The sequence below is a fragment of the Osmerus eperlanus genome, chromosome 2, assembly GCF_963692335.1.
Source record: "Osmerus eperlanus chromosome 2, fOsmEpe2.1, whole genome shotgun sequence".
Taxonomy (NCBI): Eukaryota; Metazoa; Chordata; class Actinopteri; order Osmeriformes; family Osmeridae; genus Osmerus; species Osmerus eperlanus.
The window spans coordinates 20,507,010-20,571,122 of record NC_085019.1 but is presented as its reverse complement, the minus strand read 5'-3'; the positions used below and the strand labels follow the sequence as shown (position 1 = coordinate 20,571,122).

The window sequence follows — 64,113 nt, the reverse complement described above, 5'->3', positions numbered from 1 at the left end:
GATGCAGCCTGCTTTGACTGGGGGTGCAGTGAACCTTTCTGGGGGGTATCATGATTACAGAAAGGGATCGTATTTTTTATATTGATACAATTTTTTAGACTGCTTAACGATCCGAGTGTTAATCAGGCACAGAGCCAGACATTGTAAACATTCGGGGCTTAGCCCAAAACTAGGATGTATGGATTTGATGTGATGCAAGATAGGAACTTCCACACTTAATGCGAGCGTGCATAGCGTGCAAGCGACATTTTTGGATTTTTGGCATATCTGAACTTTTTGGAAAAGACGGGCTATGGACCCAACCAACTCTATTTGGGAGGGGAGAACTCCCTCACATGGTACAACCCATGCAGAGGCTGCGGTGTCAGAATGCGGAACGTGTGTAGCCTACTGAGAAGATAGACTAACGTGACAAATGTCAACAACAAAAAAATCCTCGACCGGCCCAAAAGTGAAGCGGCCCACCGGTACTTCTCCCGATTACCCACCCCGGCCCTGGGAGAGGAGCCTCACAGACTAGAGAGGGGTAGCCAGGGGTCGGACCAAGTTGGAGCAGCAGCCTGACAGACCCCAGCGTACGGCCTGTGTAGTGCATGTCCTATCTTAGTCGGGTTAATGTGTGCATGTGACAGTGTTGCAGTTCTGGTGATATGGGCTCTGTTGCTTCTCTTTGTTCTCCACCACGATCTTCTGAAGTTACTTTGAAGCTCAGTTTGACTCACATGCATTTTCTTTTTCCCTAAAGTGTCACTTTGAGAATCTTCAAATAACTGACATATGAGTGGTTTTCCTCCGTTTGCTTTCACAATATTGTCTATATTTGACAAAAGATCATAGCGACCGTTGGTGATTTCCAAGTACCTCTGTCCACATTCTTCAGTCAGTTGCTGTACCTGAGGATTATCATCCACACAGGTTGCCATGGCTCGTCCAGCATTTAGTACCACCATAGAGTAGTTATGGGCCATTTCACTTAAATCATTCAGTTCCTCTGACAGTTTATCATGAGAGATATCTGGGTGTAACAGGTCTGGAGTGATGACCACAGTGAAGCGTCTTCCCTCCACCAGTCCCCTGGCTCTCTCAGTCTGGTGCAGAACATAGTTGAGATCAAACGCCTCTCTGTTCAGGAGGTTTCCCACAATGCTCTTCTCTCTGTTATTCCTCCCCAGAAGAACAATGCTCACTGTGGAGCAAACATCACACAATACATTTGAGTTATAAGTGAATTAAGAACTGTCTCAGAGGCACTGCCATGTGCATAACACACTGTTATGAAACTATCAAGCAAGGGGGATACATGTGCTTCATTGTATCCTATGAAGGCTACTGTATTAGAAATATATCAGTACAATATTGATTATTTAACGGTTAATTTACTCTCAGGGGGAATGTCCTTGCTTATACACTTCTGCCTCCTATTTTCTGAAACAGAAAATATCAAAAGAATAGACAAGTGTAAATAAAACAGGTGTTAATCCTTAAATATTATCATTTGGCCTAAATAAGCTTTGCACAGAGACTTGTTGATGTTGTTGCATCAGCACTGTTTATGTAGCATAAACGTATCGTATAAAATGTTATGGATGGGTTCTGTATTTGAGAGTACAGTAGGGATTGTCTGTGTTTGCATTTTTTCCATCTTAAATATAAACAGAGGACATATACAGAAAACAACTTACGCCTAAACAGAAATTGTATAGGTTATGTTGCACCATGAGACAAGTGAGTCTGTGTCATCAATAAGTTATGGGTGTGTGATTGGGAATGAAAGTTTTAATAAAAACAGTAGTCTATAAACATGCTAAACAGAAATTGTATAGGTTATGTTGCACCATGAGACAAGTGAGTCTGTGTCATCAATAAGTTATGGGTGTGTGATTGGGAATGAAAGTTTTAATAAAAACAGTAGTCTATAAACATGCCAGTTTACAAATATTTCTCAGATTTACAATTGTATTGTTTAGATTACTCACCAAGAGGTTTGGAAGACTCCGCCATTTTATGTCAGCAGATAACAAGGAAGTGAAAGTGAAGGTTTAAACTCATTCAGTTAACCCATTCCTGTCAAGGTAGCTAATGCATGCAGTTTTTGTTGCAGGCAGGAAAGCATCTATCATGTGCATCCGTCCATGCATGATCTTTGATCTCCCCGGTGTGGTTCTTTAATGACACAGAAAAACACCAGAAAGCACACCAGTACTCAAAAATTAAAAACAGCACAAAGGGAAGGTGACACTAGGGATTCTTTAACATTTATACCACTTAATCACATGTATTTACAACTGAACTTGTCTTCTGCTGGTAAGATATACTTTAGTTTTAATAACGCTGCCACAGTTCTCTTTAATATCTCTTCAAAAGTCCCAGATAACATTGAGGCAATATGTATTCTCTTAGTTTTTCTTACAATAAGACAGTTTTACGGTAACAAATCTGTAAGTAAAGCAGTTTCAAATATACACTCATTTCAAGTTAATCCCTGAGTCCAATCCCCTCTTATGGTCTTTGAGTGAATTCAATAGATGGATGTAGAACCTGAGTAGACTATATAAGAGAACAGTGTATGATAGTCAATTCAGTTTAGAGGATGAATGATTGAGGGATGAGGGTATTTGAGGAAGTTATCATTAACAGCTACTTTGTACACTACACACATTTCGTACTGTACACTACTTTGCACAATACTTTGTAGTCTCAATCTAAATTAGAGCTTAATCAATTTTACAAATATTTTAAGAACTGGTAGAGGTGTCCCCTCACCAGGATTCTCTGGCAATTTCAGTCTAACCACTGGAGTTTTTTTTTTCTTAAAAGCTCTTTTCTAGTTTCTCATCTCAATCCCTTGCCTACTATTAGGATACAAAACCTCATATAGGTCAGTAGTCCACACAGCTGGGGAGTCTTAAAAAGTCCACTTGTAACAGCAGCAGGTTAGACCCAATAAATATCAGTGCTCCCAACAGGTACACACTCATGAACAATAAAACAGCGTTCTGTTTGGGTGCATTCATCCATGATCTTTTATTTATATATTTGTGGAAAACCCCAATGACAAAATACATTAGTCACCCCAAAACAATCTTCAAGCACAGACTAATTCCATGCTCTGAAGCAATTAGATATTTTAACACTGGATTTCTGTCAGCAGCTATCAGTATACTGAATTTGTGCCAGAATAAGTGAAACCATGGGTATGTGGCCGACATGTAATGAGGTGCCGACTACGCCACCTAGTTGTAAGTCTAGGAACTCAATTGGTTCGTTCTGAGAGGGAGGAACCCGTGTGTTTGACCAAAGGAACAGTCAACAACCATAAACTACTGTATTTTAATAAGTAAAAGGTATTTACAAGCTTTCGAAATGTCTAAAAGTCTAAAAGAGAGAATGTCTCAGTCTAACAGCGTCACCCGTGTGTGCTGACTGGTAGCCTCGTCCGTAGGTCTCCCTCTGTAATCCGGATCACTGTCTTTCGGTCCTCTGATTACCTCGGTTCCCGTCTAGTTCCCACAGCGTCGTCCGGGTGTGCCGACTGATAGCCACGTCCTTAGATCTCCCTCCGTTCCCTTGATTGTCCCGATCGGGTTCTCCGTGACTTCGTCGGTGGTCTATCTCTCCTGTTTCCCCGTGACTTCCTCGTTTTATAGGCCAGGTAGCCCACCCCAACTGCACTCCAATTGGTCCCTTCCCTTATTGTCAATTAGGCCCAATTGCGCTCCAATTGATCCCTTCCCTTATTGTCAATCAGGCTTGGTGATTCCGGAGGTACAGCTCCGCTGTCAAAAGAAAAGCAAAACAACCACACAGCAACCAAACAAAGCACACCACTGCAAACCAAATAATAACCCAGTTAACTAATTATACAAATACACCCTGTACCTCACTTTCAAGCCTGTGACAGGTTCGGTACTATACATTGAATACCATGATAGAAACGTGGAACCAATACATCTGTTCTTCAAAATGAAGTTTTGAGCAAGTTCTTTTTAAAGAAAGCTCTTTCTGAAAGCATGTTTAGAATCTGAAATATACAATATATATGTACTATTAGGGCTTTTGTTCATAAAAGCAATTTGTGGGAACAGTTCAACTGTCAATACTCCATTTGTTTGTGCCGCTGTGTCTAATTGTTCTAACCTTTTTTGCAGGCTCTGAGGACACTTCTAGTTGAAACTTAAAAGCAATATCCAATAATCACCATGTTCAGTACTATCACACTAGTCATTTTTGTAACAATACATACTGTGTACAGTAACAGTATTAGTGACTATGTTAAGATTGTGGAAAAGTCATTGTCTATGTTTTGGATTATGCTACAACGTATATAATCTCACCTGGACTTTCGTCACCTTTGGAAGTCTCCAGAGGTTTTGTGTTTTGTCTGATTTAGATCCTACAGATCTTCCCTAAACCAGTAGAGCAGGTCCTATGGTGTCACACACTAAGGAATGTAACCTGCCAACCGCAGGGTTTAGTGCAGCCAGCAGCATACCTTTACTGAAAACTGAACACAACTCTATTGTACATTGTATTGTTGTAAAATAGGATTCAATCAATCTACTTGTGGAATGGATTTGGAACCAATGACCCTTCACTGTGAGATAAACTACATCTAACCCATGTGCACTGTCAGTGGCATGCCAAGTCAGACTGCAGGATAAGTTTGCAACGAACAAGTTTGAAACTTTTATGTACTGACATAGCTTAGACAATGTAACACCTTTTCACTGAAAGTTGTTTATGACAGTATTACACTCTGTAAGGTGAAGACATAATAATTGACTGACTGTAGTGTAAGGCTGGGTGTCACCTTGCCCCCACCACTCATATGCTAAAATCTGGAGCTGCTGGACAGAGTTTCTACTTGATGGCTCTCACATCTCATTGTGTAACTTACTGTAGCATTGCTAGTCATATGTTGATAAGTAAGAGTCAATATGCGGTGTGATTGATTGTTCTTGGGTATAAAGAGAATTGTGAAGCATTATTCTCTGGATTCTTCATCTCCTGAGACCTTCTCCTCAGCTCTGGCTTGTCCTAATCGAGAGTTAACCTTAATTTTGTAACATGTTTGCCTTGTAATTGATTTCATTCATTTGCAATGTTATTTAATTTAACACAGTTAACACTTTTTAACTTTTGACCGTTCTTGCTCTGATTTAACCCGTATAGTCTGTAATTCTATTGGTATATGTCACATGGCCTTTCAGGGGTGACCTTGAGCCTACAAAGACACTGGAATCGGGCCATGAACATCCCAATGATCATGCCTGGCTCATGCTCTGCAGTTGACTGGAGCACTGAAGTGTTTTGTCCTTCATTAACGGAGTGACTAAATTCAGCTGAGTTCTGGATTTTTATAAGTATTGTCAATATGCAGATTGAGAGAGAAAACTATAAATCTGACAATAAATGACAACACATCACCAGGCTTAGGTCTCAATCATGTCTCTCTCAGCTCTGAAGGCTGGAGGACCATCTTTTATAGGGCACAAGAATGTAAACATAGATAGTGACAGTTAGGCAGTAATGGTGTTACAACAATCAAAGAGAAAGAAATTCACAGCTCCCCGCTATTGACGAGAGCGCCTCTTCTCTGGAATAAACTACCCGTCTCAATTAGGGAGTCTGATACTGTTTCGACGTTTAAAATTAGGTTAAAACGTTATTGTTTAGTCAATTCTACGACTGTTAAAGGTAAGTATGTTACTAGTTGGAGGCAACGGGGGACGGGTTGTTTCCATCCTTATTCTTTAAGTATAACTTATTTTAGAGTTCTCTTCCCCTGGAACAGATTTCATGTTCCAAATGAGGGGGGCTGTCGCTGTCTTGGTGTGTGGGGTTGCATCAAATTCCACTTTTTTGCTCTGTTAAATTGCTACACCAGTCCACACTTGACCGGTGGGGATCTCATTCTATTATGACTGTAACTGTTAGCTGCTCCTGGCATTGTCTAATCCCTGCTCTCCTCTCTCTGTCCCCCCACACACACATCCCTTGTGGTGTGGGGGGTTTGAGTTGTCAGCACCTGCCTGGTCGTCGGTCAGCCAACGCTGGACCTGGTCGCGAGTCTCCCGGTCCTGTCCTACATCTATAAAGTTGAATAATGGATTTTGGTGTTTTAAATACCCATCGACACTGTATGACTATGTTTAGCCTGTGTTCTGCTCCTCTCTCCCACCAACCGTCTCTGGAGGAGGGGATCCCTCTCTGAATTGCTCCTCCCAAGGTTTCTTCCATTTTTTTTCTCCTGTTGAGAGTTTTTTGGGAGTTTTTCCTTGTCTTCCTTGAGGGTTTAGGTTGGTTGAGGGGCAGTTCTATGGGCATATGTGAAGCCCTCTGTGACATGCTTGCGTGTAAAAAGGGTTATACAAATACATTTGATTTGATTTGATTATTGACCACTCTCAGGGCAGAGAGGGATCATAGTTGGAGCTCTCCTTGTAGTCATCACAAGGGACGTTTACCCAGTACTTTCTCCTGACGCCGAACATCTATTCAACCTGACACATAGACACAATCTACACTTGTTAGTAGCAAACATATTAACTAGTATCCAATGACTAGTTCTATTGATTAGGGAAAGTTCTATTGATTGGTGAATAACGTAAGTACACAGGAAATCCTCCACAGTACCCTCTGTCACCAAGCAGGTAACCATCAAAATCTCCCATGATAATACGAGGATACAGTTTGCATTTTCAGTTGCAATAGGAGGAAACAAAATATACATTATAATAGGATATATATATAGAAATTCACCAAGAGCAAATCTAGCGGTCAGTGTACACTCACAAAATATTTGCGAATCATTCACAGACCCAGGACACTTCCACGTTGCTGATGATGTGGGTTGGAGTATGAAGCTGCAGTTGCTGTATTGTGAAGTATCTTTCATTTAGAATGCTAATGCTACTATTTAGGTGCTACATTTACTGGTCAGGGCCTCTTGCTAGAGACAGGCAGGAGCCAGAGAGTATTGGGCAAGACCTGTCAAGAATACAAATATGCTGACCACATGCTGTGCCCTGTAAGGAAAATGTATATAGAAACTATATTTGACCCACTATACTGCATTGTATATAAGGCCTTCTGTAACTCATGGCCTCACTCATGTGACCACTTTGCCTGGACTGGTTTAAATGATCCAAGCTCACTCTAATAAACCAAGTCAACCCTTTTAAAATGTTGTCCATCTTTCCAGCCATCATGACATCATCCCAACACTTCCTATTCACATAATCTCCTTAATTTACTGATGGAGCTGTGATAGGAATTTAAGTGCCATCTATGTAGCCAATCACACCTGGAAATCCTAAAATATATCAAATTAACTGATTAGTGCATCAAGTCTCAAATCAATACTACATAAATAAATGAATGCTTAAACTGGCAACTGCAATTCTATGGAATTCTTTTTTGATGTGTCTTGTGGGTCAGTGATTGGGAAACAGTACAAAACTATTCAGAAAACATTTCAGTGCAAGAGTCAGAACAAGAGTCACATTTCTAACAGTACGACAGACCCGGCCCAAGCCCGGCCTTGGAAATATGCTCAGCGTCAGTAATGTTATGTGGAGAACTCCCGTTGACAAAAAACAAGTGCATCACAAATAATTTGTTCCAAACTGAGAGCATGTCCATGATGAGTCATATGAACAATATGAGGGATGAGAATAGTGTTCAAATGAATGATTGATTTGTGCAGAAAAAACACTAATGGATAATTATCAGGAAATTATCAAACATATAAGTGGCGTCTGATCAACTCATGTCCTGCTTCTGCAGCCGAGTCCTCCTCTTCTCCTCCAGCTCCTTCTGGATCTTATAGATCTTCTCGGCTAACAGGTGGTAGTACTCATCCTGGGACCGAGAGAGGAGGTATGCATTAGGGAGTATTTCCCCTCTCTAATATTATCACTCTACCTGTCTGTGCAACACCAAGACTCATTCATGTGATTGAGTGTGTCTGTGTGTGTGTGTCTGAGTGTGTGCGCCCGAGTGTGTGCGTACATGTGTTCTTACCCTGCTGTAGGCCAACTTGTACATGTGATTGAATGCATGTGTGTATGTGTGGTAATAGTATTCCTACCCTGCTGTTGGCTGACTCGTACATGTCCCCCTCCACCTTCCTGGCGTAGGCCACCAGGTTCTCCATGCGCCGGTCCTTCTGCGCAGCCGGGTCCGGGGTGGGGAAGATGGCCTGCACACTGCTCACCCAACACACGCACAAACACAGAGAGACACATATAAGCCAAGTGGACACGGGTGTCCTCACCTGACCACACCTCCAACACTGCCTGGTCAGGGAGCGAGGCCAGGTTAATTACCTCAGTGGTGCACGAGCGGTGTGTCTTGCCAGTCTGACAATAAGAGTTATGTTCACAACGCTTTTACTGTATTTTTCTACATCTTTGATGTATTCTGGCTGTGAGGCAACTCGCAGACAGCAGTGCTCTAGGTCAACACTGCTATGGCATTTTGATTCAAAAGCTCTTTGGGTGTTGTTGGCTGACGTGGTCACCGTTCAGGTTTGTGCAGACTGTGCACGTGTGTTTTTTCATTCAAAAACGGTGCGTGTCTGGTGCAGTGAGGGCGGACTCACAGCTTATGGACGAGGTGGTTGCGCAGGTCCTGGGTGATGTCCTCATGCCAGGACTTCCTCATGCCCGCTGCTGAAGGAGGGGTTGCCGTGGGCATGGAGCACAGACAAAATAGACAAATGAATGGCCAGGTACACATACCTGATGAAGTTAAAACATCAAATAAATTGTAGAATCATTTGTTGTACACGAGACAAGTGAACCTGTGGCAATCAATAGCCTAAGTTATGGGTGCTTGATTGGGAATGATTCTTATGTTCAAAACAGTAGTCTACAAAGGTGCCAGTTTACAAAATATTTCTCAGATTTCAAATTGTGGGCCTATTGTTTAGATTGCTCATCGAGTGGTTTTGGACCGTGTACCTGCGGTGGCCATTGGTTTTTCTATTTTGATATCCGCGTTGACAAACGCAAAATGGGGCCGTAATATCGTTTTGTCACTTTAGTAACTCACATTTAGTAACACATTTAAGTATAACAGCTTGTTTTTTGTTTTTTTTGGGGTGGGGGGGGGGGGGGATAATGAAATAACCATATAAAACAAATGCTATAACGAGCCATTAATCGTTGTTTTGATTATTCCATATCCTTTTTACTGGTATCTGCAAACAAATAAAAACTAGGCGCGTAATATCGTTTTGTCCATTTCGGATGTCAGAACTGGATTATGGGGAAATGCTTGGATTGTTTTATTTTATTTTGGAATAATGGAATAACCATATAACACAAATGGTATTAAGAGTCATTTACTCGTTTGTTTGATTGGCCGTATTATGCATACTGGCACTCGTGAAAAGGAGAGAGAGGGGGAGAGATGTGCAATGATCGGAGGTGTTATTATTTCCAAACACCAGATGGCAGCAACGACTATCTTTTTTTTAACCTGTGATCTGTAGGCCTACTATCTTGACGACACAGCAGCAGGTTCTTTAGTAGAAGACACACACACCAAACTGTATGCACATGTTGACCGAGTTTGCTAGTTGCTACTAAGTTAATAAACAATGATCTTTGATGAACCCAAGTTTAATATATATTAGAAACATTACAAGGCGGGGCTCCAGTGTGTGTTCAAACAAGGCCAAAAGTGCCATAAGGTATCAGTTGAAAAAGACAATCACACCCGTCAAAGTAACCCTCCCCCCACCTCAATTACCTAAATAATCTATATACTACAACAGCATTATAGATCCCTGAAATTCAGTTATGGCTTTTGATTTTGGAGTGCCACCCCAAGATTTTCAGTTGCCCCATCTGGCCACTCCTATAAAACATTTCTGGGGGCGCCACTGCTTTTGCCTGTTAATGCCTGCACTGCAGTGAAGAAAACTATATGACAACAATAATGTTTAATGTAACTGGCCCCTCTAACAGAACCTCTGGCCCCAATGTAACTGCCCCCCTCCCTCCCTCCCCAGAAGATGGGAAACTGAACAGTGTATTAGCATGAACCAAATAATGCCAATACCAATGGAATTACAGTTATTTGACTCTAAGGGTCAAATCAGAGCAAGAATGGTCAAAGTAAGGTTACATGAAATATACATTTAATAACATTGCAAATGAATGAAATCAATTACAAGGCAAACGTGTTACAAAATGAAGGTAAACTCTTACCTACGCTACCATGATTATTGTAAACCAGAGATAAAAAGCAATATGTGAGGAAGGAGAAGGACTAGCCAGAGCTGAGGAGAAGGCCTGAGGAGATGAAGAATCCACAGAACAATGCTTCACAATTCCCTTTATACACAAGAACAACCAATCAGACCACATATTGACCCTTACTTATCAACATATGACTGGCAATGCTACAGTAAGTTACACAATGAGATGTGAGAGCCATCAAGTAGAGACCCCGTCCAGCAACTCCAGGTTTTAGCATATGAGAGGTGGGGGCAGGATGACACCCAGCCTTACATATGCATACATATTTAAAATATACAGAAATATCAGTTGCAAAATGTAAGTACACCAATGAAAATTCTCCAAATGTTTGGATGTTTGATATTAGTTTAAACAATAGGTTTGGAGGTGATATAGTAAAATTAAAAAAAATAAAAACGCCCCCAGCGTGGCAAGCACACCTCACAATTTCCCTGAAATTGTACTCTCTCTAGTTATGCAAGTATTGTATGTTTGTCTTTGAAAATCAACTAGTCACATTCAGTTAAAAATGTTTTAGAGGTAAAGTTACAAATTATTTCCATCTCAGATTGGCAAACAGCATGGGCAAATGTTCAATCTAAAACTCAAAAGTGGTTGACAGGTCATCCCTCATTTTCTCCTGTAGCATTTGCTTGTTCTCCTTCCTTTGATTCTCTTTCTCTTTATTCATCTCTCTCTCTCTTTCTCTTTTTCCTCTCTTTCTTCTTCTCTTTCTGTAGCTCCCTCTTCTGCCTCCTGCTCTCCTTCACACTCCTCTGCTCCACTCTTGATTTCTCCTCGTTCTCGTTCTCCTTCTCTCTTTGTCTCTCCTGCTCCTGTTTGTCCTGGTCATGCAGAAAGGTCAGTATCTCATTGGCTTCCTTGGAATGCTGTGTGCTCCACCATTCAGCTATTAGCCTCAACTTTTTTTCTGCCTTGTGTTTTTCACCTGTATGAACTGGAATTTGATAGGCTGCTTTCAACTGTGTGACAGTTGCGCTCAGGCTCCTGATTTCATACATCAAGAAACACCCATAGGAGCATAGCACATGCTGCCGCTCAAACTCCCCCAGGCTCTGGTCCTTCTCCAGGGAGATGAAGATCTTAGTAGCCTCTTCCATCTGCAGGTTTTGACCGTAGGCCTCTGCCAACTTCACACGAGCCGAGATGTTGGAAGACTGTAGCTCCACAGCTCTTGAGAAGTGATGTATGCTCTCTGCAGTTTCGTTGTCAAGCATGCTTTCCGACGCAACCTGCTTCATCCTCGCACGCTGCCTCCTCTCCTCCAGCATCTGGAAGAGCAGCCACTGGTGGCACAGGCCTGTCTGGTAGTGCAGAAAGAAGGATGTGGGAGTGACCTCCAGAGCCTTCCTTAGAACATCCAAAGACTCCTTAATGGATCCCTCCATTTTAAAGAACTTGGTTAAATGGTTGGTAACCAGAAGAGAATCTGGGGACAGGCTCAGGACCTGCTTGACAAGTGCCATGGCTTCCTGTCTGTCCTTGTCCTGGCTTTGCAGTTTTAGGGCTAAGAGGGCCATAACCTCCACATTTTCAGGCTCCAGGACCAGGGCCTTCCTTAGCTGGCTGGTTACCTTGCTGGTCTCCTCTTCTCCCTGTACCTTGCCCTTTAACCTACCATCTAGTCTGTACAGCACCACAGCATAGCCCACATTGAAAGACACGCTCTGTGCTTTTGAGCAATTGAATATATCTCTTGTTCTGCCTGTTTTGTGATATACATGCCTAAAAGGTGCCTAATATTTATATACTGATATAAAATCGGCATTATAATTATTAGTACTATGATGATTTTTGAGTTGGCAATTTTTTGGTGCCCCCTCAGGACTTGGTGCCCTACGCACAGCGCGTAGTGCGCGTTATGGGAGCGGCGGTACTGAGTACAATATTGATTATTTAACAGTTAATTTACTCTCAGGGGGAATGTCCTTGCTTATACACTTCTGCCTCCTATTTTCTGAAACAGAAAATATCAAAAGAATAGACAAGTGTAAATAAAACAGGTGTTAATCCTTAAATATTATCATTTGGCCTAAATAAGCTTTGCACAGAGACTTGTTGATGTTGTTGCATCAGCACTGTTTATGTAGCATAAACGTATCGTATAAAATGTTATGGATGGGTTCTGTATTTGAGAGTACAGTAGGGATTCTCTGTGTGTTCGCATTTTTTCCGTCTTAAATATAAACAGAGGACATATACAGAAAACGCACTTGTTCCGGGAGTACAACGGTACTTAGGAATGGTTCGCTTGACCCGATGTTAGTTTCCTCAAGGATCACAATGACTCTTGCTTAGAGACTTGTTGCTCTTGTGGTTAGTGGTAACTGACTTAAATTTTTGTACTCGCTGTGATATATTGTTTTTATTATTGTTGCTTGCTTTTTCCACAGGTACACTTGCACTTATAGCAGTTCATGTTGTTTAATTGTAACTTGTTTAACTACATGCTCTTATGGTTCTTCCCTTTGGCACTTATTTTTGTTGTTCACAATGTGTGCTTCATGTTTTGGCTACTCGCAATGTTTTGTGGCTATCTCGTTATGATCAGTGACCTATGCACTTTGTAAAGCTCTCTCTTGGAAGTCGCTTTGGATAAAAGCGTCTGCTAAATGAATAAATGTAAATGTAAAACAACTTACGCCTAAACAGAAATTGTATAGGTTATGTTGCACCATGAGACAAGTGAGTCTGTGTCATCAATAAGTTATGGGTGTGTGATTGGGAATGCAAGTTTTAATAAAAACTATGTCTATAAACATGCCAGTTTACAAATATGTCTCAGATTTACAATTGTATTGTTTGGATTACTCACCAAGAGGTTTGGGAGACTCCGCCATTTTATGTCATCAGAAAACAAGGAAGTGAAAGTGAAGGTTTAAACTCATTCAGTTAACCCATTCCTGTCAAGGTAGCAGGCTAATGCATGCAGTTTTTGTTGCAAGCAGGAAAGCATCTATCATGCATGTGCATGTAGTCTGTCAATCTAAATAGAGCTTAATCAATTTTACAAATATTTTAAGAACTGGTAGAGGTGTCCCCTCACCAGGATTCTCTGGCAATTTCAGTCTAATCACTGGAGTTTTTTTCTTAAAAGCTCTTTTCTAGTTTCTCATCTCATTCCCTTGCCTACTATTAGGATACAAAACCTCATATTAGGTCAGTAGTCCACACAGCTGGGGCATCTTAAAAAGTCCACTTGTAACAGCAGCAGGTTAGATCCAATAAATATCAGTGCTCCCAACAGGTACACACTCATGAACAATAAAACAGGGTTCTGTTTGGGTGCATTCATGCATGATCTTTTATTTATATGTTTGTGGAAAACCCCAATGACAAAATACATTAGTCACCCCAAAACAATCTTCAAGCACAGACTAATTCCATGCTCTGAAGCAATTAGATATTTTAACACTGGATTTCTGTCAGCAGCCATCAGTATACTGAATTTGTGCCAGAATAAGTGAAACCATGGGTATGTGGCCGACATGTAATGAGGTGCCGACTACGCCACCTAGTTGTAAGTCTAGAAACTCAATTGGTTCGTTCTGAGAGGGAGGAACCCGTGTGTTTGACCAAAGGAACAGTCAACAACCATAAACTATTGTATTTTAATAAGTAAAAGGTATTTACAAGCTTTCGAAATGTCTAAAAGTCTAAAAGAGAGAATGTCTCAGTCTAACAGCGTCACCCGTGTGTGCTGACTGGTAGCCTCGTCCGTAGGTCTCCTTCCGTAATCCGGATCACTGTCTTTCGGTCCTCTGATTACCTCGGTTCCCGTCTCGTTCCCACAGCGTCGTCCGGGTGTGCCGACTGATAGCCACGTCCTTAGATCTCCCTCCGTTCCCTTGATTGTCCCGATCGGGTTCTCCGTGACTTCGTCGGTGGTCTATCTCTCCTGTTTCCCCGTGACTTCCTCGTTTTATAGGCCAGGTAGCCCACCCCAACTGCACTCCAATTGGTCCCTTCCCTTATTGTCAATTAGGCCCAATTGCGCTCCAATTGATCCCTTCCCTTATTGTCAATCAGGCTTGGTGATTCCGGAGGTACAGCTCCGCTGTCAAAAGAAAAGCAAAACAACCACACAGCAACCAAACAAAGCACACCACTGCAAACCAAATAATAACCCAGTTAACTAATTATACAAATACACCCTGTACCTCACTTTCAAGCCTGTGACAGGTTCGGTACTATACATTGAATACCATGATAGAAACGTGGAACCAATACATCTGTTCTTCAAAATGAAGTTTTGAGCAAGTTCTTTTTAAAGAAAGCTCTTTCTGAAAGCATGTTTAGAATCTGAAATATACAATATATATGTACTATTAGGGCTTTTGTTCATAAAAGCAATTTGTGGGAACAGTTCAACTGTCAATACTCCATTTGTTTGTGCCGCTGTGTCTAATTGTTCTAACCTTTTTTTGCAGGCTCTGAGGACACTTCTAGTTGAAACTTAAAAGCAATATCCAATAATCACCATGTTCAGTACTATCACACTAGTCATTTTTGTAACAATACATACTGTGTACAGTAACAGTATTAGTGACTATGTTAAGATTGTGGAAAAGTCATTGTCTATGTTTTGGATTATGCTACAACGTATATAATCTCACCTGGACTTTCGTCACCTTTGGAAGTCTCCAGAGGTTTTGTGTTTTGTCTGTTTTAGATCCTACAGATCTTCCCTAAACCAGTAGAGCAGGTCCTATGGTGTCACACACTAAGGAATGTAACCTGCCAACCGCAGGGTTTAGTGCAGCCAGCAGCATACCTTTACTGAAAACTGAACACAACTCTATTGTACATTGTATTGTTGTAAAATAGGATTCAATCAATCTACTTGTGGAATGGATTTGGAACCAATGACCCTTCACTGTGAGATAAACTACATCTAACCCATGTGCACTGTCAGTGGCATGCCAAGTCAGACTGCAGGATAAGTTTGCAACGAACAAGTTTGAAACTTTTATGTACTGACATAGCTTAGACAATGTAACACCTTTTCACTGAAAGTTGTTTATGACAGTATTACACTCTGTAAGGTGAAGACATAATAATTGACTGACTGTAGTGTAAGGCTGGGTGTCACCTTGCCCCCACCACTCATATGCTAAAATCTGGAGCTGCTGGACAGAGTTTCTACATGATGGCTCTCACATCTCATTGTGTAACTTACTGTAGCATTGCTAGTCATATGTTGATAAGTAAGAGTCAATATGCGGTGTGATTGATTGTTCTTGGGTATAAAGAGAATTGTGAAGCATTATTCTCTGGATTCTTCATCTCCTGAGACCTTCTCCTCAGCTCTGGCTTGTCCTAATCGAGAGTTAACCTTAATTTTGTAACATGTTTGCCTTGTAATTGATTTCATTCATTTGCAATGTTATTTAATTTAACACAGTTAACACTTTTTAACTTTTGACCGTTCTTGCTCTGATTTAACCCGTATAGTCTGTAATTCTATTGGTATATGTCACATGGCCTTTCAGGGGTGACCTTGAGCCTACAAAGACACTGGAATCGGGCCATGAACATCCCAATGATCATGCCTGGCTCATGCTCTGCAGTTGACTGGAGCACTGAAGTGTTTTGTCCTTCATTAACGGAGTGACTAAATTCAGCTGAGTTCTGGATTTTTATAAGTATTGTCAATATGCAGATTGAGAGAGAAAACTATAAATCTGACAATAAATGACAACACATCACCAGGCTTAGGTCTCAATCATGTCTCTCTCAGCTCTGAAGGCTGGAGGACCATCTTTTATAGGGCACAAGAATGTAAACATAGATAGTGACAGTTAGGCAGTAATGGTGTTACAACAATCAAAGAGAAAGAAATTCACAGCTCCCCGCTATTGACGAGAGCGCCTCTTCTCTGGAATAAACTACCCGTCTCAATTAGGGAGTCTGATACTGTTTCGACGTTTAAAATTAGGTTAAAACGTTATTGTTTAGTCAATTCTACGACTGTTAAAGGTAAGTATGTTACTAGTTGGAGGCAACGGGGGACGGGTTGTTTCCATCCTTATTCTTTAAGTATAACTTATTTTAGAGTTCTCTTCCCCTGGAACAGATTTCATGTTCCAAATGAGGGGGGCTGTCGCTGTCTTGGTGTGTGGGGTTGCATCAAATTCCACTTTTTTGCTCTGTTAAATTGCTACACCAGTCCACACTTGACCGGTGGGGATCTCATTCTATTATGACTGTAACTGTTAGCTGCTCCTGGCATTGTCTAATCCCTGCTCTCCTCTCTCTGTCCCCCCACACACACATCCCTTGTGGTGTGGGGGGTTTGAGTTGTCAGCACCTGCCTGGTCGTCGGTCAGCCAACGCTGGACCTGGTCGCGAGTCTCCCGGTCCTGTCCTACATCTATAAAGTTGAATAATGGATTTTGGTGTTTTAAATACCCATCGACACTGTATGACTATGTTTAGCCTGTGTTCTGCTCCTCTCTCCCACCAACCGTCTCTGGAGGAGGGGATCCCTCTCTGAATTGCTCCTCCCAAGGTTTCTTCCATTTTTTTTCTCCTGTTGAGAGTTTTTTGGGAGTTTTTCCTTGTCTTCCTTGAGGGTTTAGGTTGGTTGAGGGGCAGTTCTATGGGCATATGTGAAGCCCTCTGTGACATGCTTGCGTGTAAAAAGGGTTATACAAATACATTTGATTTGATTTGATTATTGACCACTCTCAGGGCAGAGAGGGATCATAGTTGGAGCTCTCCTTGTAGTCATCACAAGGGACGTTTACCCAGTACTTTCTCCTGACGCCGAACATCTATTCAACCTGACACATAGACACAATCTACACTTGTTAGTAGCAAACATATTAACTAGTATCCAATGACTAGTTCTATTGATTAGGGAAAGTTCTATTGATTGGTGAATAACGTAAGTACACAGGAAATCCTCCACAGTACCCTCTGTCACCAAGCAGGTAACCATCAAAATCTCCCATGATAATACGAGGATACAGTTTGCATTTTCAGTTGCAATAGGAGGAAACAAAATATACATTATAATAGGATATATATATAGAAATTCACCAAGAGCAAATCTAGCGGTCAGTGTACACTCACAAAATATTTGCGAATCATTCACAGACCCAGGACACTTCCACGTTGCTGATGATGTGGGTTGGAGTATGAAGCTGCAGTTGCTGTATTGTGAAGTATCTTTCATTTAGAATGCTAATGCTACTATTTAGGTGCTACATTTACTGGTCAGGGCCTCTTGCTAGAGACAGGCAGGAGCCAGAGAGTATTGGGCAAGACCTGTCAAGAATACAAATATGCTGACCACATGCTGTGCCCTGTAAGGAAAATGTATATAGAAACTATATTTGACCCACTATACTGCATTGTATATAAGGCCTTCTGTAACTCATGGCCTCACTCATGTGACCACTTTGCCTGGACTGGTTTAAATGATCCAAGCTCACTCTAATAAACCAAGTCAACCCTTTTAAAATGTTGTCCATCTTTCCAGCCATCATGACATCATCCCAACACTTCCTATTCACATAATCTCCTTAATTTACTGATGGAGCTGTGATAGGAATTTAAGTGCCATCTATGTAGCCAATCACACCTGGAAATCCTAAAATATATCAAATTAACTGATTAGTGCATCAAGTCTCAAATCAATACTACATAAATAAATGAATGCTTAAACTGGCAACTGCAATTCTATGGAATTCTTTTTTGATGTGTCTTGTGGGTCAGTGATTGGGAAACAGTACAAAACTATTCAGAAAACATTTCAGTGCAAGAGTCAGAACAAGAGTCACATTTCTAACAGTACGACAGACCCGGCCCAAGCCCGGCCTTGGAAATATGCTCAGCGTCAGTAATGTTATGTGGAGAACTCCCGTTGACAAAAAACAAGTGCATCACAAATAATTTGTTCCAAACTGAGAGCATGTCCATGATGAGTCATATGAACAATATGAGGGATGAGAATAGTGTTCAAATGAATGATTGATTTGTGCAGAAAAAACACTAATGGATAATTATCAGGAAATTATCAAACATATAAGTGGCGTCTGATCAACTCATGTCCTGCTTCTGCAGCCGAGTCCTCCTCTTCTCCTCCAGCTCCTTCTGGATCTTATAGATCTTCTCGGCTAACAGGTGGTAGTACTCATCCTGGGACCGAGAGAGGAGGTATGCATTAGGGAGTATTTCCCCTCTCTAATATTATCACTCTACCTGTCTGTGCAACACCAAGACTCATTCATGTGATTGAGTGTGTCTGTGTGTGTGTGTCTGAGTGTGTGCGCCCGAGTGTGTGCGTACATGTGTTCTTACCCTGCTGTAGGCCAACTTGTACATGTGATTGAATGCATGTGTGTATGTGTGGTAATAGTATTCCTACCCTGCTGTTGGCTGACTCGTACATGTCCCCCTCCACCTTCCTGGCGTAGGCCACCAGGTTCTCCATGCGCCGGTCCTTCTGCGCAGCCGGGTCCGGGGTGGGGAAGATGGCCTGCACACTGCTCACCCAACACACGCACAAACACAGAGAGACACATATAAGCCAAGTGGACACGGGTGTCCTCACCTGACCACACCTCCAACACTGCCTGGTCAGGGAGCGAGGCCAGGTTAATTACCTCAGTGGTGCACGAGCGGTGTGTCTTGCCAGTCTGACAATAAGAGTTATGTTCACAACGCTTTTACTGTATTTTTCTACATCTTTGATGTATTCTGGCTGTGAGGCAACTCGCAGACAGCAGTGCTCTAGGTCAACACTGCTATGGCATTTTGATTCAAAAGCTCTTTGGGTGTTGTTGGCTGACGTGGTCACCGTTCAGGTTTGTGCAGACTGTGCACGTGTGTTTTTTCATTCAAAAACGGTGCGTGTCTGGTGCAGTGAGGGCGGACTCACAGCTTATGGACGAGGTGGTTGCGCAGGTCCTGGGTGATGTCCTCATGCCAGGACTTCCTCATGCCCGCTGCTGAAGGAGGGGTTGCCGTGGGCATGGAGCACAGACAAAATAGACAAATGAATGGCCAGGTACACATACCTGATGAAGTTAAAACATCAAATAAATTGTAGAATCATTTGTTGTACACGAGACAAGTGAACCTGTGGCAATCAATAGCCTAAGTTATGGGTGCTTGATTGGGAATGATTCTTATGTTCAAAACAGTAGTCTACAAAGGTGCCAGTTTACAAAATATTTCTCAGATTTCAAATTGTGGGCCTATTGTTTAGATTGCTCATCGAGTGGTTTTGGACCGTGTACCTGCGGTGGCCATTGGTTTTTCTATTTTGATATCCGCGTTGACAAACGCAAAATGGGGCCGTAATATCGTTTTGTCACTTTAGTAACTCACATTTAGTAACACATTTAAGTATAACAGCTTGTTTTTTGTTTTTTTTGGGGTGGGGGGGGGGGGGGATAATGAAATAACCATATAAAACAAATGCTATAACGAGCCATTAATCGTTGTTTTGATTATTCCATATCCTTTTTACTGGTATCTGCAAACAAATAAAAACTAGGCGCGTAATATCGTTTTGTCCATTTCGGATGTCAGAACTGGATTATGGGGAAATGCTTGGATTGTTTTATTTTATTTTGGAATAATGGAATAACCATATAACACAAATGGTATTAAGAGTCATTTACTCGTTTGTTTGATTGGCCGTATTATGCATACTGGCACTCGTGAAAAGGAGAGAGAGGGGGAGAGATGTGCAATGATCGGAGGTGTTATTATTTCCAAACACCAGATGGCAGCAACGACTATCTTTTTTTTAACCTGTGATCTGTAGGCCTACTATCTTGACGACACAGCAGCAGGTTCTTTAGTAGAAGACACACACACCAAACTGTATGCACATGTTGACCGAGTTTGCTAGTTGCTACTAAGTTAATAAACAATGATCTTTGATGAACCCAAGTTTAATATATATTAGAAACATTACAAGGCGGGGCTCCAGTGTGTGTTCAAACAAGGCCAAAAGTGCCATAAGGTATCAGTTGAAAAAGACAATCACACCCGTCAAAGTAACCCTCCCCCCACCTCAATTACCTAAATAATCTATATACTACAACAGCATTATAGATCCCTGAAATTCAGTTATGGCTTTTGATTTTGGAGTGCCACCCCAAGATTTTCAGTTGCCCCATCTGGCCACTCCTATAAAACATTTCTGGGGGCGCCACTGCTTTTGCCTGTTAATGCCTGCACTGCAGTGAAGAAAACTATATGACAACAATAATGTTTAATGTAACTGGCCCCTCTAACAGAACCTCTGGCCCCAATGTAACTGCCCCCCTCCCTCCCTCCCCAGAAGATGGGAAACTGAACAGTGTATTAGCATGAACCAAATAATGCCAATACCAATGGAATTACAGTTATTTGACTCTAAGGGTCAAATCAGAGCAAGAATGGTCAAAGTAAGGTTACATGAAATATACATTTAATAACATTGCAAATGAATGAAATCAATTACAAGGCAAACGTGTTACAAAATGAAGGTAAACTCTTACCTACGCTACCATGATTATTGTAAACCAGAGATAAAAAGCAATATGTGAGGAAGGAGAAGGACTAGCCAGAGCTGAGGAGAAGGCCTGAGGAGATGAAGAATCCACAGAACAATGCTTCACAATTCCCTTTATACACAAGAACAACCAATCAGACCACATATTGACCCTTACTTATCAACATATGACTGGCAATGCTACAGTAAGTTACACAATGAGATGTGAGAGCCATCAAGTAGAGACCCCGTCCAGCAACTCCAGGTTTTAGCATATGAGAGGTGGGGGCAGGATGACACCCAGCCTTACATATGCATACATATTTAAAATATACAGAAATATCAGTTGCAAAATGTAAGTACACCAATGAAAATTCTCCAAATGTTTGGATGTTTGATATTAGTTTAAACAATAGGTTTGGAGGTGATATAGTAAAATTAAAAAAAATAAAAACGCCCCCAGCGTGGCAAGCACACCTCACAATTTCCCTGAAATTGTACTCTCTCTAGTTATGCAAGTATTGTATGTTTGTCTTTGAAAATCAACTAGTCACATTCAGTTAAAAATGTTTTAGAGGTAAAGTTACAAATTATTTCCATCTCAGATTGGCAAACAGCATGGGCAAATGTTCAATCTAAAACTCAAAAGTGGTTGACAGGTCATCCCTCATTTTCTCCTGTAGCATTTGCTTGTTCTCCTTCCTTTGATTCTCTTTCTCTTTATTCATCTCTCTCTCTCTTTCTCTTTTTCCTCTCTTTCTTCTTCTCTTTCTGTAGCTCCCTCTTCTGCCTCCTGCTCTCCTTCACACTCCTCTGCTCCACTCTTGATTTCTCCTCGTTCTCGTTCTCCTTCTCTCTTTGTCTCTCCTGCTCCTGTTTGTCCTGGTCATGCAGAAAGGTCAGTATCTCATTGGCTTCCTTGGAATGCTGTGTGCTCCACCATTCAGCTATTAGCCTCAACTTTTTTTCTGCCTTGTGTTTTTCACCTGTATGAACTGGAATTTGATAGGCTGCTTTCAACTGTGTGACAGTTGCGCTCAGGCTCCTGATTTCATACATCAAGAAACACCCATAGGAGCATAGCACATGCTGCCGCTCAAACTCCCCCAGGCTCTGGTCCTTCTCCAGGGAGATGAAGATCTTAGTAGCCTCTTCCATCTGCAGGTTTTGACCGTAGGCCTCTGCCAACTTCACACGAGCCGAGATGTTGGAAGACTGTAGCTCCACAGCTCTTGAGAAGTGATGTATGCTCTCTGCAGTTTCGTTGTCAAGCATGCTTTCCGACGCAACCTGCTTCATCCTCGCACGCTGCCTCCTCTCCTCCAGCATCTGGAAGAGCAGCCACTGGTGGCACAGGCCTGTCTGGTAGTGCAGAAAGAAGGATGTGGGAGTGACCTCCAGAGCCTTCCTTAGAACATCCAAAGACTCCTTAATGGATCCCTCCATTTTAAAGAACTTGGTTAAATGGTTGGTAACCAGAAGAGAATCTGGGGACAGGCTCAGGACCTGCTTGACAAGTGCCATGGCTTCCTGTCTGTCCTTGTCCTGGCTTTGCAGTTTTAGGGCTAAGAGGGCCATAACCTCCACATTTTCAGGCTCCAGGACCAGGGCCTTCCTTAGCTGGCTGGTTACCTTGCTGGTCTCCTCTTCTCCCTGTACCTTGCCCTTTAACCTACCATCTAGTCTGTACAGCACCACAGCATAGCCCACATTGAAAGACACGCTCTGTGCTTTTGAGCAATTGAATATATCTCTTGTTCTGCCTGTTTTGTGATATACATGCCTAAAAGGTGCCTAATATTTATATACTGATATAAAATCGGCATTATAATTATTAGTACTATGATGATTTTTGAGTTGGCAATTTTTTGGTGCCCCCTCAGGACTTGGTGCCCTACGCACAGCGCGTAGTGCGCGTTATGGGAGCGGCGGTACTGAGTACAATATTGATTATTTAACAGTTAATTTACTCTCAGGGGGAATGTCCTTGCTTATACACTTCTGCCTCCTATTTTCTGAAACAGAAAATATCAAAAGAATAGACAAGTGTAAATAAAACAGGTGTTAATCCTTAAATATTATCATTTGGCCTAAATAAGCTTTGCACAGAGACTTGTTGATGTTGTTGCATCAGCACTGTTTATGTAGCATAAACGTATCGTATAAAATGTTATGGATGGGTTCTGTATTTGAGAGTACAGTAGGGATTCTCTGTGTGTTCGCATTTTTTCCGTCTTAAATATAAACAGAGGACATATACAGAAAACGCACTTGTTCCGGGAGTACAACGGTACTTAGGAATGGTTCGCTTGACCCGATGTTAGTTTCCTCAAGGATCACAATGACTCTTGCTTAGAGACTTGTTGCTCTTGTGGTTAGTGGTAACTGACTTAAATTTTTGTACTCGCTGTGATATATTGTTTTTATTATTGTTGCTTGCTTTTTCCACAGGTACACTTGCACTTATAGCAGTTCATGTTGTTTAATTGTAACTTGTTTAACTACATGCTCTTATGGTTCTTCCCTTTGGCACTTATTTTTGTTGTTCACAATGTGTGCTTCATGTTTTGGCTACTCGCAATGTTTTGTGGCTATCTCGTTATGATCAGTGACCTATGCACTTTGTAAAGCTCTCTCTTGGAAGTCGCTTTGGATAAAAGCGTCTGCTAAATGAATAAATGTAAATGTAAAACAACTTACGCCTAAACAGAAATTGTATAGGTTATGTTGCACCATGAGACAAGTGAGTCTGTGTCATCAATAAGTTATGGGTGTGTGATTGGGAATGCAAGTTTTAATAAAAACTATGTCTATAAACATGCCAGTTTACAAATATGTCTCAGATTTACAATTGTATTGTTTGGATTACTCACCAAGAGGTTTGGGAGACTCCGCCATTTTATGTCATCAGAAAACAAGGAAGTGAAAGTGAAGGTTTAAACTCATTCAGTTAACCCATTCCTGTCAAGGTAGCAGGCTAATGCATGCAGTTTTTGTTGCAAGCAGGAAAGCATCTATCATGCATGTGCATGTAGTCTGTCAATCTAAATAGAGCTTAATCAATTTTACAAATATTTTAAGAACTGGTAGAGGTGTCCCCTCACCAGGATTCTCTGGCAATTTCAGTCTAATCACTGGAGTTTTTTTCTTAAAAGCTCTTTTCTAGTTTCTCATCTCATTCCCTTGCCTACTATTAGGATACAAAACCTCATATTAGGTCAGTAGTCCACACAGCTGGGGCATCTTAAAAAGTCCACTTGTAACAGCAGCAGGTTAGATCCAATAAATATCAGTGCTCCCAACAGGTACACACTCATGAACAATAAAACAGGGTTCTGTTTGGGTGCATTCATGCATGATCTTTTATTTATATGTTTGTGGAAAACCCCAATGACAAAATACATTAGTCACCCCAAAACAATCTTCAAGCACAGACTAATTCCATGCTCTGAAGCAATTAGATATTTTAACACTGGATTTCTGTCAGCAGCCATCAGTATACTGAATTTGTGCCAGAATAAGTGAAACCATGGGTATGTGGCCGACATGTAATGAGGTGCCGACTACGCCACCTAGTTGTAAGTCTAGAAACTCAATTGGTTCGTTCTGAGAGGGAGGAACCCGTGTGTTTGACCAAAGGAACAGTCAACAACCATAAACTATTGTATTTTAATAAGTAAAAGGTATTTACAAGCTTTCGAAATGTCTAAAAGTCTAAAAGAGAGAATGTCTCAGTCTAACAGCGTCACCCGTGTGTGCTGACTGGTAGCCTCGTCCGTAGGTCTCCTTCCGTAATCCGGATCACTGTCTTTCGGTCCTCTGATTACCTCGGTTCCCGTCTCGTTCCCACAGCGTCGTCCGGGTGTGCCGACTGATAGCCACGTCCTTAGATCTCCCTCCGTTCCCTTGATTGTCCCGATCGGGTTCTCCGTGACTTCGTCGGTGGTCTATCTCTCCTGTTTCCCCGTGACTTCCTCGTTTTATAGGCCAGGTAGCCCACCCCAACTGCACTCCAATTGGTCCCTTCCCTTATTGTCAATTAGGCCCAATTGCGCTCCAATTGATCCCTTCCCTTATTGTCAATCAGGCTTGGTGATTCCGGAGGTACAGCTCCGCTGTCAAAAGAAAAGCAAAACAACCACACAGCAACCAAACAAAGCACACCACTGCAAACCAAATAATAACCCAGTTAACTAATTATACAAATACACCCTGTACCTCACTTTCAAGCCTGTGACAGGTTCGGTACTATACATTGAATACCATGATAGAAACGTGGAACCAATACATCTGTTCTTCAAAATGAAGTTTTGAGCAAGTTCTTTTTAAAGAAAGCTCTTTCTGAAAGCATGTTTAGAATCTGAAATATACAATATATATGTACTATTAGGGCTTTTGTTCATAAAAGCAATTTGTGGGAACAGTTCAACTGTCAATACTCCATTTGTTTGTGCCGCTGTGTCTAATTGTTCTAACCTTTTTTTGCAGGCTCTGAGGACACTTCTAGTTGAAACTTAAAAGCAATATCCAATAATCACCATGTTCAGTACTATCACACTAGTCATTTTTGTAACAATACATACTGTGTACAGTAACAGTATTAGTGACTATGTTAAGATTGTGGAAAAGTCATTGTCTATGTTTTGGATTATGCTACAACGTATATAATCTCACCTGGACTTTCGTCACCTTTGGAAGTCTCCAGAGGTTTTGTGTTTTGTCTGTTTTAGATCCTACAGATCTTCCCTAAACCAGTAGAGCAGGTCCTATGGTGTCACACACTAAGGAATGTAACCTGCCAACCGCAGGGTTTAGTGCAGCCAGCAGCATACCTTTACTGAAAACTGAACACAACTCTATTGTACATTGTATTGTTGTAAAATAGGATTCAATCAATCTACTTGTGGAATGGATTTGGAACCAATGACCCTTCACTGTGAGATAAACTACATCTAACCCATGTGCACTGTCAGTGGCATGCCAAGTCAGACTGCAGGATAAGTTTGCAACGAACAAGTTTGAAACTTTTATGTACTGACATAGCTTAGACAATGTAACACCTTTTCACTGAAAGTTGTTTATGACAGTATTACACTCTGTAAGGTGAAGACATAATAATTGACTGACTGTAGTGTAAGGCTGGGTGTCACCTTGCCCCCACCACTCATATGCTAAAATCTGGAGCTGCTGGACAGAGTTTCTACTTGATGGCTCTCACATCTCATTGTGTAACTTACTGTAGCATTGCTAGTCATATGTTGATAAGTAAGAGTCAATATGCGGTGTGATTGATTGTTCTTGGGTATAAAGAGAATTGTGAAGCATTATTCTCTGGATTCTTCATCTCCTGAGACCTTCTCCTCAGCTCTGGCTTGTCCTAATCGAGAGTTAACCTTAATTTTGTAACATGTTTGCCTTGTAATTGATTTCATTCATTTGCAATGTTATTTAATTTAACACAGTTAACACTTTTTAACTTTTGACCGTTCTTGCTCTGATTTAACCCGTATAGTCTGTAATTCTATTGGTATATGTCACATGGCCTTTCAGGGGTGACCTTGAGCCTACAAAGACACTGGAATCGGGCCATGAACATCCCAATGATCATGCCTGGCTCATGCTCTGCAGTTGACTGGAGCACTGAAGTGTTTTGTCCTTCATTAACGGAGTGACTAAATTCAGCTGAGTTCTGGATTTTTATAAGTATTGTCAATATGCAGATTGAGAGAGAAAACTATAAATCTGACAATAAATGACAACACATCACCAGGCTTAGGTCTCAATCATGTCTCTCTCAGCTCTGAAGGCTGGAGGACCATCTTTTATAGGGCACAAGAATGTAAACATAGATAGTGACAGTTAGGCAGTAATGGTGTTACAACAATCAAAGAGAAAGAAATTCACAGCTCCCCGCTATTGACGAGAGCGCCTCTTCTCTGGAATAAACTACCCGTCTCAATTAGGGAGTCTGATACTGTTTCGACGTTTAAAATTAGGTTAAAACGTTATTGTTTAGTCAATTCTACGACTGTTAAAGGTAAGTATGTTACTAGTTGGAGGCAACGGGGGACGGGTTGTTTCCATCCTTATTCTTTAAGTATAACTTATTTTAGAGTTCTCTTCCCCTGGAACAGATTTCATGTTCCAAATGAGGGGGGCTGTCGCTGTCTTGGTGTGTGGGGTTGCATCAAATTCCACTTTTTTGCTCTGTTAAATTGCTACACCAGTCCACACTTGACCGGTGGGGATCTCATTCTATTATGACTGTAACTGTTAGCTGCTCCTGGCATTGTCTAATCCCTGCTCTCCTCTCTCTGTCCCCCCACACACACATCCCTTGTGGTGTGGGGGGTTTGAGTTGTCAGCACCTGCCTGGTCGTCGGTCAGCCAACGCTGGACCTGGTCGCGAGTCTCCCGGTCCTGTCCTACATCTATAAAGTTGAATAATGGATTTTGGTGTTTTAAATACCCATCGACACTGTATGACTATGTTTAGCCTGTGTTCTGCTCCTCTCTCCCACCAACCGTCTCTGGAGGAGGGGATCCCTCTCTGAATTGCTCCTCCCAAGGTTTCTTCCATTTTTTTTCTCCTGTTGAGAGTTTTTTGGGAGTTTTTCCTTGTCTTCCTTGAGGGTTTAGGTTGGTTGAGGGGCAGTTCTATGGGCATATGTGAAGCCCTCTGTGACATGCTTGCGTGTAAAAAGGGTTATACAAATACATTTGATTTGATTTGATTATTGACCACTCTCAGGGCAGAGAGGGATCATAGTTGGAGCTCTCCTTGTAGTCATCACAAGGGACGTTTACCCAGTACTTTCTCCTGACGCCGAACATCTATTCAACCTGACACATAGACACAATCTACACTTGTTAGTAGCAAACATATTAACTAGTATCCAATGACTAGTTCTATTGATTAGGGAAAGTTCTATTGATTGGTGAATAACGTAAGTACACAGGAAATCCTCCACAGTACCCTCTGTCACCAAGCAGGTAACCATCAAAATCTCCCATGATAATACGAGGATACAGTTTGCATTTTCAGTTGCAATAGGAGGAAACAAAATATACATTATAATAGGATATATATATAGAAATTCACCAAGAGCAAATCTAGCGGTCAGTGTACACTCACAAAATATTTGCGAATCATTCACAGACCCAGGACACTTCCACGTTGCTGATGATGTGGGTTGGAGTATGAAGCTGCAGTTGCTGTATTGTGAAGTATCTTTCATTTAGAATGCTAATGCTACTATTTAGGTGCTACATTTACTGGTCAGGGCCTCTTGCTAGAGACAGGCAGGAGCCAGAGAGTATTGGGCAAGACCTGTCAAGAATACAAATATGCTGACCACATGCTGTGCCCTGTAAGGAAAATGTATATAGAAACTATATTTGACCCACTATACTGCATTGTATATAAGGCCTTCTGTAACTCATGGCCTCACTCATGTGACCACTTTGCCTGGACTGGTTTAAATGATCCAAGCTCACTCTAATAAACCAAGTCAACCCTTTTAAAATGTTGTCCATCTTTCCAGCCATCATGACATCATCCCAACACTTCCTATTCACATAATCTCCTTAATTTACTGATGGAGCTGTGATAGGAATTTAAGTGCCATCTATGTAGCCAATCACACCTGGAAATCCTAAAATATATCAAATTAACTGATTAGTGCATCAAGTCTCAAATCAATACTACATAAATAAATGAATGCTTAAACTGGCAACTGCAATTCTATGGAATTCTTTTTTGATGTGTCTTGTGGGTCAGTGATTGGGAAACAGTACAAAACTATTCAGAAAACATTTCAGTGCAAGAGTCAGAACAAGAGTCACATTTCTAACAGTACGACAGACCCGGCCCAAGCCCGGCCTTGGAAATATGCTCAGCGTCAGTAATGTTATGTGGAGAACTCCCGTTGACAAAAAACAAGTGCATCACAAATAATTTGTTCCAAACTGAGAGCATGTCCATGATGAGTCATATGAACAATATGAGGGATGAGAATAGTGTTCAAATGAATGATTGATTTGTGCAGAAAAAACACTAATGGATAATTATCAGGAAATTATCAAACATATAAGTGGCGTCTGATCAACTCATGTCCTGCTTCTGCAGCCGAGTCCTCCTCTTCTCCTCCAGCTCCTTCTGGATCTTATAGATCTTCTCGGCTAACAGGTGGTAGTACTCATCCTGGGACCGAGAGAGGAGGTATGCATTAGGGAGTATTTCCCCTCTCTAATATTATCACTCTACCTGTCTGTGCAACACCAAGACTCATTCATGTGATTGAGTGTGTCTGTGTGTGTGTGTCTGAGTGTGTGCGCCCGAGTGTGTGCGTACATGTGTTCTTACCCTGCTGTAGGCCAACTTGTACATGTGATTGAATGCATGTGTGTATGTGTGGTAATAGTATTCCTACCCTGCTGTTGGCTGACTCGTACATGTCCCCCTCCACCTTCCTGGCGTAGGCCACCAGGTTCTCCATGCGCCGGTCCTTCTGCGCAGCCGGGTCCGGGGTGGGGAAGATGGCCTGCACACTGCTCACCCAACACACGCACAAACACAGAGAGACACATATAAGCCAAGTGGACACGGGTGTCCTCACCTGACCACACCTCCAACACTGCCTGGTCAGGGAGCGAGGCCAGGTTAATTACCTCAGTGGTGCACGAGCGGTGTGTCTTGCCAGTCTGACAATAAGAGTTATGTTCACAACGCTTTTACTGTATTTTTCTACATCTTTGATGTATTCTGGCTGTGAGGCAACTCGCAGACAGCAGTGCTCTAGGTCAACACTGCTATGGCATTTTGATTCAAAAGCTCTTTGGGTGTTGTTGGCTGACGTGGTCACCGTTCAGGTTTGTGCAGACTGTGCACGTGTGTTTTTTCATTCAAAAACGGTGCGTGTCTGGTGCAGTGAGGGCGGACTCACAGCTTATGGACGAGGTGGTTGCGCAGGTCCTGGGTGATGTCCTCATGCCAGGACTTCCTCATGCCCGCTGCTGAAGGAGGGGTTGCCGTGGGCATGGAGCACAGACAAAATAGACAAATGAATGGCCAGGTACACATACCTGATGAAGTTAAAACATCAAATAAATTGTAGAATCATTTGTTGTACACGAGACAAGTGAACCTGTGGCAATCAATAGCCTAAGTTATGGGTGCTTGATTGGGAATGATTCTTATGTTCAAAACAGTAGTCTACAAAGGTGCCAGTTTACAAAATATTTCTCAGATTTCAAATTGTGGGCCTATTGTTTAGATTGCTCATCGAGTGGTTTTGGACCGTGTACCTGCGGTGGCCATTGGTTTTTCTATTTTGATATCCGCGTTGACAAACGCAAAATGGGGCCGTAATATCGTTTTGTCACTTTAGTAACTCACATTTAGTAACACATTTAAGTATAACAGCTTGTTTTTTGTTTTTTTTGGGGTGGGGGGGGGGGGGGATAATGAAATAACCATATAAAACAAATGCTATAACGAGCCATTAATCGTTGTTTTGATTATTCCATATCCTTTTTACTGGTATCTGCAAACAAATAAAAACTAGGCGCGTAATATCGTTTTGTCCATTTCGGATGTCAGAACTGGATTATGGGGAAATGCTTGGATTGTTTTATTTTATTTTGGAATAATGGAATAACCATATAACACAAATGGTATTAAGAGTCATTTACTCGTTTGTTTGATTGGCCGTATTATGCATACTGGCACTCGTGAAAAGGAGAGAGAGGGGGAGAGATGTGCAATGATCGGAGGTGTTATTATTTCCAAACACCAGATGGCAGCAACGACTATCTTTTTTTTAACCTGTGATCTGTAGGCCTACTATCTTGACGACACAGCAGCAGGTTCTTTAGTAGAAGACACACACACCAAACTGTATGCACATGTTGACCGAGTTTGCTAGTTGCTACTAAGTTAATAAACAATGATCTTTGATGAACCCAAGTTTAATATATATTAGAAACATTACAAGGCGGGGCTCCAGTGTGTGTTCAAACAAGGCCAAAAGTGCCATAAGGTATCAGTTGAAAAAGACAATCACACCCGTCAAAGTAACCCTCCCCCCACCTCAATTACCTAAATAATCTATATACTACAACAGCATTATAGATCCCTGAAATTCAGTTATGGCTTTTGATTTTGGAGTGCCACCCCAAGATTTTCAGTTGCCCCATCTGGCCACTCCTATAAAACATTTCTGGGGGCGCCACTGCTTTTGCCTGTTAATGCCTGCACTGCAGTGAAGAAAACTATATGACAACAATAATGTTTAATGTAACTGGCCCCTCTAACAGAACCTCTGGCCCCAATGTAACTGCCCCCCTCCCTCCCTCCCCAGAAGATGGGAAACTGAACAGTGTATTAGCATGAACCAAATAATGCCAATACCAATGGAATTACAGTTATTTGACTCTAAGGGTCAAATCAGAGCAAGAATGGTCAAAGTAAGGTTACATGAAATATACATTTAATAACATTGCAAATGAATGAAATCAATTACAAGGCAAACGTGTTACAAAATGAAGGTAAACTCTTACCTACGCTACCATGATTATTGTAAACCAGAGATAAAAAGCAATATGTGAGGAAGGAGAAGGACTAGCCAGAGCTGAGGAGAAGGCCTGAGGAGATGAAGAATCCACAGAACAATGCTTCACAATTCCCTTTATACACAAGAACAACCAATCAGACCACATATTGACCCTTACTTATCAACATATGACTGGCAATGCTACAGTAAGTTACACAATGAGATGTGAGAGCCATCAAGTAGAGACCCCGTCCAGCAACTCCAGGTTTTAGCATATGAGAGGTGGGGGCAGGATGACACCCAGCCTTACATATGCATACATATTTAAAATATACAGAAATATCAGTTGCAAAATGTAAGTACACCAATGAAAATTCTCCAAATGTTTGGATGTTTGATATTAGTTTAAACAATAGGTTTGGAGGTGATATAGTAAAATTAAAAAAAATAAAAACGCCCCCAGCGTGGCAAGCACACCTCACAATTTCCCTGAAATTGTACTCTCTCTAGTTATGCAAGTATTGTATGTTTGTCTTTGAAAATCAACTAGTCACATTCAGTTAAAAATGTTTTAGAGGTAAAGTTACAAATTATTTCCATCTCAGATTGGCAAACAGCATGGGCAAATGTTCAATCTAAAACTCAAAAGTGGTTGACAGGTCATCCCTCATTTTCTCCTGTAGCATTTGCTTGTTCTCCTTCCTTTGATTCTCTTTCTCTTTATTCATCTCTCTCTCTCTTTCTCTTTTTCCTCTCTTTCTTCTTCTCTTTCTGTAGCTCCCTCTTCTGCCTCCTGCTCTCCTTCACACTCCTCTGCTCCACTCTTGATTTCTCCTCGTTCTCGTTCTCCTTCTCTCTTTGTCTCTCCTGCTCCTGTTTGTCCTGGTCATGCAGAAAGGTCAGTATCTCATTGGCTTCCTTGGAATGCTGTGTGCTCCACCATTCAGCTATTAGCCTCAACTTTTTTTCTGCCTTGTGTTTTTCACCTGTATGAACTGGAATTTGATAGGCTGCTTTCAACTGTGTGACAGTTGCGCTCAGGCTCCTGATTTCATACATCAAGAAACACCCATAGGAGCATAGCACATGCTGCCGCTCAAACTCCCCCAGGCTCTGGTCCTTCTCCAGGGAGATGAAGATCTTAGTAGCCTCTTCCATCTGCAGGTTTTGACCGTAGGCCTCTGCCAACTTCACACGAGCCGAGATGTTGGAAGACTGTAGCTCCACAGCTCTTGAGAAGTGATGTATGCTCTCTGCAGTTTCGTTGTCAAGCATGCTTTCCGACGCAACCTGCTTCATCCTCGCACGCTGCCTCCTCTCCTCCAGCATCTGGAAGAGCAGCCACTGGTGGCACAGGCCTGTCTGGTAGTGCAGAAAGAAGGATGTGGGAGTGACCTCCAGAGCCTTCCTTAGAACATCCAAAGACTCCTTAATGGATCCCTCCATTTTAAAGAACTTGGTTAAATGGTTGGTAACCAGAAGAGAATCTGGGGACAGGCTCAGGACCTGCTTGACAAGTGCCATGGCTTCCTGTCTGTCCTTGTCCTGGCTTTGCAGTTTTAGGGCTAAGAGGGCCATAACCTCCACATTTTCAGGCTCCAGGACCAGGGCCTTCCTTAGCTGGCTGGTTACCTTGCTGGTCTCCTCTTCTCCCTGTACCTTGCCCTTTAACCTACCATCTAGTCTGTACAGCACCACAGCATAGCCCACATTGAAAGACACGCTCTGTGCTTTTGAGCAATTGAATATATCTCTTGTTCTGCCTGTTTTGTGATATACATGCCTAAAAGGTGCCTAATATTTATATACTGATATAAAATCGGCATTATAATTATTAGTACTATGATGATTTTTGAGTTGGCAATTTTTTGGTGCCCCCTCAGGACTTGGTGCCCTACGCACAGCGCGTAGTGCGCGTTATGGGAGCGGCGGTACTGAGTACAATATTGATTATTTAACAGTTAATTTACTCTCAGGGGGAATGTCCTTGCTTATACACTTCTGCCTCCTATTTTCTGAAACAGAAAATATCAAAAGAATAGACAAGTGTAAATAAAACAGGTGTTAATCCTTAAATATTATCATTTGGCCTAAATAAGCTTTGCACAGAGACTTGTTGATGTTGTTGCATCAGCACTGTTTATGTAGCATAAACGTATCGTATAAAATGTTATGGATGGGTTCTGTATTTGAGAGTACAGTAGGGATTCTCTGTGTGTTCGCATTTTTTCCGTCTTAAATATAAACAGAGGACATATACAGAAAACGCACTTGTTCCGGGAGTACAACGGTACTTAGGAATGGTTCGCTTGACCCGATGTTAGTTTCCTCAAGGATCACAATGACTCTTGCTTAGAGACTTGTTGCTCTTGTGGTTAGTGGTAACTGACTTAAATTTTTGTACTCGCTGTGATATATTGTTTTTATTATTGTTGCTTGCTTTTTCCACAGGTACACTTGCACTTATAGCAGTTCATGTTGTTTAATTGTAACTTGTTTAACTACATGCTCTTATGGTTCTTCCCTTTGGCACTTATTTTTGTTGTTCACAATGTGTGCTTCATGTTTTGGCTACTCGCAATGTTTTGTGGCTATCTCGTTATGATCAGTGACCTATGCACTTTGTAAAGCTCTCTCTTGGAAGTCGCTTTGGATAAAAGCGTCTGCTAAATGAATAAATGTAAATGTAAAACAACTTACGCCTAAACAGAAATTGTATAGGTTATGTTGCACCATGAGACAAGTGAGTCTGTGTCATCAATAAGTTATGGGTGTGTGATTGGGAATGCAAGTTTTAATAAAAACTATGTCTATAAACATGCCAGTTTACAAATATGTCTCAGATTTACAATTGTATTGTTTGGATTACTCACCAAGAGGTTTGGGAGACTCCGCCATTTTATGTCATCAGAAAACAAGGAAGTGAAAGTGAAGGTTTAAACTCATTCAGTTAACCCATTCCTGTCAAGGTAGCAGGCTAATGCATGCAGTTTTTGTTGCAAGCAGGAAAGCATCTATCATGCATGTGCATGTAGTCTGTCAATCTAAATAGAGCTTAATCAATTTTACAAATATTTTAAGAACTGGTAGAGGTGTCCCCTCACCAGGATTCTCTGGCAATTTCAGTCTAATCACTGGAGTTTTTTTCTTAAAAGCTCTTTTCTAGTTTCTCATCTCATTCCCTTGCCTACTATTAGGATACAAAACCTCATATTAGGTCAGTAGTCCACACAGCTGGGGCATCTTAAAAAGTCCACTTGTAACAGCAGCAGGTTAGATCCAATAAATATCAGTGCTCCCAACAGGTACACACTCATGAACAATAAAACAGGGTTCTGTTTGGGTGCATTCATGCATGATCTTTTATTTATATGTTTGTGGAAAACCCCAATGACAAAATACATTAGTCACCCCAAAACAATCTTCAAGCACAGACTAATTCCATGCTCTGAAGCAATTAGATATTTTAACACTGGATTTCTGTCAGCAGCCATCAGTATACTGAATTTGTGCCAGAATAAGTGAAACCATGGGTATGTGGCCGACATGTAATGAGGTGCCGACTACGCCACCTAGTTGTAAGTCTAGAAACTCAATTGGTTCGTTCTGAGAGGGAGGAACCCGTGTGTTTGACCAAAGGAACAGTCAACAACCATAAACTATTGTATTTTAATAAGTAAAAGGTATTTACAAGCTTTCGAAATGTCTAAAAGTCTAAAAGAGAGAATGTCTCAGTCTAACAGCGTCACCCGTGTGTGCTGACTGGTAGCCTCGTCCGTAGGTCTCCTTCCGTAATCCGGATCACTGTCTTTCGGTCCTCTGATTACCTCGGTTCCCGTCTCGTTCCCACAGCGTCGTCCGGGTGCGCCGACTGATAGCCACGTCCTTAGATCTCCCTCCGTTCCCTTGATTGTCCCGATCGGGTTCTCCGTGACTTCGTCGGTGGTCTATCTCTCCTGTTTCCCCGTGACTTCCTCGTTTTATAGGCCAGGTAGCCCACCCCAACTGCACTCCAATTGGTCCCTTCCCTTATTGTCAATTAGGCCCAATTGCGCTCCAATTGATCCCTTCCCTTATTGTCAATCAGGCTTGGTGATTCCGGAGGTACAGCTCCGCTGTCAAAAGAAAAGCAAAACAACCACACAGCAACCAAACAAAGCACACCACTGCAAACCAAATAATAACCCAGTTAACTAATTATACAAATACACCCTGTACCTCACTTTCAAGCCTGTGACAGGTTCGGTACTATACATTGAATACCATGATAGAAACGTGGAACCAATACATCTGTTCTTCAAAATGAAGTTTTGAGCAAGTTCTTTTTAAAGAAAGCTCTTTCTGAAAGCATGTTTAGAATCTGAAATATACAATATATATGTACTATTAGGGCTTTTGTTCATAAAAGCAATTTGTGGGAACAGTTCAACTGTCAATACTCCATTTGTTTGTGCCGCTGTGTCTAATTGTTCTAACCTTTTTTTGCAGGCTCTGAGGACACTTCTAGTTGAAACTTAAAAGCAATATCCAATAATCACCATGTTCAGTACTATCACACTAGTCATTTTTGTAACAATACATACTGTGTACAGTAACAGTATTAGTGACTATGTTAAGATTGTGGAAAAGTCATTGTCTATGTTTTGGATTATGCTACAACGTATATAATCTCACCTGGACTTTCGTCACCTTTGGAAGTCTCCAGAGGTTTTGTGTTTTGTCTGTGTTTCTGAAATAGTGCCTAATGACTTACTTGACATGACTTTTTTCTGTTTTAGATCCTACAGATCTTCCCTAAACCAGTAGAGCAGGTCCTATGGTGTCACACACTAAGGAATGTAACCTGCCAACCGCAAGGTTTAGTGCAGCCAGCAGCATACCTTTACTGAAAACTGAACACAACTCTATTGTACATTGTATTGTTGTAAAATAGGATTCAATCAATCTACTTGTGAAATGGATTTGGAACCAATGACCCTTCACTGTGAGATAAACTACATCTAACCCATGTGCACTGTCAGTGTCATGCCAAGTCAGACTGCAGGATAAGTTTGCAACTAACAAGTTTGCAACTTTTATGTACTGACATAGCTTAGACAATGTAACACCTTTTCACTGAAAGTTGTTTATGACAGTATTACACTCTGTAAGGTGAAGACATAATAATTGACTGACTGTAGTGTAAGGCTGGGTGTCACCTTGCCCCCACCACTCATATGCTAAAATCTGGAGTTGCTGGACAGAGTTTCTACTTGATGGCTCTCACATCTCATTGTGTAACTTACTGTAGCATTGCTAGTCATATGTTGATAAGTATTGTAAATATGCAGATTGGGAGAGAAAACTATAAATCTGACAATAAATGACAATAAATGACAACACATCACCAGGCTTAGGTCTCAATCATGTCTCTCTCAGCTCTGAAGGCTGGAGGACCATCTTTTATAGGGCACAAGAATGTAAACATAGATAGTGACAATTAGGCAGTAATGATGTTACAACAATCAAAGAGAAATAAATTCACAGCTCCCCGCTATTGACCACTCTCAGGGCAGAGAGGGATCATAGTTGGAGCTCTCCTTGTAGTCATCACAAGGGACGTTTACCCAGTACTTTCTCCTAACGCCGAACATCTATTCAGCCTGGCACATAGACACAATCTACACTTGTTAGTAGCAAACATATTAACTAGTATCCAATAACTAGTTCTATTGATTGGTGAATAATGTAAGTACACAGGAAATCCTCCACAGTACCCTCTGTCACCAAGCAGGTAACCATCAAAATCTCCCATGATAATACGAGGATACAGTTTGCATTTTCAGTTGCAATAGGAGGAAACAAAATATACATTATAATAGGATATATATATAGAAATTCACCAAGAGCAAATCTAGCGGTCAGTGTACACTCACAAAATATTTGCGAATCATTCACAGACCCAGGACACTTCCACGTTGCTGATGATGTGGGTTGGAGTATGAAGCTGCAGTTGCTGTATTGTGAAGTATCTTTCATTTAGAATGCTAATGCTACTATTTAGGTGCTACATTTACTGGTCAGGGCCTCTTGCTAGAGACAGGCAGGAGCCAGAGAGTAGAGAGTATTGGGCAACACACTGATGAGTTCTGTCAGGTATGACCTGTCAAGAATACAAATATGCGGACCACATGCTGTGCCCTGTAAGGAAAATGTATATGGAAACTATATTTGACCCACTATACTGCATTGTATATAAGGCCTTCTGTAACTCATGGCCTCACTCATGTGACCACTTTGCCTGGACTGGTTTAAATGATCCAAGCTCACTCTAATAAACCAAGTCAACCCTTTTAAAATGTTGTCCATCTTTCCAGCCATCATGACATCATCCCAACACTTCCTATTCACATAATCTCCTTAATTTACTGATGGAGCTGTGATAGGAATTTAAGTGCCATCTATGTAGCCAATCACACCTGGAAATCCAAAAATATATCAAATTAACTGATTAGTGCATCAAGTCTCAAATCAATACTACATAAATAAATGAATGCTTAAACTGGCAACTGCAATTCTATGGAATTCTTTTTTGATGTGTCTTGTGGGTCAGTGATTGGGAAACAGTACAAAACTATTCAGAAAACATTTCAGTGCAAGAGTCAGAACAAGAGTCACATTTCTAACAGTACGACAGACCCGGCCCAAGCCCGGCCTTGGAAATATGCTCAGCGTCAGTAATGTTATGTGGAGAACTCCCGTTGACAAAAAACAAGTGCATCACAAATAATTTGTTCCAAACTGAGAGCATGTCCATGATGAGTCATATGAACAATATGAGGGATGAGAATAGTGTTCAAATGAATGATTGATTTGTGCAGAAAAAACACTAATGGATAATTATCAGGAAATTATCAAACATATAAGTGGCGTCTGATCAACTCATGTCCTGCTTCTGCAGCCGAGTCTTCCTCTTCTCCTCCAGCTCATTCTGGATCTTATAGATCTCCTCGGCTAACAGGTGGTAGTACTCATCCTGGGACCGAGAGAGGAGGTATGCATTAGGGAGTATTTCCCCTCTCTAATATTATCACTCTACCTGTCTGTGCAACACCAAGACTCATTCATGTGATTGAGTGTGTCTGTGTGTGTGTGTGTCTGAGTGTGTGCGCCCGAGTGTGTGCGTACATGTGTTCTTACCCTGCTGTAGGCCAACTTGTACATGTGATTGAATGCATGTGTGTATGTGTGGTAATAGTATTCCTACCCTGCTGTTGGCTGACTCGTACATGTCCCCCTCCACCTTCCTGGCGTAGGCCACCAGGTTCTCCATGCGCCGGTCCTTCAGCGCAGCCGGGTCCGGGGTGGGGAAGATGGCCTGCACACTGCTCACCCAACACAACAAGATTGAATTACTCCTGTGTGGTAATCAGTGACTCAGAGCCTTTTGCAACAGCCAGCACATTTGCGCTGAGCGTGCAAGTGTCGAGGCTCTCCCTTCTGCCAACTCACCCATGGTGTTGAGGGACCTCATGCCAGGCTGGCCAGGCAGGCCCTGGTTGGCCATGTTGCCCTGGGGGGGCTGCTGAGGCATCTGGTTGCCCTGGTAGGTGAGGCCCAGGGCTGCGTAGGCCCGCTCGATGGAACTGGGGTCAATCTGGCTGGGGGGGTTCAAGTTGGGGGTGCTGGGCTGGCCCCCAGGTACGATTCCGAGGGAGCCCAGGCTTAGTCCCCCGTCCCCCCCTGGTCCTGGGGGGGGCTGGCCTACCCCCTGCATGCTGGCCATCCTCCTCCTCAGCATCTGGGCCTGCTGGAGGCGGTGCTGCAGCTGCTGCTGCCTCAGCTTGTGCTTGATGTTGAGGCAGAAGGGCACAGGGCACTTGTTCTCCTGGCAGTGCTTGGCGTGGTAGCAGCACAGGGCGATCAGCTGCTTGCACACGGGGCAGCCACCGTTGGTCTTGCGCTTGCAGCCCTTGGTGTGCAGCACCACGCGCTTCATCTTCTGGCAGGACAGCAGCGAGCAGTTGGCGTTGCGGCACTGGCAGGCGTGGACCAGGCACTGGATGTAGCGCTGGATGCTGAGGCGCCGGCTCTCCTCGGGGGACTCGGACGCCTCGCCGCCCTGGCTGTTGCTGTCGTCGTCCAGGCCCAGGCCCCACTTCACCATCTGGTGCTCGTGGCCCTTGGCGTTGTAGCAGATGATGCAGAGGTCAAAGTCCTGGAGGAGGGGAGGACAGGTTTGTAAACCGGGGGTTGTTTTACGGCGAGGCGCAACCAACAGGCTGCTGTCTGTGTGCATCTGTATAAGTGAGTGTGTGTGAAAGAGAGAGAATGTGAACACAGTGTTTGCTCGCTCCATCCCTCCCTCCTTCTTCCATCCATCCCACCCTCCATCCCCCCCTCCCTCATCCTCCTCACCTCGCAGACGGTGCAGTGCCAGCGTGTCTCCACGTGGTGCTTGCACTCGTTGCAGGTGTAGACGAAGCGGTCCTGGCCCTGGTTGTGCAGCTCCACCAGCATGCACATGGAGCTCCACTTGCAGCGCCGCAGCGAGCTGAACTCCCAGTGCTTGTCCCGCGCCAGCGTCAGGAAGGCGTCGCGGCCGTCCATCAGGTCGCAGGTCAGCAGGGGGTCGGGGTCCATGATGGGGGGCAGGGTGTTGACGCTGGGGCCCGCGTGCAGGTGGATGACGAAGAACACCTGGGGGGGAGGAGGAGGAGAGAGAGAGAAGGGGAGGTGAAAGAAAAGGAAAAAGCTGGAACTAAAAAACCTTACAAACGGGTGCTGAAGAGCTGTGTCCATGTCAAGTCCAAAACAAGTGCCCTGTTACGGCTCAAACCCCCTCGCCCCCTTAGTAGCAGGAGAGCCTGAGGCCCCTACCTCCTTGTGCTTCTCCAGGGTGGCGTACAGCTTCTGGGAGAGGTCATTGGCCACGTTGGGCATCCCCGGCTTCTTCTTACTGGCCCGGCTCACGCTGCTCTTGTTCTTATTGGTCTTCTTGTTGTTCTTCTTCTTGGCGTTCTTGGTGTCGCCCTGGGTTCCCTGGGGAAGGGTCAATCGCTCTGTTTAGCGCCCGAGGGCTACTTGCACTTGTTGTGCAGACAGGAGACTCAGCAACCCATAGTTAAGACAAGACGACGCCGCCATATACATTTGTGAGACATCAAAACAAATACTTAATTACAAGTATTATTATTTAACCTTTTAGGAATCCTGTTAAATTTGCCTGAAAACGCCTAAACAGCATACCCAAAGTAAATTGAAAGCTGTTCTTGAACCATTTGGAGTACACTCTGAAGTTATTTCTCCTGATGTCAGGACCCCTGTCAGTCCTACTAGTGTTGAGTAATAGAAGCTTGAACACAAGGAAAGTGAAAGTTTCTATTTCCGCCTATATTTTGTTTTGAAAACAGAGGCCTGAAGAGGCCTAGAGGTGGTATGTATTAGCTGGAAGACAGAATTGGACCACAGCTTGAAGCCTAACCCAGCCTAACTAATTATTAAATACACATCCACACCACTCCCTGTTACTGCCAAATCATTTGAACACCATTGTGCGATGCTAACTGATCCTATCAAAGCATGCTTAATTGTTCTTTATCGCCCACCAGGCCCGCTAGCCGACTTTGTGGAGGAGCTGGACATGCTCCTCAGCGTCCTCCCGGATGATGGAACCCCCCTGATAGTCCTTGGGGACTTCAACATCCACCTCCAAGGAACTCAGGCCGTCGACTTCTTGTCTCTCCTGACCTCCTTCGACCTGACGTTGCTGAGCACACCGGCGACCCACAAAGCAGGCAAACAGCTAGACCTCATCCTGACACGTAACTGTATCACTGACTTAACCTCTGTAACCCCACTGCATATTTCTGATCACTACTTTATCCAATTCTCTATCTCTCTCCCTCCAACTCCTTCTACCTCCCCTCCCCTTGTAACTTTCCGGCGCAACCTCCGCTCCCTATCCCCCTCCCATTTCTCCTCTATTGTAACATCCTCCCTCCCCCCCATTGACGAGTTCTCGTCCCACCCCACTAACACTGCCACTGACACCTTGTTAACCACTTTAACTGCATCACTTGACTCTCTCTGTCCCCTGTCAACCAGGCCTGCACGATCTTCTCCCTCCTGCCCGTGGCTTACGGATGTTATCCGTGAAGAACGGTCCACCCTTCGGGCAGCTGAGAGGAGATGGCGCAAGTCCAAAGGCGGTCCGGACCTTGATAAGTATCACTCCCTCCTCAAATCCTTCTCTTCTCACATAACTGGTGCTAAAACCCTCTACTTTCTGAACAAAATTAACTCTGCTTCAAACCCCCACAAACTTTTTTCTACCTTCTCCACGCTTCTTAACCCACCTCCCCCACCCCCTCCCTCCACCCTGACAGCAGACGACTTCTCCTCCTTCTTTGAGAAAAAAGTCGCTGACATTAGCAGTCGGTTCCCTAAGCCCACCTGTCCTACCCTCTCACCCTCCATGACTGACCCGACTAAATGTCTAAACTCTTTTTCTCCCCTGTCTGAGGCAGAGATCTCTGACCTCATTCTCTCTCATCGCCCCACCTCCTGTCCCCTTGATCCTATACCCTCCCCTCTCTTTCAAGCCATCTCCCCCTCCATCATAACTTTTCTTCTCCATGTCCTAAACTCCTCTCTTACCTCTGGCACCTTCCCCTCTGCCTTCAAACAGGCCAGAGTTACCCCTCTACTCAAAAAACCCTCCCTTAACCCAGCTATCACTCCAGAACTACAGACCAGTATCACTGCTACATTCTTTTCAAAAACAATTGAACGCACTGTATCTAACCAACTGTCAAACTTTTTCTCTCAGAACAACATCAAGACTGGCCACTCCACAGAAACTGCCCTCCTGTCAGTCACCTCTGCCCTCCAGTCTGCCAGAGCGGCTTCAAGGTCATCCGTCATCATTCTGCTGGACCTTTCTGCAGCATTTGATACGGTTAACCATCAGATCCTGCTCGCCCGACTCTCTGGGATGGGCATCACTGGCATTGCACTTCAGTGGATCTCATCCTACCTGTCCAGAAGGTCCTACCAGGTCTCCTGGGGAGGCAAAGTGTCTGGCCCCCGCCAGCTCTCCACTGGTGTCCCAGAGGGCTCCGTCCTTGGCCCCCTCCTCTTCTCCCTGTACACCACCTCACTTGGACCGTTCATCACCTCCCATGGCTTCTCCTACCACTGCTATGCTGATGACACGCAGCTGTACCTGTCGTTCCCCCCGACTGATCCGGGGATCTCCGCTAGGATTGAGGCCTGCCTCACAGACATCTCCGCCTGGATGACCAAGCACCCCCTCCAGCTGAACCTTGCCAAAACAGAACTTCTCATCATCCCGGCTAAACCCTCCATCTCCCACGATCTCTCAATCACCCTGGGATCTGCGACGGTGACCCCTTCATCCTCTGCCAGGAACCTTGGGGTTACCATGGACGACGAGCTCTCCCTCACGGCCCACATTGCTGCGGTCTCCCGGTCGTGTAGATTCACCCTCTACAACATCCGGAAGATCAGGAGATACCTGTCTGAGCACTCCACCCAGCTGCTAGTCCAAGCACTTGTCCTCTCCAAGTTGGACTATTGCAACTCGCTGCTCGCTGGTCTCCCAGCATGTGCAACCCGCCCTCTTCAGAAGATTCAGAACGCAGCGGCCCGCCTGGTCTACAATCTACCCAGACGCTCCCATGTTACCCCGCTCCTCATCTCTCTCCACTGGCTACCTATCATGGCCCGTATCAGATTCAAGACCCTGGTATTGACCTTCCGAGCAGTGAACGGGACTGCACCCGTCTACATCAAGTCTCTCCTGCAGCCCTACACCCCCACCCGTCACCTACGGTCTTCTTCAGACAACCGCCTGGTGGTCCCACCGCTCAAGACCGCCCGGTCCCAACACAAGCTCTTCTCCTGTCTGGCCCCCCAGTGGTGGAATCAACTCCCCACTTCCATCAGAGACACTGACTGTCTCTCCACCTTCAAGAAAAGGCTCAAGACGCACTTGTTCCGGGAGTACAACGGTACTTAGGAATGGTTCGCTTGACCCGATGTTAGTTTCCTCAAGGATCACAATGACTCTTGCTTAGAGACTTGTTGCTCTTGTGGTTAGTGGTAACTGACTTAAATTGTTGTACTCGCTGTGATATAGTTTTATTATTGTTGCTTGCTTTTTTTCCACAGGTACACTTGCACTTATAGCAGCTCATGTTGTTTAATTGTAACTTGTTTAACTACATGCTCTTATGGTTCTTCCCTTTGGCACTTATTTTGGTTGTTCACAATGTGTGCTTCATGTTTTGGCTACTCGCAATGTTTTGTGGCTATCTCGTTGTTATGATCAGTGACCTATGCACTTTGTAAAGCTCTCTCTTGGAAGTCGCTTTGGATAAAAGCGTCTGCTAAATGAATAAATGTAAATGTAACCCAATTCAAATCAAAAGTCAAACATAATACCACAATATATTCATATTTGACACGTTTTTATAAGAGTACATCCAGGCGTTTTCTAAAAGGGCCTTTTGGAGACTCTAGAATGACCCTTTGTAACCAAGGTCAAATACTTAGGATAAAAAGGTATTATTTTTCATAATTGTTATCTCTAATGAAAGGTGGTACTTAGAACTATCATATATAATAGCTAAATCCCTCATTAGTATTACTGAAACACAAAAACTGAAGCATGAACACATTGGAGTGCTTTATCTGATTCCCAGGATTGGCGCACAAAGAACACTGATTCTGTCAACCATGCGCAATATACTTTTATTTTGAAGGCTTCACAGATACATAGCAAATGGGGTATTAGCATTTACAGCTAGCCCTCAGCTACAAGGCTAAGAAGCTAATTTCAGAGCCTGTCAAAGCCAGTTTGAGAAATGTTTTTAGAACGAGTGTGTGTGTTTGTGTGTGTGTGTGTGTGTGTGGGGGGGGGGGGGGCAGGGAGGGGGCAGGACGCAGAGACCTAGTTGGTTTAGAGGGCTGTCAACGGGGCATGGAAGCTCTTATTGGGTCAAACAAGGTGTCAATCGAAAGGGCAGAGTGTAGCGGCCATTTTAAGACCATCCACTCGTAAGTACTCAAACCACATCTCCTCCTTTGATGCGTGAGAGACTGAAATAAAAATAATTGGCGAAGGAAGAATGAAGCAACAAGATCGTGGCTATGTATGGATATAATTAATTGTTTGGACAACTACTCGACATGGTTAGATACTTTGGACCTTTGGGAATGTAAGCAGATGAGGTTTTGATGGGTTATTCCCTTACAAAAAAGATGTATATTAAAGTATACTATAAGTATACTAAAATATGGCAAAAGGGTTGCATTATGCATTTGAAGGTTATACTGTCAAACTGACTGAAGAACGAAATAACGACGTGAAAAACTGAAGATAGCGTGGCTCATTGGCTGGTCAATTCCCATGATGCAAAGCGGTAAATAGTGTTAAAATTTGCTGCTAAGTTTGCCGTTTGTTCGAAATACAAATGTAAGTTCATGAATTTCGTTTTTCAAAAAACCCACCAGGAGCACCGACAACGTCGGCAAACCTTCGCCTGGCCTCATTCTTTTTATTAATGTCTTTGTACAAATACAGAGACGTATCGTACAGGACTGGATATGCAGCCACACAGGCGATTAGTTTCTCCTCCATCTTAAAAACTGAAAGCTAGAAATGTTTACCATGGTTGCTACGTTACGAGAAACAAGAAAACACTGCGATTGGCCATCCGTGCGAAAATCGCTCCTCATTTGCATAAAGTTGAGAAAATCTCAACTCGATCGTGTCGCTACCCACAATGCACCACGCAAGCGATTCGCCTGGCTCCATTGAAAATGAATGGAAAACATTTTGTCGCTCGCATCACGTCGCTGCAGTGTAAACGCACCGTATCGCGTCGTGTCGCTACCCACAATGCCCCACGCAAGCGATTCGCCTGGCTCCATTGAAAATGAATGGAAAACATTTTGTCGCTCGCATCACGTCGCTGCAGTGTAAACGCACCGTATCGTGTCGTGTCGCTACCCACAATGCCCCACGCAAGCGATTCGCCTGGCTCCATTGAAAACGAATGGAAAACATGTTGTTGCTCGCATCGCGTCGCTGCAGTGTAAACGCACCGTAACTTTGCAAGGGCCCCCGTTCTCGCTAAGTGACTTATAATCTGAGGGGCTCCTAAACATTATAATATATTAGTAAGTAATAGTAAAATTATTAATTATTATATTATTTAAAAAACTTAGCCGTGGCAGCCAGCCACGGCTAAGTACGGACACGCGCTTCACACCGCGGGCACGTGCGCCACTCGGCGTTAAAGGGAGAGAAAGAAAAAAGAGACTGCCGCTGTCCGGAGGATAACTAGCCAGTTGAGATTGCGTGTGGGCGTCCTTGAGAACTTTAAGTCGTATAACTTATGTTGTCAGTTCATTTTAGCCTGTTGTTGTATTAGTCTATAGTTCGTGCAAATATAAATTAAGTTAACTGGTGATTTTCGTTGTTTGCATTCTTCACCTGCTAGCTAAATTGCACTTGGCTGTTGATTTGATAGCGATTGCTGAACGCCCTTGCTCACGTTTGTATTTTAGGTGCCTTATTATGCTGAAGCAGTTACATGGCATTAAGATAATGTAATTAATAGTGAGTTTATTGTTAATACTTGCTAGAGAATGTTTAGCCAATATGTCAAGATCAAATTAAGCAGACAGTTCCGTTTTTTTTGGGGGGGGGGGACAGGCCTGCCCCCACTGCTAAAAAAAATCCTAGCGGAAACACTGCCAAGGTATACTTTTAAGTACTATGGGAAGTATACTTTATGAACTGAAAGTGCACTACACAGGTTACTTTAGAGTATTCCAAGGTATACTTTTAAATACTTTAGGAAGTATACTTTATGAACTGAAAGTGCACTACAAAGGCTACTTTAGAGTATTCCAAAGTATACTTTGAAGTACTTTAGGAAGTATACTTGATGTACTGAAAGTGCACTACACAGGCTACTTTAGAGTATTCAAAAGTAAACCTTGAAATACACTATAAGTGTACTTTAAAGTGTACTAAGTGACCTAAAAAGTGGGCCAATTCAGTTTACTTAGTACAAAAATAGTATATAAATAAGTAAAAAAATAGTATATAAATAAGTACACTGCTAGTATACTTTAACTAACATGATAATAGTATACTTTTTATACTAAGTATACTTACAAAATAAACTTGAAGTACACTTCTTTTTTGTAAGGGTTTGCATATCTGGACCATTCCGAAGTAATGGTAGGTAAGTACAACTTTGTATACTTACAAAATAAACTTGAAGTACACTTCTTTTTTGTAAGGGTTTGCATATCTGGACCATTCCGAAGTAATGGTAGGTAAGTACAACTTTTTCCTCTGGCTTTGTTGATATATTGGTCACCGGACAAAGACGTTGACTGTACTTGCTGTTGCGACTTGATCTTGAAATGGTTTATTTCAATGGAAGCACAAGAATCGTAGCTTTCCAATGATGTACAACATGTGTAGCAGTCTAAAAAATATATTTATTAACATTTAGTGCGTAGTAACTGGGGGAGGAGGGGGCAGCGTTTCCGAAAATCAGGTTAAAAAATTATTAAACTATGTATCAATTTATATAAATCCCCCTGTTTCTCCCTCCACCCACCAGGGTCCCTCCCAGGGTCCCTCCATCCCTCCCAGGGTCCCTCCCTCCCAGGATCCTTCCCTCCCAGGATCCCTCCCTCCCAGGGTCCCTCCCTCCCAGGGTCCCTCCCTCCCTCCCAGGGTCCCTCCCTCCCTCCCAGGGTCCCTCCCTCCCAGGATCCCTCCCTCCCAGGGTCCCTCCATCCCTCCCAGGATCCCTCCCTCCCAGGGTCCCTCCCTCCCTCCCAGGGTCCCTCCCTGCCAGGATCCCTCCCTCCCAGGGTCCCTCCCAGGGTCCCTCCATCCCTCCCAGGATCCCTCCCTCCCAGGGTCCCTCCCTCCTCCTCACCTCAGGGGTGTCACAGGAGGCTGTGTGCTCCTCCTTCTTGCGCTCCTCCTCCTCCTGCTCCAGCTCCTTGATGCTCTCCTCCAGCACGTTGGGCCAGAAGTCGCCCTCGAAGTACGGCAGCTCGTTGGCACTGGTGATGCAGTCGTCCGTCGCCTGTTTGAAGATGTCCTGCACACACACACACACATCAATGGTTTATTTATTTATAAAAAAAGAGAGCATATTTGCTTTTAATTCTAATTTGTTTTTATTTGTGCCCAAGACTTTGGATCTGTGACTGAGTACAGATTTTCGTTTTTATGCTTTTGTTTAACAGCAACAATTAAGTATGAAAGGAAAGCCGGGGGAGGAAGAGAGAGACACAGAGACATGCAGCAAAGAACCTAGGGCGGATTTGAACCCAGGTCGCTGCGGTGGTAAGGGCTCCCCTCGGTGACCCCTCCCCCTCGGCCACACACCTTGTAGTCGTGCAGGATCCTCTCAGCTAAGGCCTTGTCCAGCATCTTCTTGCACCACTTCTGCAGTCGTTTGGACTTTGGGATCTTCTGGTCCATGGGGTGACAGTGGAAGATGTAGTCGTCACCCTCGCTGGGGGGACACGCCCAGATGTGACCCGTCACGTACCTGGAGGGGGTACATTGTTACCTGGCGTTCGTTTTGATTCTTTTCATTTGATTACATGTAATAAAATAAAAACATTCAGGACCCTATTTTAACAATCTGAAACGCAAGTATCAACGCAAAACGCAAGTAACTTTGTGGGCGGGACTCCGGCGCTGTTGCTATTATACCGGCGGAATAAATGAACCCTCCGCCCAACGCAAATCTAAAATGGGTTGGTCTGAAGTAGCTACATTACTCATAGGTGTGGTTTGGGCATTACGTGCAATAAACCAGAGCGTCAGAGCGTCATCTCACGTTCCCTTTAAGAGCAGGCGCGCTTGTTCCATGGCGGATTGCTATTATAACGGCGGTTTTTCCAGGCGCACGTAGGGTTGCAAAGGGGCGGAAAGTTTCCAGTAAATTTCCGGAAAGTTTCCACGGGAATTTTGAAGAAAAAAAAAAAACGTGCCAAAGTTTTTTTTTGCAAAAGCTTATAACAGGGAACTTCAATGTAGTTGAGAACAAGACTATGCACGCCTAGCTCAGCTGGACCCTGAATGCAGCTGGTTGGGAACATTGTCTGCCTACAACAAAAACCTAAATGTAAAACGTTCTGTTGTTTTTGAACGTCTTTGTCATCAGTGTTGCGTCTGAACGTTTCAGCCCTATGCCTGGCAAGTGTGAGAGCTCTGAATTGCGTAGAGGCCACGAGCGGTATTGCAGACAGAGATTTCAATTATAGCTGGCAACATATTGAAATATTTTTGGAGCTGTGAACTTAAACATTTTGAACTATGAACTGAACTAGTTCATGTAGAAAGTGAACTTTCCCAACACTGTTTGTCATTACCTAGCATATTGATTACTTGGTAAACTGAAGCCATGTTCATTTAAATACCAGTGTTAGTCTACCATACAGTAGACTAACACTTTTTACAGCAGTGAGAGTAGGATGTATCTATGTCCACACAAAAGTTGTATTATAAATGTTTGCATGCATGTCTGCTTATGACATGGTAAATACAGTTAAATTACCCCCAAATTTCCAGTTTATTCCTGTTAATTCCCGTTAATTCCTGTGGAAAGTTTCCAACTTTGAATATTCCCGGAATTTTGCAACCCTAGGCGCACGCCAGGAGCGGTTCACAGCCGAGGAGACCGACGTTCTCGTCAGTGCCATAAAAGATAGAGAAGTGACATTTTATGGGGATGGGAGAAGAAACCCACCCATATTAGCTTCGGTTAAACAGGCGTGGGAGGAAATTGCCACAATTGTTACAAATCAAGTTCACATACATAGAGATTTCTCAAGAAAATCTTTTCAATCATTGACATGAAAGAAATTTAACACAGTCATACAATAAATCAAAAGCTTTGCAAGAAGAAGACCCTGCGCCAGCAGTGCGCACGGGCTAAGCATGCGCCTTTAAAATAGCATCTGAATAACGAGCCACTGACTTTAGACTGTTTTTCCTGGTCTGTGGCGGAATTGTTTTCTGAAACTACAAAATAGCACCAGGGAACGTTTGCGCCGGAACACGCCTCCTTTCACTGAACCGCCCCCGGGAGCGCAAATTTATTCCCTAATTTACCGACGTGCGTCTGTGAAGGGAAAAGTCCGCTGTGCGTTGAGTGCGAAATAGGAATGATACATGCGTCGGTGTACAAAGTCAATTGCGCTGGGTGCAAGATAGGACCCTCAGTGTCCATATTTGAGAGGGTCTGTGTGTGTGTGGCTCTGAACACCTACCCCAGTTTCTTGACATACTCCAGGTAGCCAATCAGGATCTCGTGGTAGACGGCAGTCCTCAACCCGCGGGGCTTAAAGAAGTGGATACTGTCCAGGTACGATATGTACACCCGCCTGGAGGGAGGGGGGAGAGAGGGGGAGAGGGAGAGAAAGAGACAGATGGAGAGAGAGGGTGGTCAGGGCTACCGTATCTCAAAAACAGCCAGTAGAAATACAGTATCCTGGTGTGTGTTTTTTTTATGCGGGTGGAGTCTATGGGTCCTGACTTTTGACAAGGACGTCTCATGTCACGTATCGTGTCTAGATTCATAGTGGAACGGACCGCTTGCACAAGACAAGCGTGAGAAAGAGGCTGCAATCCAATCTGAGCTTCTGCATTTGGGTCGCGGCGGGCCTGAGGGGGCGACCAGAGGGGGCGGGCCTGAGGGGGCGGGCCTGAGGGGGCGGGCCTGAGGGGGCGGGCCTGAGGGGGTGACCAGAGGGGGCGGGCCTGAGGGGCAGGCCTGAGGGGGCGGGCCTGAGGGGGCGACCAGAGGGGGCAGGCCTGAGGGGGCGGGCCTGAGGGGCCGGGCCTGAGGGGGCGGGCCTGAGGGGGCGGGCCTGAGGGGCGTACCTGGTGTTGGGGAAGGAGCACTCAGAGCCATACTCCTGGACGTGCATGCCGAAGAAACACACGTCCACGCCGTCGATCTCCTCAAAGGCAAAAAGTGCTTTGGTTCTGTAGGGGAAGCTCTCCATCATCTCCCCAGAGTCCACAAACCTGGTGGTGAGGAACACGCTGTCAACACCTGGTTCTTCCACACAAATAAAAAGTACATATAAATGTAGCACATCTAAATGTGCAGCGACAGTTTTTGTATCGCCATTGTGTCTGTTATTTATATACCATTTGAAAAACTAAATAGAAGTACTGTGCAAAAGACTTCAGTACAAATAAATTGAAGAATTGAAGACAATGAAAAGAGAAAAAATAATCTCAGCCCTTTTATACTGCAGTAGAAATACTGAAAAAAAGCTATATTTACGATCAAATTTGTGTATCAAAAAGACTCTTGCACAGCACTGTGTAATAAATTAATGAATAAAAATGCTATATATAAAAACTTAACAAATGCTATTTTTCATGCTAACTGCTTGCATGTTGACAAATAGAACACGTCAAACACACGCGTGTCTCCTCCGTGGTGTGTTACCTGGTCCTCATGCCCGGCTTCACCTCCACCGTCTTGTCGGAGCTGGCCACCACCCGCACGAACACCTCCCCCGCCTCCGGGTGGTTCTGCCTCTTCAGGTACTTGTTCACCCGGTCCTCGATGTACATACCCAGCCGTGTGGTCTGCAACCCTGGGGTGAGGGAGGGGCACACACACGGGCACGCACACACACACATCGAACAAGGATTAGAATGATCATCATGCTTCGTTTGTGAGTCTCATCTCACAGAAGGAAGGTTGTTGTTATTTGACGGAGGCTCTGACTTACTCTTGGCTGCAAACTTGTTCTCCTTTCTCATCTTGTCCGACTTCTTCAGACAGTTGTCACAGATGAAGCTGGGGAGACCACAGGACAGACCACAGGAGAGACCACAGGAGAGACCACAGAAGAACCGTCAAAACCCTTCAGCTTACTCATCTTTCAAACGCAGATCCGAGTCGGCTAAATTGAGGATCGCAAGACTAAGATGGAGGATGAGAAAGAGAGAGAGAGAGAGTGAGAGAAAGTGAGAGTGGGAGAAGGAGAGAGAGGGAGGGAGAAGAAATGAGAGAGAGGGAGGGAGAAGAAAAGTGAGAAGAGAGAGAGAGGTAGAAGAAAAGAGAGAGGGGGAAAGAGACAAAAAGAGAGAGAGGGAGAAGAAAAGAGAGAGAAGAGAGAGGGAGAAGAAAAGAGAGCAAAGAGAGTGAGAAGAAAAGATAGAGAAAAGAGAGAGAGGGAGAAGAAAAGAGAGAGAAGAGAGAGAGAGGGAAGAAAAGATAGAGAAAAGTACGGTGGCCCTGAAGTGCAAATCACACCCACTAACATGAGTGCATCCCCCAAATGAAAACACTCCCCCCCGAATACGAGTCAACTCCCCCCAAATAGGATGACGTGCTTACCTCCCCCCAATACAAAGGTACGCTCCCCCAAATGGGAAACAACATTACATTAACTCAAAAACACATTACATTAACTCAAAACGGAAATGGTTGGTACTGGTACTACACTTAGTCGCTGAATGGATGCAGTAACTAACAAGAAATAAGAAATTGATCGACAGAAGTACAAAATGCAATAGCCTGACAGAGTTACGTGCACCAGGACATTTATTTGGGTATCGAAGCATGTAGCAAATAGTAGGCTACTTATGCAAAAGCATAAATTGCGTGTTAAACGTAAACATCGATAGCCAAACTATCCTGGTCCACGTAACTCTGTCATTATAATGAACTTGATCGTTTTGGTTGGAAGGAAAGAAGAAACATTTGTGTTAACAATTCAGAGTCATGACTTGCACTACTTTTTATTTTAATCAGGGTCATTCCTATGAAATAATCTTAGATATGCTGTTAACGTTTCACAATATTAAAATAAGTAGCCTATGCGCACGCTAAAAACGCAGTTGAAGGAAGCAGAACCTTTCAGAAGAAAAAACTAATAGTCCACGACAGAAGAACGAAATGCCACAATGACAGAGTTACGTGGACCAGGATAGTTGTTTGGCTATCAATTTTTACGTTTAACACGCAATTTATACTTTTGCATAAGTAGCCTACTATTTGCTACATTCTTCGATAGCCAAACAAATGTCCTGGTGCACGTAACTCTGTCAGGCTATTGCATTTTGTACTTCTGTCGATCAATTTCTTATTTCTTGTTAGTTAGCCTACTGCATCCAATCAGCGACGAAGTGTAGTACCAACCCTTTCCGTTTTGAGTTAATGTAATGTGTTTTTGAGTTAATGTAATGTTGTTTCCCATTTGGGGGAACGTGTCTTTGTATTGGGGGGAGGTGAGCACGTCATCCTATTTGGGGGAAGTTGATTGGTATTTGGGGGGAGTGTTTTCATTTGGGGAATGCACTCATATTAGTGGGTGTGATTTGCACTTCAGGGCCACCGTAGAAAAGAGAGAGAGGGAGAAGAAAAGAGAGAGAAGAGAGAGAGGGAGAAGAAAAGAGAGAAGAGAGAGGGAGGGAGAAGAAAAGAGAGAGAGGGTGGCACTAACCCAGACGGCCAGATTACATCATTGTGCAGCACGCAGATCTGGTGCATCTTCCTTCCACAGTCCTTACATTCAACAAACCTGGAGGAGGGAGGAGAGGAGGGAGGAGAGGAGGGAGAAATGAGATAGGAGAAGGAGGTGAGAGTAGAGGAGGGGGAGGGTAAGAGAGGGAGCGAGAGAGAGGGAGGAGGAGAGAGAGAGAACATCCACTAGGGCTCCGCCCATCCACATGCCCAGGAGTCTGCCTGACCACACTCACGGCTCAGGGTCCAACATGTCGTTCTTCTTCTTCTCAAACTGGTCTTTACAAATCATCCTGGAGGCAGAGAGGACCAGAGAGGGACTTAGTACAGCAGATGACCAGAGCATGAAGCCCACCATGGGAACAACAGCCCCAGAACTGGGTCTGATAAGTACTGTAAATATGCTACTTGAAGTCCCAACAACCAGGCTGAAGTAGAGAAGTCCAGGTTGTGGCTGTGTGTGTGTGTGTACTCACGTCTGAGGCTGTGCAGGGTCGTCCCCCAGGGTGACACTGTTTCCCTGGATCTCGTTGAAGCACTTCTCACAGAAGTGGTACCTGTCGGCGACATGATTAGGCATGTTAGGGTGAGCTGCAGCCGGCACACACACTGTAGCAGCAGGTGACAGGAGCAGGATAGAGGTGACAGGTAGAGGTGACAGGTAGAGATGACAGGAGCAGGGTAGAGGTGACAGGTAGAGGTGACAGGAGCAGGGTAGAGGTGACAGGTAGAGGTGACAGGTAGAGATGACAGGAGCAGGGTAGAGGTGACAGGTAGAGGTGACAGGTAGAGATGACAGGAGCAGGGTAGAGGTGACAGGTAGAGGTGACAGGTAGAGATGACAGGAGCAGGGTAGAGGTGACAGGTAGAGGTGACAGGAGCAGGGTAGAGGTGACAGGTAGAGGTGACAGGTAGAGATGACAGGAGCAGGGTAGAGGTGACAGGTAGAGGTGACAGGAGCAGGGTAGAGGTGACAGGTAGAGGTGACAGGTAGAGGTGACAGGAGCAGGGTAGAGGTGACAGGTAGAGGTGACAGGTAGAGATGACAGGAGCAGGGTAGAGGTGACAGGTAGAGGTGACAGGAGCAGGGTAGAGGTGACAGGTAGAGGTGACTGGAGCAGGGTAGAGGTGACAGGTAGAGGTGACAGGTAGAGGTGACAGGAGCAGGGTAGAGGTGACAGATAGAGGTGACAGGTACAGATGACAGGAGCAGGGTAGAGGTGACAGGTAGAGGTGACAGGTAGAGGTGACGGGAGCAGGGTTGAGGTGACAGATAGAGGTGACAGGTACAGGTGACAGGAGCAGGGTAGAGGTGACAGGTAGAGGTGACAGGAGCAGGGTAGAGGTGACAGGTAGAGGTGACAGGTAGAGGTGACAGGAGCAGGGTAGAGGTGACAGGAGCGAGGAGAGGTGACAGGTAGAGGTGACATGTAGAGGTGACAGGAGCAGGATAGAGGTGACAGGTAGAGGTGACAGGGCTGTCCTGGCTGTGTCACAGGAGGGAGGGATGGGGGGAGGGGTCCTTTATAAGCACATGGTGTTGGTTCATCTATCTCAGCTGTTGAGGGACAGGTCCTCTGTGGCCTCAACTCAACCCCCCCTCCCTCCCTCCCTCCCCTCCCCTCCCCTCCCCTCCCCTCCCCTCCCCTCCCCTCTCCCCTCCTCTCCCCAGGTCTCACCTGTTCTGGTAGCTGTAGTAGGTACCGTCCCTGGAGATGGAGCAGAGCTGTTTGCTATAGCAGCACAGGGTCTGGGGCGAAAACTCATACTGGGGGGTAAGGGGCACACGGACACACACACACACCCACACACACGGACACAGTTAGAACATAGCTAGGATTAGGGGTGAAGGCATGTTTGGCTACTGATGCATCTAAGCTATTGGTTCTTCCTACGGCTGAAATGTACACACATGCCTTCCACACCATCAGCAAGTCTCTCAAACGTTTACAGTCCCTCCCTCCCTCCCCCCCTTGCTCCCCCCTCCCTCCTCACGTTCCGCCCGCAGCAGTAGCCCATGCCCTGCATGACGGGGTCGATCTCCTGCTCGAACACCTCGGCCAGCTTTGAGCAGTATTTGTAGAAGTGCGACGTCTTGCGGTTGTACAGCCAGGCGTTGTTGAACATGAGCCAGATGTCGTCCACGTACTGCCAGGGCTCCTGGTACTGGCCCGTGTCCAGCTTCCTCTTGATGCTGGACAGGTCCATGGGGGTCTTCACAATGTCAAAGTAGTCCTGGTGGGGGAGGGGGGGTGGGATGAATACAGTGAAGGGGAAATGACCCACACCTAGGGGTCCAGGATCTATGTCATGCATGTCTGCGTGTATGGAAGTGTGTGTCGGTGCACATGGGTATCTGTGTGTGTATCTAAGCCTGTGTGTGTGTGTGTGTGTGTGTGCGTGTGTGTCCTCACCGGGATGCCCAGCAGCATGGGGTCCACAGGCTGTCTGAAGGGCAGGGACTCAGGGTCCTGGCGGTACAGAGCCTCCAGGGTGGGCATGAGGGCCTGCCGCAGCTCCGCAGGCTTGAAGACTTGAGGGGGGGTGAGAAAGATACAGAGGTGGGGAGGAAGAAAAGAGGGTTGAGAGGAAGTGGTTGCAAGAAAGGATAGATGGTGGAGAGAAAGAGAGAGAGAGAGAGAGAGAGAGAGAGAGAGAGAGAGAGAGAGAGAGAGAGAGAGGAGACATTATATGAAGGAATGGGGATGGAGGGGTTAACACATTCAAAATGTATTGTTATACATTCATATGTATATATAACTAAAAGGATAAAACAGCTGCATTTCCAGAGATCCAATGAGATCGGTCTGGAGAGAGAGGGATGAGGAGGGCCGACTTACTCTTCTTCTTACTCTGAGCACTGGTGGGGGAGCTGTGCGTGCCTGAAGACCCCAACCACTCCTCTTCCTCGCTGGCCGTCCCCGACGAGGACGATGTGTCCATTGGCTCGCCCTTATACCAGTCGCCCAAGGGCTTCTCCTTCTTAATGTGACAGGACAACGGAACAAGAAATCGTTTAGTCACTTAACTGTACTGTTACGGCGTAGCTGTTTGACGATACGAAATCAGTCTGCATTCACAGTAAGTTTAGTTAAGTCAATCAATGAGGGTTGCTGAACTGGAAGTGACAGTTTAAATTCTATAAAGTAACTTGTATGCCACCCTGCCAACTTCCACACCAAACTCCCTAAATTTCTTCTGTGTGGGGCGCCCCGGTAGCTCACTGGGTAGGACACGTACCATATGGGCTGAGGCCCACAGCCAGCTGCCCAGGTTCGGTTCCAGCTCAGGATATTTCTGCATGTCTCACTCTCCCCTATATTTTTCCTGTCTCTGTCCAAATAAAGCCATAAAAGGCGAATTATATCTTTAAAAAACTTGACTTCTTTATGATGATGGTTTCCATAATTTTTGAATAAAAGGTTCATCAGGGTTTCCCGCAGAAAATGTGTTAGTTAAGGTGGTAGGGTGAGGTTTGCTTTGATAACTAGAGAGGGTACAATTTCTGGGGAAATTGTAGGGTGTTCAGATGGGTCCGTGTATTAACTGTAACTTTTACAACTGATATTTCTGTATATTTTATATAAAATTAGGGCTGTGAAATGATAAAAAATGTTAATCAAATTAATCATAGGTTTCTGTGGATTAATCATGATTAATCACATATTACCGATTTTCAAAATTGTTGTCATTAGTGTGAGTCTTTGACTTTGCGGTGCTTTGATGCTCGAGTCCCCCGTTGCCACTCGCAAAACTTCGGTGAACCCCTCATCCTCAACAATATTAATCGGTCTACAGCTTTTTGCAATCCATTTGGCACCTGTGCTAGTCAACTTGTCACAGGCAGTCTTAGTGAGGGCCCTACGCTGTTCAGTGAGGGTGGCGCATTACTTGAACTCCCCTCGCCGACCAACGCATGCTTCGCGTTGAGGTGGTAGCTACTTTAGGCTGGTATTGCTTTGGTGAAACAATAACGTCTTCTCGCAGAGTGTGCATATCACTTTGGTTTTATTGAATGTTCCATCTTTGTTTTTTGGAACACAAACTTCCCATAAGGTCCTCAGGTTCATCAGAATTATCCATGTTGTTTGTTTGTTTGGATAGCAGCTGCCGTCTGACTGCATTAGAGCAGCGACAAGTGCAGATTGGGTGGATTTGTGGATATTACGTTAATGCGTTAAACAAAAATAACGAATTAATCCTGTAATTTAATCATAACGTGTTAACGCGTTATTTTTCACAGCTCTAATAAAAATGCATACTTATTATTTATGAAGATTGCATAGATTTAAAAGCATACATTTGTTGCTGCTCATTTACAATTCAGAATACAAAAAGTGAAGTGCAGAAGAAACGGTTGTCTTCTCATGTCCCCTGCAAGAGGGAATAGTGATAAGCTATAGCAGCCTCAGTTGAAAAGTTGGATCAAACGAAGATATTGGGCAATCCGGTGTAAAAATTGTTCTAACCTCTATGACTTAAAGATCCCATGACATGCTGTCTTTGGATGCTTTTATATAGGCCTTAGTGGTCCCCTAATACTGTATCGGAAGTTTCTTTCCCGAAATTCAGCCTTGGTGCAGAATTACAGCCACTACGAGCAGTCCCACAATGAGCTTTCCTCAGGACGTGCTGTTTCTGTAGCTTTAAATTCTATGAGGAAGAAAGAGGGGGGGGGGGGGCTAACTGCCATGCTTCGGTCGTTTGCAAGCCATGATGTCTCGAGGAAAACCAATATCGCGCTCGCACGGTCGTAGCTCATTTTTTCATTGGTGGGCCAAATTATCTGTGCGGGCAAAGCAGAGAAAAGGGAGGTAACCTTCACTCTTATGGCGTCATAAAACCAGCATTTTCAAAACCGAGCGTTTCAGCTTTTATTTTCTCAAAGGCGGAGAAGAATACCCAGGGCTTGGTTTACACCTTTCTAGCCACTGAGGTACCAAAGGCAGGCTAGGGGAACTCATATTAATGTTAAATAACCTCCTAAAGTAAACAGTTAATGTTATGGGACCTTTAAGCCCCATATATTTTTGTTCCCTAGTTATCTTGTCTATGTCAACTTCTATTTTATTGTACTCTATTTTAGTTTTCTGAACTATGCTAACTTGTTCCTGTAAACCAACCACTAAATAATTAGCTTCTCTAACATTAAAAAATGTCATTTTGATTAGTCTCACCAGCATAACGCCTGGGACCATGGGCGGATCTACAAGGGGGCAAGGGGGGGCAGCTGCCCCCACTCTAGAGCCTTGCCCCCCCCAGCTGCCCCCCTAACTTTGGTGATCCAAAAACAGACCGCCACTATGTCCACAAACTTCTCAAAACATTGAACTGAACAATACATTTACCGAAAGTGAACAATTACATTTTTTATTTTAAATGCATTCTCAGCCCCCTGCCCCTAAAATACTTAGCTACGTCCCTGCATCAAACGTGCAGAGCGGTGTTCACACAGTCTGGCTCGCACACAACGAGTCTGCTGCGGTGCGGTGGCATTGCATCCCGGCAAAGACTGGAGCGACTGAGCTGCGCCTCCGAGCCTCTAAAGGTGAAGTCAGTTTCCCCAAGTGAAGTTTAAACGCACATGTTTAACTTAAAGTTACATTTGTAATGAATGTAATGCTAAACACAATTCAGCATCAGCAAAAACAGTGAGTCTATTACGTCCCTCGTGATCCCGTGATCACGAGATCCGTAATCCGATTACGTGATCCGTAATCCCTCGTGATTAAGAGCACTCACAACAAGGCCATGTACAGAGTAGATAAGCGTAAAACGTAGAACGTAGGGTGCTGAGCTGCCCGCTACGGAGGCTGCTGGACTGTCCTGCGAGGACACGGCGGAGGGGATGACCGACACTGCCCACGATGGCCAAGAGCTTGCCCCGCATCTGTATCTTCTACCATCTGATTGATGGTGAAGATAATGTAATACATTGTTACTTTGTCTATGAAACAAGAGTACCACTATTCTTTGTGGCAATTTGTGTAAAGGTAAAGACTAACATTCTCAGCAACCAGTTCAAATGAAATGACTGAAAAGTAATTTTGCATTGGGATGGGTTGTGCCACCATCTAAATAATCTCACTAGAATTTTTTCTCTCTCTGTCTGTCTGTTTTTTTTTATTGTTTCTGAAGTCCTTTGGCATGGGGAATGTCAATAAACATTTAACATATTTAATGATACAGTCTGTGCAAATATCAAGCTTTCCATAATTTACTGTGATAAATTGTCTAGATCAGTATTGTGACAGGTAATACAGCTTTGTTTATCTTGCTGTACTACAGTACAGGTTTACAGATGAAGTAAGTCTTAAAATTCTCAAGGTGTCTAAATATATGCATTACACTAATAGAAAGCTGTCCACTAATTGTATATACAGTAGCAATGGAAAACAGATAAAGTATTGTGTTTAAAAATTCCATAATCGATAATAATTGTTTGTTCAATCGAACTGAAAGAGAATTTGGTAGGTACAGAACATTTGATTAAAAAAAACAAAGGGGTATATTAATGAATATTAGCGTTAGGGTTACTGACTGTTTTAATCACTCCACTGCAATCACTCTAATAAATGAACCAGCTAGAGGCTTAACATTGTTCATTGTTCATACAATAAGTACAGCATAACATCCCCAAGAAAAAATAACATAATACCTTAGGTGTTACATACATAAAATACATAATTTTAAAATAAACAATCACGGAGCATAAGGCACTTATACAGCTATGCCAGTCTACCATTGCAGGAAGTAACATATGCGTTTTTGATTCACTTAATATTCATGTCTCTTTCATGTCCCTTATTGTCATAACCCTTCCCAGCCTATTAATATTTGTTTGTCTGTATATATACATAGATACTGAATCAGCATTTCCACCTAAAACACAACTTTTAAACATTATGTAGAACAAGGCCCTTCAGGCGTTAAAAGTTATTTGGCTTTTGTTCAGGTATGCACCAAACACAAAGGCAATTTGATTACTAGTTGTCTTTCAAAATGTATTGTCAGAACATAAGACAATTAAAACATTTGCATCAATGACTAAAAGTAATATTACACAAATACGACACAGCACATCACATCATTTAGTGAGACATTATCCAGAAGTGTCCAAGCAAGGGACACCATGATAGTTATACAGCAGTATTGCTAAAACACAAATTTATCATTACTGTTTTACACGTTAGTTGATCAAATAATCCAAATTAATCATACACTGCTTGAGACTCTACATACACATGCATAAGGACACACTTTCTATAAACCATTAACACCATTGAACCATATTTTAAACCATTTAGATTCTCTGATGACACCTGATAATTTTAAACCCTTCCCTACTAGTTATATGGCACTACTACTTGTTTTTAACTGAATATTTGGTTTGAGAATAATAGCATGGTGTACACAATTTCAAGAATGTGTACACATACATTTGGGAGTCAAAACACGGTCACGTGAGACAATCAGTCAAGTTACTACTGTTACTACCACCACAGCCTTAATGTGTCCTGATATTTTATATACCAGCATTGATTTATTGTACAAAACATCCTGGTTTCCAATAATGGGCACGTTTAAAATCTTCTATTTGTTTTTTATGTTCCTCCTCTAGTCGTTTCCTTTCTTCGTTCAGTTTTTCTATAGTGTCTAGCTTTGAGAGGTCTTCCAACAGCTGACAGTCTTGTTTATGTTTCTCCTTCATAGCTTCGTATTCCTCCCAAGATTTTTTTTTTAAATCATTAAACTCCTCTGCTTTTTTCCGAGCCTCATCCTCATATCTCCGTTTAATTTCTTATCTTTCTTTGTCATGAGCTTTTACCAATTCCAGGCGCTTTTTTTCCTCTTCGTCTATCTTAATCTGGTCTTCATTACTTTTCTTTAAGAATTTGTCTCTCTCTTGTTCCAACGTCTCTTGTAGTTCTCTCAGTTTATTTTCCTCTTTTTTTCTAATTAAATCTTCTTTTTTTCTTTTGTCTTCATCCATTTTCTTCTTCAGCTTCCATTGCTCTTGTTGTGCTTTCATTTCTCTCTTCTTATCTTTTAACTCTGTTTCAAGCCGTTTTCTTTCCTGCTGCTCTTTACGTCTCCTATCATTTTCTTTTTTTTCTCGTTTTTGCTTTACTTCCTCTTGTTCTCTGTCAAAGTCATCAATCAGTTTCTTTTCTTTCTCAGCCCATTCTTGTCTTTCTCGCTCCCTGTCTACAGCCTCCTTTCTCTTGTTTTCTTCAGAATGTTCTTTCTCCATTTTCTCATACTTTCGAATAAGTTCTTGTTTTATTTCTTCTTTACCCTTCTCTGCATCTTTAATTTTACTCATCCACTGCTGTTTTACTCTTTCAAACTCTATTTCTCCCTCATCCTTCTTCGTCTTTTCTTCCCTCTGTCTCCTTTCAAATTCTTCTTTTTCTTTGTGAAGTTTATCGTTCCATAGTTTTCTCTCTTCCTCTATCCTGGTTTTCTCCTCTACTTCTCTTATTTGTTGTTCTCTTTCCCACTGTTCACGTTGTTTTATCTGGGCCTTTTCCATGTCATTAACTGTTCTCTCCCATTGTCTCCGCTGTTTCTCTTCTCTGTCTCTTCTCTCTCGTTCTTCTGTATCTCTTTTATCTTTCTCCAGCCTCTCCCTCTCGTGTATTTCTTTACCAATTTTTTTGATTTCATCTGCTTTTCTTTGTAACTCTTCCTCCTTCTGTTTTCTCTCGTTCTTAACCTCAAGTCTCTGTTCCTCCATTCTTTTTTTCATTTCATTCATTTCCTCCTCGTGTTTGGTTTTAAGTTGATTCTTTTCTCTCTCCATCTCTTCTTCTTTCTGTTTCAGTATTTGATCAATTTCTTGTTTGATGGCAGCTTCAGCCTCCTGGAACATCTCGTTGGTATAACAACCTCCTCCATTTTTCTTCACCATCTCATCTATCTTTGTCATCAGCTCCCTGACCTGGCCATGGTTGTTCTTGTCTTTGTTATTGAAGACATGGTACCTGCCTCCACAATCCTGGATCAGTTTCTTCACCATCACATCAGCTCTTTGAATGTAACTCTCGATTGACTGATCTTCCTGAAGATCATCGCCTCTTGTGAACAAGACAATACTGTAGATGCCTGCATTTTTCCCAAAGTTTCTCTTGATGAGATCCAACGTATCTTTTTCTTCTTTTGTGGTTCTTCCAATCTGTACTGTCAGTAAGAAGACATGAGGACCTGGAGCTAAAAGGCTGATACATTTCACTATCTCCTCTTGAACTTGATCATTAGAGAAAGTTGTATCAAACAGGCCTGGAGTGTCGACTACTGCAACAGACCTGCCATCTACCATTTCTGTTTCCTTCTGGCACACAGCTGTCACAGATGTTGAACTTGTTTGAGAAATGAACTTATTTTTCCCTAAAATGGTGTTTCCTGTTGCACTCTTTCCACTTCCTGTCCTCCCAATCAGCACCACCCTCACACACTCTTCAAGGCTGCTCTTCTGGGAACCTGACAAAGTAAATGCAGTCATGTAAACAATCTGTAAGGTGTTCTTATAAGCAATGTAACAAATATAACTGGTACTATGGGCAACAATTTCATATTTTCACAAAACAATATTTTAGATGTTGGGTAATGTTAGACCTTTTGAATGTACTATATGTATGTCAAATGATGATGAAAGGTTACAACAAAAGTTTTCTCTATAGAAATAACTATTTTAACAGACTCCTGATATTAACATTTTAATACATACTTATATATTAAATTCATAATCTTCTCACCTGTCTGTATGTTTTTGGTCTGGTTCTCCAGCTCATTAATCCTCTTCAGAAATTCTTTCGAGTTCTTCTCCAACTGCAACTTCATATACATCTCAAGACTGAAGCAGCTGTCACCAGCCATCTTCTTTTCTATCTTCTCTAGGAGCTGGCGGACTTGTGTGTCATTAAAAAATTGATTCCCTTTTCCACATGACTGTAGGAGATCAACACAGCTTTCATTGCGATTCAATACAGCCATCAATTCATCATTTGTTGCTTGAAGATCATGAGTGAGTACAGCCAAGACAAAGTTACTGATTTGTGAGCCGTAGAATTCCTGGAGTTTCTGTAGCTCTCCCTTGTCTTCATCAGTGAGTGGACCCACAGGCACCACCAGGAGGAAAGCATGGACTCCAGGAGGGTCACACAGAGAGACACAGCGGAGAGTCTCACGCATCACTTCCTCCTGAGTGAGTGTTGGTCCACACAGAGCAGGCATCTCCACCAGGGTCAGCCAGCGTCCACACACCTCTCCCTCTCTCTTCACACACACTGCTGAGGAGAGAGACTCTGGCCTGGTCTCTCTCTGACCCAGTATGGTGTCGGCTGTGGAAGTCTTCCCACATCCTCTCCTCCCACACAGGACCAAGTTCATTCTAGGAATGTTACCCTCTGACTGTGGTGTCTCTTCATCATGTTTCAGGTATCTCCACCCATTCCTTCTCACCATCTCCTCTATCTTATTTGTTAACTGTGAATGGTCACCTCCATGTGTCATTTTGTAATGATGTCCTCCACAATCTTTGATGATCTGAGTCACACAGAGATTTCTTCCCTCTCCTTCATGTGTTGTGATCACCAGAGAGTGTTTGAAAGCATCTTTACCAAACAGGCTCAGGATCCACCTTAATCTTTTGTTGTTCTCTTCTGTGAACTCCTCTGGTTTCAGCAGCAGTAAGAATACATGAGGACCAGGAGCAGACAGGGACAAACACTTCTCCATCTCCTTCATCAGACCGTCTGCTGTCAATTTTGGACTACAGAGGTCTGGTGTCTTCACAACAGTTGTTTTCTTGCCCTTCACATGTGCACTGGCTGATACACATGTGTTAGTGGAGAAGACCATGGTGGGACTAAACTTTGTAAAGGAATTCTTCCCTAGAATGAAGTTTCCAGCTGATGTCTGCTTGTCATCACTCGTCCCCAACAGCACAATCCTAATTTCTGAAGAAATAATTGAGCATTCGATTACAATATAACATATACACATGCTTATCAAATTCACACATTGGATTGTTAGTATTGTAAATTGTACAATATATACTGTCTATGATATATACTTTTAAGATAATTTTGCACTGATATAATCACTTTTACTTTCTATTAAATTGTTGAAATATATGTAAATGTATCCCCATAGTGTGAAACTTACGACAACTTCTTGTACTGACTGATGACTGCCCAATACTGCCTTGAATGATGGACACCCCTGAATAAAGTTAAACACCA

The 64,113-nt window shown here is 43.4% G+C and overlaps 5 protein-coding genes across 5 annotated transcripts in view; all 5 read right to left on the bottom strand.

Annotated features, from left to right (window-relative positions):
- Positions 1-5,432: 5,432 nt before the first annotated feature.
- LOC134035279 (histone acetyltransferase p300-like) lies at positions 5,433-13,116 on the bottom strand. The gene is made up of 4 exons (XM_062480269.1): positions 13,087-13,116; positions 8,606-8,675; positions 8,093-8,210; positions 5,433-7,863 (listed from the first exon to the last, which is right to left on the bottom strand). Exons 1-4 carry the CDS (start codon positions 13,109-13,111, stop codon positions 7,765-7,767), a joined length of 312 nt encoding a protein of 103 aa, XP_062336253.1. The 5' UTR covers positions 13,112-13,116; the 3' UTR covers positions 5,433-7,764.
- Positions 13,117-13,870: 754 nt separating this feature from the next.
- LOC134035268 (histone acetyltransferase p300-like) lies at positions 13,871-23,669 on the bottom strand. The gene is made up of 4 exons (XM_062480245.1): positions 23,640-23,669; positions 19,159-19,228; positions 18,646-18,763; positions 13,871-18,416 (listed from the first exon to the last, which is right to left on the bottom strand). Exons 1-4 carry the CDS (start codon positions 23,662-23,664, stop codon positions 18,318-18,320), a joined length of 312 nt encoding a protein of 103 aa, XP_062336229.1. The 5' UTR covers positions 23,665-23,669; the 3' UTR covers positions 13,871-18,317.
- A 754-nt stretch (positions 23,670-24,423) lies between these two features.
- Positions 24,424-34,222, bottom strand: LOC134035272 (histone acetyltransferase p300-like). Its single transcript, XM_062480257.1, has 4 exons — positions 34,193-34,222; positions 29,712-29,781; positions 29,199-29,316; positions 24,424-28,969 (listed from the first exon to the last, which is right to left on the bottom strand). The coding sequence occupies exons 1-4, from the start codon at positions 34,215-34,217 to the stop codon at positions 28,871-28,873; spliced, it is 312 nt and encodes a 103-aa protein (XP_062336241.1). The 5' UTR covers positions 34,218-34,222; the 3' UTR covers positions 24,424-28,870.
- Positions 34,223-36,722: 2,500 nt separating this feature from the next.
- On the bottom strand, positions 36,723-57,786 carry LOC134034674 (CREB-binding protein-like). The gene is made up of 18 exons (XM_062479185.1): positions 55,708-57,786; positions 55,282-55,400; positions 54,863-55,102; positions 54,547-54,635; positions 53,344-53,424; positions 53,104-53,160; positions 52,848-52,925; positions 51,129-51,196; positions 50,840-50,990; positions 50,260-50,406; positions 49,647-49,760; positions 47,752-47,917; positions 47,294-47,461; positions 40,179-40,340; positions 39,717-39,998; positions 38,811-39,516; positions 38,566-38,683; positions 36,723-38,334 (listed from the first exon to the last, which is right to left on the bottom strand). Exons 1-17 carry the CDS (start codon positions 55,808-55,810, stop codon positions 38,643-38,645), a joined length of 2,772 nt encoding a protein of 923 aa, XP_062335169.1. The 5' UTR covers positions 55,811-57,786; the 3' UTR covers positions 36,723-38,334; positions 38,566-38,642.
- A 1,612-nt stretch (positions 57,787-59,398) lies between these two features.
- LOC134034600 (uncharacterized) overlaps positions 59,399-64,113 on the bottom strand; it is an 8,108-nt gene continuing 3,393 nt past the window's right edge. The window contains exons 4-6 of the mRNA XM_062479030.1: positions 64,037-64,093; positions 62,626-63,828; positions 59,399-62,350 (exon numbers count right to left, since the gene is read on the bottom strand). Of these exons, the coding sequence (XP_062335014.1) occupies positions 60,669-62,350; positions 62,626-63,828; positions 64,037-64,093 (2,942 nt within the window). The 3' untranslated portion in view covers positions 59,399-60,668. The remainder of the gene's footprint in view (positions 62,351-62,625; positions 63,829-64,036; positions 64,094-64,113) is intronic.

Bases quoted from the DNA above. Each gene is read 5' to 3' on its own strand.
- LOC134035279 (XM_062480269.1), bottom strand. From the start codon at position 13,111: ATGGCGGAGTCTCCCAAACCTCTTG. The intron at 8,211-8,605 runs GTGAGTCCGCCC...TTGGGTGAGCAG, and splicing joins AACCACCTCGTCCATAAGCT to TGTGCAGGCCATCTTCCCCA. The intron at 7,864-8,092 runs GTAGGAATACTA...TCTCGGTCCCAG, and splicing joins ACGAGTCAGCCAACAGCAGG to GATGAGTACTACCACCTGTT.
- LOC134035268 (XM_062480245.1), bottom strand. From the start codon at position 23,664: ATGGCGGAGTCTCCCAAACCTCTTG. The intron at 19,229-23,639 runs GTGAGTAATCCA...CCCCTCCTTCAG, and splicing joins GGAGTCTCCCAAACCTCTTG to CAGCGGGCATGAGGAAGTCC. The intron at 18,417-18,645 runs GTAGGAATACTA...TCTCGGTCCCAG, and splicing joins ACGAGTCAGCCAACAGCAGG to GATGAGTACTACCACCTGTT.
- LOC134035272 (XM_062480257.1), bottom strand. From the start codon at position 34,217: ATGGCGGAGTCTCCCAAACCTCTTG. The intron at 29,782-34,192 runs GTGAGTAATCCA...CCCCTCCTTCAG, and splicing joins GGAGTCTCCCAAACCTCTTG to CAGCGGGCATGAGGAAGTCC. The intron at 28,970-29,198 runs GTAGGAATACTA...TCTCGGTCCCAG, and splicing joins ACGAGTCAGCCAACAGCAGG to GATGAGTACTACCACCTGTT.
- LOC134034674 (XM_062479185.1), bottom strand. From the start codon at position 55,810: ATGGACACATCGTCCTCGTCGGGGACGGCCAGCGAGGAAGAGGAGTGG. The intron at 50,991-51,128 runs GTAAGTCAGAGC...CCCTCACCCCAG, and splicing joins GAACAAGTTTGCAGCCAAGA to GGTTGCAGACCACACGGCTG. The intron at 40,341-47,293 runs GTGAGGAGGAGG...ACCCTTCCCCAG, and splicing joins CCTCCTGTGACACCCCTGAG to GGAACCCAGGGCGACACCAA.